The following is a 72,089-nucleotide window of genomic DNA, read 5'->3' as shown; positions in this document are numbered from 1 at the left end:
TATGATTCCTCTGATTCTTCTTTACAAATATAAATCCAAGGGCTTTTGAGCTTGATCTTGAACTTGATGGATTTGATCTTGACTTGTACTTGAATTCAAGGGCCTTTGAGCTTGATCTTGAATTTGATGGTCTTGATCTTAACTTGTATTTGAATTCAAGGGATTTGAATTCAATAGCCTTTGAGCTTGATCTTGAATATGGATTTGATTTTGACTTGAATTGATTCGGCACAAACACTTTGAAGGCCGCCACAAACAAGGGAATTTGATCTTGAAAATATTGCTATTTGATTTGCCTTCGTTCTTGATCTTCAGGTATTTAATACTTGTAGAGGAGTGGTTGAATGCTTGCAGCTTGTAGAAAACTTTTAGTTTTTTATCCACGAGCTCCCTTTGGCTTCTAGTTTTATTTACCCCTACCCCCCCCCCCCCCCCCTCTATTTTTTCTGAATTATGAGACCCCTATTTATAGTTGTAGGATGGAGGAGTTGTGATAAGGATGAACTCCTTTCGACCAATCAGAATGAAGTGACATGGCCATATTTGATTGCCCGGAACATGTCACTTACACGTGGCATATCTTCATTGGCATTTGATTTGACTAGGCATGTTGAATCATTTTGACACGTGGCATGATTCTATTAGCTCCTTCGTTTGACTTGGCATGCCACGTCATTTGACACGTGGCACCAAACTGGGCCTCATAGAAGATGACATCTTGGGCTTAGTGGGCTCATCATCTGTAGCCCAAATTGATGGACTAGCCCAACAAAATTGAACCATTAATTAAAGGGCAACTTGCATAAGTGACTACATTTGGAGGGTTTTGTTTTTAGACATAACTACACTTTAGCTAATTACATTTCGTAGCTACATTGTATTCACGCGCTACAGTAGATTGTATTCAAAATTCAGTTGAGTCAGATCTCGCTATATTCAAGTTCAGATTTCACTGTATTCAAGTCAGATGTATTCAACTAAGTTGTATTCAAGTCAACTGTATTCATTTGTAGCTACTTTTACATTATATTCACTTTATTATATTTAAAATCGGTTGTATACAAAAAAATATCCTTCAAAATACACCCCAAAACACTGAATTTTTCATTAAAGAAATTAACGAATATACTCAAAAACTGAATACAAGAAATAAAATTCACTGTATTCATTTGTATACACTTCAAATTCACTGTATCGTTTGTCGATCTTCTTCGAAATACAGGCTAAAAATACTGTATACACTGTATGTATAAAACAAATCAGTGTATTTTGTATTTTCCAGTCAGATCTGACTGTTTCTGGTCAGATTCTGGCCAGATCTGACTGCTTCCGGTCAGATTCCGGCCAAATCTGATTGTTTTCGTCCAAATCTGACACCGACGCCTCCAAATCTATGAAAACACTGCCGTCACCGTCATCGTCACCAACAACCGCCGTTGTATCCTTCATCACCACCAACAACCGGCGATGAATCCTTCATCTCCAGCGATACAACGACGCCAGGAAAGAGAGAGAGACGAAAATGGATGTACTAGCCAACACCCTCCCAGTCATTGCCACATCCACGAAAAGCAGAAAGAGAAGGAGCCGTGCTTCTAACACTATAAACTTCCAATCACCCAATTTATTAACTCTTCTCCTATTTTCCCTACAACATGCTATGTAGGGGTGTCGCATGTAGAGACGATGAAGGAGCAATGGCCGGAGCTCATTCGTCGGAGCTCTGGCGACTGTCTGAGAGCAAAAGCAGTCAATTTTTTTTTTTTATAAATAATAATAATAAGGTATTCTACTTTAAATATAGATGTATCTATTAATTGTATTTAACATATTAATCTTGTCTATCTCTCAATTAAACCTGTATTAATTGGACTTAAATAATTAATCCAACTATATTAGTCCACAATATATCTTTGGACTAATATATCTTGAATTTAATATAATCTGAATTTTCTGTGGGTTTAAATTTAATAAAATTTCATTGTCCACAAATGCCCCTATTTTAGGATTTGTAGGAGGTATAAAGTGTTGAAGTTGAACGACAAGGCTTGAAGTACCTATAAATGCTACATTCGTCAATACTTTTCATTTTATCAAAAGGAAAATCGCATCCCCTTTTTTAATTCCTTGGAGCGTCCTTATTTTAATTGTCCAAGTTCAAAGCCAGTAACCATACCCAAACATAGACTCAACTTAACACAATCCATGGATGGTATGCGTATTTCCTTTTTTTATTTAACTGTAAACCAACCAAATGCCACGAGGATTTAGCCAAACAAGCTTACATGGAATAGCATCTTGCATTTGCTAGCCTCAGCTTTAATTTCAGTTCCCCAACTCACGTGGCTTAACCGGAAAATTAGCAACAGACTTCTACCTTTTGAAACGTTATTAAACTACTGCCACAGCCACCAACCTAATCCCTTTAGGAGACTCCAACCATTTTTGTCGGAAATAGATATGTACTTCCACTACACCGGGTCTTCACAATTTGTTTCAACTTGGACATTACGTAGTCTACTCGGATACAAAGTACTATTGTAGCCGCCTTGATGCTATATAAATTGAGCTCAAATCCATCCTCAACAACCTTAGCTCCAAACGAAGGATCGGTTCTATGGGGACGTCGGAGTCCGCATGCATGGATACACCATACTTAAGCTGCCTGCCTGCCGAGGTAAGGTCCTAAAATCTTAATCTTCTTTAAGTTTCAGACAGTTCGCGGCTAATTATTTCTGCTTCTGAGGAACGTACAACCTTTGCTTTATGCAGAGGAGTATGTTTTAGCGCAACTTTTGCTCCAAACTGGGTCGTTGAGCATCTGGAGCTGCTAAACGTACATCAATGCTAGTTGCAATTCCATCGGACGCCGTTTATCCAAATAGAGTACATGTCGGAGACCCCAGCTTGAATTACGATTAATACTGGAGTTCGGCACCGCCTTGAAACATGTGAAGAAGCTTAAGGTTTCATCGCAGTTTTCTCAGATTATTTTCAGTTAGCAAAGAGAAGACTTGATTGATTTATTTGGTATCAACATCAGTACCTTCTTTCTCTTACTTGCAATTTTTTTTTCTGGTCGGATGTTCTTGTTTCTGGTTTTCAGATTTCAACAAAGTGAAAAAAGTTTATAATTGAGGAGACCTTCATATGTAAAAGTTCAAGATGATGATTTTACTCGGGTCCGGACAAAGAATTTATTACTCCATCCGACATGAAGAATTTATTACTCTGTTCGAGGCGAAGAATTTACTACTCCAGCCGATGTGAAGAATTTATTACCATGTTCGAGGTGAAGAATTTATTACTTCGTCCGACATGAAGAATTTATTACTCCATTTGAGGAGATGAATTTGTGACTCCGTCCTAGATGAAGAATCTGCTGCTCCGTTCGAGGTGAAGAATTAATTTACCTCTTCGAGGCGAAGAATTTATTACTCTGTTCAAGAGGAAGAATTTATTACTCCATCTGACGTAAAGAATTTATTATTCCATTCGAAGCGAAGAATTCATTACTCCATCCGAGATGAAGAATTTGTTGCTCCGTTTGAGGTGAAGAATTCATTACTTCGTCTAAGCCAAAGACTTTATTTTGGTCGAAGCAAAGACCATTACATCATCCACGCTAAAGATCTATTCCTTTTTGTCAAAGAGAAAGGTCATTACACCGTCCAAGCCAAAGACTTTATTTCATCCGAATCCAAGAATTTACGCCATGTAAAAAGCTAGCTTAAGGTGCACATGGACTGAAATTCCCCACCTTAAGGCATGGAAATTTAGAGATCCTTTTAAGGATAAATTCGCTAAAGGCCAGCTTAAGGTGCAAAGGGACTAAACTAGTCCACCTTAAGGCATGGAAATTTAGATATCCTCAACTTGAAGACTATACTTGGCGATCTTTGAAGGCTTCAACTTGCCACGTGGTGGATTTGAGATTTCGACGTGAAGACCGACGAATTTGAATATTTCAACTTACAAACATGGTCGTTTTGAAAATTCATCTTGAAGACTTACTAGATTTTGAGACTTCAACTTGTAGATATGTTGGATTTAAAATTTCAACCTGAATACTGGCGGATTTGAAGGCTTGAACTTGCAGACATGGTGGATTTAACACTTCAACTTGAAGACTGAAAGATTTGAAGGCTTCAACTTGCAGATATGGTGGATTTAAAACTTCAATTTTGAAGAGTTGGCGAATTTGCAAACTTCAACTTTCAGATGCAGTGGCTTTGGACTTTAGCTTGAGGAGTTGATGAATTTGAAAACTCCAACTTGCAAACATGGTGGATTTGAAATTTCAACTTAAAGAGCTGACGAAGTTGCAGACTTCAACTTGCAGATGCAGTGGCTTTGGACTTTAACTTGATTAGTTGATGAATTTGAAGACTTCAAATTGCAGAAATGGTGGTTTTGAAACTTCAACTTGAAGACTTGCTAGAGTTTAAGACTTTAAGTTGCCAAGATATTACAACCATCCAGTCGGAGTAACCCATTTCTATGGAAATTTGCCCCCATTGGATCATTAATATTTGGTGAAGGTCCAAATTTCAACAAAAGAATGCTTGTAGATTTGGTCTTCATATGCATGGTCAAGTGTATTTTTAAACTTGGAGTGATGTATATTTTTAAACTCCTGAGACTAAACTTAGAATAAAACTCTAAGCGCCTACGTACCTCAGTGAAGAGGATCAAGTCATTCCGTAGTTCAGAAGAGTGAGTTGTTTTTTGTCCTAACTTTTGCCTAGGGCGCCTCTTTCGAGATTTTCAACCTAGCAGACATTTTTTTGGGGTCGTGCACAATTTATACTCTTGCGGGCCAAAAGTTACATGCAGATTATGCTCATGCCTTAAGGAGCGTTTTAACTTGAAGATTTAGCTCGAATTTGAAGAGCTTTGTAGCTTTAAGATTTAGCTTGAATTTGAGGATCTTCGCGATTTCAAGATTTAGCTCCAATTTGAGGAGCTTTGCAATTTCAAAACTTTGGCTCGTAACTTGATAAGCTTCGTGACTTGAAGATTTAGCTCAAATTTGAAGAGCTTTATGAGATGCAGTTTTGGCTCATGTGTCAAGGAGCATTTCAACTTGCAGTTTTAGGCTCGTGCAATGAGGAGTATTGTAACTTGCAGTTTAGGCTCTTGTGATGAGGTGCATCGTAACTTGCAGTTTAGGCTCTTGTGATGAGGTGCATCGTAACTTGCAGTTTAGGCTCGTGCGATAAAAAATAAAACCATCCTTATATCCTATCTTTCTCTAATTTCTCTTTAAAAAGAAGGGGAGATAAAACATAAAGTAACGAACTTGTATAATGTTGCTTCCAAACGCACACGCGAGTATACGTGGTCGTACAAGTAATATAGAAAGTTTAAGTCCAGTTATCGTACCCACAGAGACTTAGATTTTATATTGTTCAACTAATTCAAACTTCATTGTAACTATCCAAGAAAGTAGCAATCAAAGTGTTTGTTGTGACTAAACTAAAACTGAAAGTAAACAATTCAATATGAGTGTGTTTGTGACTGAGAAAATTGTAACGAAGACTATAAGATTTTTCAAATGAGAGAAAATTCCAGGGTCATGGCTTTCGACAATCCAATTGATCTTTTGATAATTCTACCTATCTTATTTCCTAGATTACTAGTTGATGGATTAATTATAACTTTATGAGTATCTTCTGAGTTGCTCATAAGCCTGTAGACGCTACTATAACGCTTATATCCCTATGGTCGTCAGAGGTAACAAGAAGCATTTAATTCTCCGTATTCAACTAAGCAAGGCTAAAGGGTATATTTCTATCCTCATTAGCGAAATGATCATATCGAACATACCCTATTTATTGTTATTACGTATATGAATTCCCTATCCCTAATCCAATTCGCACACCACAGATAGTGTTCAACTATTGGTCAAATAATCAAACAATTAAGCAAAAGAATAAATAAGCAACCCAAAATACGGAAATTTAATCGATAGAAATTGTCGCCAAACCAATTATCATGTCGTTCGCCACAACCCCTGAATTAAGAAGTTTAGCTACTCATGATTCTAGATGAAGAACAAGAATTCATGAATAATCTAGGGTTGAAAAGAAGAAAACAAAATAATTCTAGAGAGAGAAAGTAGGACGACGGCTTACAAGTCTTAACAAAATGCTAGCACTTCATTAACAACTAATAAAACGTCTATTTATAGTATAGGGTTAAAACTAAAATAAGTAGACCTAATCCTAATCAAAACGGGAAAAACTGGGCGACACTTGCGTCATACCCAGCGGGTCCAACGCGGGTGTGGTCTGAGAGTCATTCTGCAGAGATTCAGAAGTGGTGTTCGTGCGCGTTGGTCACGCAACGCGACCCCAACGCTGGTGTTCATCATCCGTGACACGAGTGTTATGCACGAGCTTCAGTTATCAGCAAAAATTCTTCCAAGTGTCGTGCCATCCTCTCGTGTTCATACCCACGAACCTTCCTCCAAATTCAACCAAAACTGCTCGGTTTTCACCATTTGTCCTCATTGTACCTAAATACACAAAATATACCAACATAAGCACGAATACAACGATTCCATCATAGAAAATGCGATTAAAGTACTAAGGACGAGTGGTAAAGTGACGCTTAATATCGATATTTGTGCCAAATATCACCACCCCGCACTTATACTTTGCTCGCCCTTGAGCAAACAATTGCTACAGGTCACACACTCTCCTTTTTGCCAATACGAACAGGTCTACTCGGGTTTCGGCTAAGATAAGCATTTACAAAACATGTTATCCCTTAAACTCTTGAGCTAGTTCAACCTCAGTTCATGTCATCAAAAATTTCAAACCATGAAGCTTACAAACAACCTCTTCAACACAACTCGACCACGAAAGCTAACACAACGACACCACTTTAAGCACAAATTGTTCGGTCTACCGACAGATAAACCAATAATTCACCTATCTTGTGTCAACTACATGCCCTCACAGAAAGAGAGATGTCCAACGATCACACATGAGTATAAGGAAAAATATTTCAATGGACCTATCAAGACAAATACACTCACACTCTCAAAGAATCATCACATGCAACATACGACAAACCATACGCTTGCCGTTAGTGTAACCGTTCTACTAATGTGAGTGTCAAGCCTAGGATCAAGTAGGACTTAAAGGGTTGTAATGTTGGCTAAGGGACGGGCACGATACATTTGGATGTAGTGAATAACCTCCGTAAGCACTTTAATACGTTACAATTTATTCATTTTTGCACAATCCTTTATCAACCACAAATTTCAACCACAATTCACCCATTCTCCCAAATTTTAAGCACCTCAATCTTTTCGACAAGCTAGTGGGAAACTATTGCTAAGAAAACAAACAGTTGACTAAGTATATATATATATATATATATATATATATACTTTCAAGTTCCCACTACTCAAGCATTTTCTAACACAATCGGGTGCACCATTAGCTTTTGGTTCAACTTCCTTCAACAAACTTTCCCTTTTTCCTTTTTTTTCCAACTTCCCAACTCCGATTTCTTTACTTAGCACTTAAATTGCTTAAGGAGCAAAAGGGGATCAAATAATGGTCAAAAAGAACAAAGGGGATAAGCTAATCAACAGTTATCAAAGAAAAGGCTAAGCTTATCAACAAATATACATAAAAGCGCGCTACGAACGCACTCGTGGGATCGGAATTCCCATCGGAGGTCTCATTCACCAAGTAAAACCCCGATACCTCAAAACTAACTTTTCAACCCAAGTCCCAAATGCGCCCGAGTGCATTGGGAACCGAACCGAATATACACACAAGTTCTAAATGACTATCTGGACCTCTCGAAATCGACAGATATTCGAAAAAGGTCTGTTTACCTAAAAGTCAACTATGAGTCAAACAATTTTCACTTAAAAGCCAAATCTTCCAAATGTCACATCAAAACTCACTCCAATGCCTAGGGAACCGTGCTACCTATCCCCCGCGGGTCACTGATGGGTCAACGGGGAAAAATGGTCAAAAACGCAATAACAATGACGGGTCGTTACAATACATCTTCTAATCAGCTGATCTGTGCTAACCCTGAAGAGATAAGGCTCATCCCATACATATAAACGGCTATCATGAAAAATTCGCTCTTCTTATAGTGATTAGCACTAGGGGAATAAATATCACTCACTATAAAGTTCACCATGTCTGCATAACATGGCACCTCAGCTGACTGAAAAGCAAAAAGTTGTTCATCAGGAAAAGTCTCCTTAATCATCACTGCTTCATCTATATATTCCCGATCTTCCAATCTCGATAAGTGGTCTGCAACTTGATCTTCTGTGCCCTTCCAGTCTAGAATCTGTTACGCCCCAAAACCCATCCTAGAAGTGACCCGCATTCGACGTCATGAACAACATCGGAAGAACCTAAAAGATGCGATAATAATACTTGAACCCGCCAGGTTCAATATTCGCCTCCAACAGTTTATAAAATAAATGTAAACAAATCATGAATATATGAATTAAATCAACGGAAGTCTTTATTAATCAAATACTTAGTCAAACGTAATAACGTGCCCGAGAGTTAGAGCCCGTTTGGATTGGCTTATAAGTTGCTTATAAGCTGTTTTCAGCTTTTTTGAGTGTTTGGCTGGCCAGCTTAAAGTCATTTTGTACTTAAAATAAGCTCAAAAAAATAATTGGGCCCATTTAACTTAGCTTATCTAAAGCAGTTTATAAGCTGAAAACAACTTATAAGCCAAAAAAAATAAGTTGGCCTACCCCAACTTATTTTTTTTAGCTTATAAGCTGTTTACAGCTTATAGGCATAAGCCCATCCAAACAGGCTCTTAATCAATAACTCAACAACTACCCAAAAGAATGTATACTATAGAGCTTCAAAGATAAAGGAATAATAGTTTGACTCATCGGGACGCAGCCCGAAAAACTAATATAATGAATAAACAAATAAATAGGGTGTCCCACGAATGAACATGTGGGCTCACCAAATCAGCAGCAACAGCAAGTCCTTCCGAAACGCCCAGAGTATCAAGAACCTGCTCTTCTCCGTTACCTAACATACCATCAGAAACAATAATGGTATGCCTGAGTACTTCGTATTCAGTAAGCACCTCGGGGACAATAAGTAATTAGAAAATAGAGTACAATAATACATAAAGAAATCAGTCTTGAAAATCATGTGAAACCAATGTAAGAACAGTTATTCAGTTTGTGTAAACAGTTATTCAGTTTGTGTATCTCAATAAGAATTATCAAAACCGATTATAAGGCCTCTTGTCAAGATACAACTTCAAATATGCCTTTCAATTGATCATAATTAACAACAACAATTCTATGAGAAAATAAGAATATCACACATGCCAATACAGGCCCAACAATCAAGCACATCGAAGGGATGACTGTAGAGGTTCCCTAGTCATAATGCACCACACCGGAATATGTAATTCTCGGTGGCTATCCTTCCACCCGAATAGCTAGGCATAAATCGCACTCCGGGTAGCGAACCCGGTAGTGGCCACTCTTCCTCTCGAATGGCTAGGCAATTACCACAGTACGATCCATAGTGACTACCCTTCCTTCTGAGTAGCTAGGCCAAACACAACAATCAAATTCATAGCATGGAAGCAGAATTATAGCATAGAAGCTAAATCACAATTATCTCAATGTAGTCACACCATCCATTAGCATTAAGTTTGAAAATGTTTCCACAACTTCAAACAAAGTTCAATTGTCATAGTTTCTCCTGAAAACCTCACTACGAACCATTAACCCTTATTATTGATCATCTCTTATAGAGGAAAAATAGTTGGGATCACATATACATGTATAGGGTATAGTACAATTAAGGTCTAATGTGGGATTGCCCCCTCACACGCACCAACCATGATAAAAACATGAATTAGGGTTTCAAAATATGAGAAGTTCACCTTTCTATTCAATAAAGAACTTCTGCAAAGAAGTCATGCATTCCAAAATAAGATTTTCGAAAGAGATATACCTTAATTAAGCCTTACGTAATTCAACAATTTACTTTTACAACGAAGAACATCCAAAACCCTAGCTTGAGTCACCTTGAGAAGGATTACTTTGCTAACCCTAGGTTTTTCATTCAAGAATCGTGTTAAGAATCATGAGTTTAATGCCAGGATTGATTAATGATGTTAAAGATGTTCTTACCTTAAGGTTTGGAGACTTGGAGAAAAGGTTTTCGTCCTTAGGGTTTATGAGGATGAGAATAATTCACAAAATTCACTGAATCCCGCTATTTATATACACAGCTGGCGCCTGGTGAAATACGGCCAGAAATATGGACTGTATTTCGAAATATTGCCGTATTCTATGGTCATATTTAACAATAATGAAAACAGTGAGCAGTCTTAGGGAATAGGTGAAATACGTCCAGAAATAAGGACCGTATTTCAAAATACGAGTCGTAAACTCTGGTTGTATTTTATGATAGCAAAAAACAGTGAGCCACCTAAGAAGGTGGGTGAAATACGCCCAAGATATACGGACCGTATTTCAAAATACGGGTCGTATTTTACATTTGACAAAAACAATAAAGTCCAATTCTTCAAGACAATTTCACACTTAACTCGGATCTATGGAGTGTTACATTATCCTCCCTTTAAGATCATTCGTCCTCGAATGAGGATCGTAGCCTAGAAAGAATTCACTAAACCACAAGTTGTTTCAAACAACACGACGGTTCATCTACGAATAATTAAAACGCTAGCTCATACCTGCCATAGGAAACAAGTGAGGATATCTTTTCTTCATGTCCTCCTCTGCTTCCCAAGTAGCTTCCTTAGTATTATGGTTTCGCCACAACACTTTAACCGACACTACATCCTTTGTACTCAACCTTCTAACTTGACGATCTAAAATATGAACTGGTTCTTCTTCATAAGATAGAGCTTCATCAATTTCAATATCTTCATGGTGAAACACATGGGAAGGATTAGGTTTGTACAATCTCAACATCGAAATGTGAAACACCAGATGAACCATGGACATCTCAGCCGGTAATCTCAACTCGTAAGCTATTTTCCCAATCCTTTTTGTAATCTCGTAAGGACCAATATAGTGAGGACTAAGCTTGCCCTTTCTGCCAAAATGCACTACCCCCTTCATAGGTGACACTTTCAAGAAAACCTTGTCACCAACAGCAAATTCCAATTCCCTACGCCTTATGTCCGTATAAGACTTTGTCTATTCTGAGCGGTCTTCAGTCGCTGCACAATAAGATTTACCTTCTCAATCGCCTCATGAACTGAATCAGGACCCAACAACTCTACTTCCGTTGGTTCAAACCAACCAATTGGAGACCGACAACGCCTCCCATAAAGAGCCTCATAAGGAGCCATCTGAATACTCACTTGATAGCTATTGTTGTAAGCGAATTCCACCAGAGGTAGGTGTTCATCCCAACTTCCTACAAAATCGATTGCACAAGCACGCAACATATCCTCCAAAGTTTGAATAGTTTTCTCTGCCTACCCGTCAGTTTGAGAATGAAAGGCGGTGCTCAATTTCACTCTAGTCCCCAAACCTTCTAGAAATGTCTGCCATAAATGAGTAGTAAATTGCGTACCTCTGTCAGATATGATGGATGCCAGAACACCGTGCAACCTAACAATCTCCTTCAAATATAACTTGGCATACTCCGCTGCGGCATATGACATCTTCACCGGAAGAAAATGGGCAGACTTCGTGAGTCTATCCACGATCACCCAAATCGAATCATACTTGGCCCTTGTGCGAGGTACAACTTCAACAAAATCCATATTTATCATCTCCCATTTCCATTGAGGAATCTCAATGTTTTGAGCCAAGACACCAGGCCTTTGATGTTTAGCCTTCACCTGTTGACAGCTTAGACACTTAGCCACAAATTAGAAATATCAACCTTCATGTTCTTCCACTAATAGTGTTGTTTCAAATCTTTATACATCTTGGTGGATACCGAATGAACAGAATACTTCGAACTATGAGCTTCCATCATCAATTCTTGTTGAAGACTATCAAGATCAGGAACACACAATCGTCCTTGCAGCCTCAGAACACTATCACCAGTACCAATAGTAAATAAAGTGTACTCACCCCTTTCCACAATGTCAGACCATGATGGCGTGATTCCCACTAACACTCCATCTTCAGTTTCATCAAGTCTGACCCCAAGACTAGCAAGTCTTCGAATTTCTCTTCCTATAGGTATGTCATGTGCACGCAAATACGCAAACGTGCCCATGGACTTCCTACTCAAAGCATCAGCAACCATATTGGCCTTGCCAAGATGATACAAAATATTCAAGTCATAATCTTTTAACAACTCCAACCTCCTCCTTTGTCTGAGGTTCAACTCTCGCTGCTTGAAAATATATTGTAGACTCTTGTGATTAGTGAAAACATCACAATGCCCACCACACAAGTAGTGACACCAAATCTTAAAAGCAAATACCACAGCAGCCAACTCCAAGCCATGAGTCGAGTAATTCTTCTCATGCTTTTTCAATTGTCGCAAAGCATAAGCAATCACCTTACCATTCTGCATTAACACACAATTCAAACCAATTCTAGAAGCATCACAATATACCACATATCCACCAGACCCAGAAGGTAAAGTCAAAATAGGAGCCGAAGTCAATCTTGCCTTAAGCTCTTGGAAACTCTTTTCACAAGCTTCGGACCACCGAAACTTAGCAGTCTTCTGCGTCAACTTAGTTAATGGAGAGGCTATAGACAAAAATCCCTCCACAAACTTTTTGTAATAATTTTCCAAGCCCAAGAAACTATGCATATCAGTCACACCCGTGGGTCTAGGCCAATCCTTCACCGCTGAAAATTTCTGAGGATCTACCTTGATACCATCACCAGACACCACATGACCCAAGAAAGCCATAGACTCAAGCCAGAATTCACACTTAGAGAATTTCGCATAAAGCTTGTTCTCCTCGGGTGTTGTCAAAGTTATTCTCAAATGATTAGCATGATCCTCACGACTTTTAGAATACACCGAGATATCATCGATAAAAACAATAAGGAAGCGATCTAGATAAGTCTTAAACACACGATTCATCAAATCCATAAATGCAGCAGACGCATTAGTCAACCCAAAGGACATCACTAGAAACTCAAAGTGCCCATAACGAGTACGGAAAGCGGTTTTCGGAATATCATCCTCCTTTACCTTTAATTGGTGATACCCAGACCTTAAGTCAATCTTCGAAAAGAACTTAGCACCCTGAAGTTGGTCGAATAAATCATCTATCCTAGGCAAAGGATATTTATTCTTAATGGTCACCTTATTAAGCTGGTGATAGTCAACACACATCCTAAGGGAACCATCATTCTTCCTAACAAATAAGACTGGAGCAACCCAAGGTGAGGAACTTGGTCGGATGAAGCCCTTATCCAACAAGTCCTTTAATTGATCCTTTAATTCCCTTAGCTCCACTGGAGCCATAGGATAAGGAGGGATAGAAATAGGTTGGGTGTCGGGAATAACATCAATCCCAAAATCAATAACTCTATCAGGAGGAATACTAGGAAGATCCTCGGGAATCACTTTGGCATAATCACTAACTATGGGAATAGATACAAATTTGGGTACTAGAGTTTTGTATCAGTAACAACAACCAAAAGGTAAATACACCCCTTAGTGATCATCTTATGAGCTTTTAAGATAGGAAATAAATCTACCCTTTGGTTTAGCAATTTCACCCTCCCGCACAATAACAGGCTCATCGGGAAAGGCGAAACGAAGTAACTTATGGCGACAATCCACACTAGCATAACATGCGGACAACAAGTCCATCCCCATAATTACATCAAAATCCATCATCTCAAGTTCATAAAAATCAGCCACGGTCTCAAGACCTTTAATCACGACAACACAATTTCTATACACTCTAGAAGCAATAATAGGAACACCAGAAGGCGTATCAATAGCAAAGGGTTCCAACAAAGGTTTGGGTTTCATACCCATATTAAGAGCGAAATAAGGTGTCACATAGGCTAAATTTGAACCCAAATCAATCAATGAATAAGCATCATGAGAACAGATGGTAAGGATACCTGTAACCACAGCGTCAGAAGTCTCAGCTGCCTCCCTACGATTCAGCCCATAAAATCGAGATGTCCCTCCACCAGAAGTGTTACCAACTTCCTTTCCTTTGCCATTATTACGAGCATTCTGATTATTATTGTTAGCATTACCAACAGGCGGATTTTTAGCAGATGCAGAAACAGGCGAATCATTCATTTGGTTAGACATGGTAGCCATCTCGCGTAGCCACTTTCTGCATTCCCTCTTAAGATGCCCCCTAATACCACAGTGATGACAGATACAATCTTCCCATACAGCAGACTGACTACTACCCTGGGAGAACCTTCTTGCGTTATTATTCTTTTGACCTTGCCCACCAAAAGGCACATTAACATTTGAATATACGCCAGACTGAGCAGGTGCAGAATACCCTTTACTCTGCCCGCCCTTATAGCTATTACCACGGAAGCTACCCGCCGATCGGGCCTTCTTGTTCTGATCTCGATCCATCCTCTCTTCATTTTTCCAACTTTCTTGTTGTTCAGTAAACCCAACCAGAGATGAGAAAGTGCAGGTAGGCGACATAGCAATAGCAGCGCCATGCAGACTTGATACGTGGTACCAAGCCTTTCACAAAACCAATCAACTTATGCTTTTCAGTCGGAATCATGTATAAAGCATACTTTGACAGACGGGTGAACTCTAAACTATACTCGCGAACCGACTTGTTACCCTGTTCCAGCTTTTCAAATTTCGTAGCCATGGCAAATCTCTCCTCATCAGACAGAAACCTCTCCATGAACGCCTCTTCAAATTCAGCCCATGTAGGAGCTACAGCACCATCACCCCTCTCATACTCCCATATCTCAAACCATGCATGAGCAACATCCTTCAACTGATAAGAAGCAAACCTCACAGCTTCAGAACCATTGGCATTCATCGTCGTCAACGCCTTTAAAGTCTCATCTAAGAAGTGTTGGGGGTCATCCATCTCTGGTGTCCCGAAGAACTCAGGTCACTTTAAGTCCAGAAACTACTTAAGTCTGCCTCCCCCATGAGGTTCCACACCTCCACGTTGTTGCTGAGCTGCAACTAATGTAGTTAGCATTTGGATCGTTGTTTGTATTGACCCAATCTCAAGCACACCCGCAGCAGGAACAACAGGAGTAGGCGGTGCTTGAGGTGGTGCTTGATTTCCAACATTATTTCCGTTACCAGCATTCACGCCCCCAAGATTTCGGTTATCTCTCACGGGTTGTGCTCGGTTACCATTTTTGGATCGCGTTAGAGCTATTTCTGTAATAAGCACGAATTAACAAACGCATTAGAATGATCCTAAAAGGATTTCAAGCTCTAGAGCACAATCTAGAATCAAGAAGAATAGGAAACACCTATAAATGTCCTGCGAGTTTCTTAGTCATGCAGGTGATCAGGCTGTACAAGGAAAACTCCACTAGATACAGCTCCACAGACACTGACAGTAATCCTAGGACGTGTCTAAACCTAAGTTCTGATACCAAGCTTGTCACACCCCAAAACCCACCCTAGACGTGACCGGCATCCGACGTCATGAACAACATCGAAAGAGCCTAAAAGAAGCGATAACAATACTTGAACCCGCCAGGTTCAATATTCGCCTCCAACAGTTTATAAAACAAATGTAAACAAATCATGAATATATGAATTAAATCTGCGGAAGTCTTTATTAATCAAATACTTAGTAAAACGTAATAACGTGCCCGGGAGTTAATCAATAACTCAACAACTACCCACAAGAATGTATACTATAGAGCTTCTAAGATAAAGGAATAATAGTTTGACTCATCGGGGCGCAGCCTGAAAAACTAATATAATGAATAAACAAATAAATAGGGTGTCCCACGAATGAACGTGTCGGCTCACCAAATCAGCCGCAACAGCAAATCCTTCCGAAACGCCCAGAGTATCAAGAACCTGCTCTTTTCTGTTACCTAACATACTATCAAAAACAACAATGGCATGCCTGAGTACTTCGTACTCAGTGAGTGCCTCGGGGACAATAAGTAATAAGAAAATAGAGTACAATAATACATAAAGAAATCAGTCCTGAAAATCATGTGAAACCAATGTAAGAACAGTTATTCAGTTTGTGTATCTCAATAAGAATTATCGAAACCGATTATAAGGCCTCCTGTCAAGGTACAACTTCAAATATGCCTTTCAATTGATCATAATTAACAACAATAATTCCATGAGAAAATAAGAATATCACACATGCCAATACAGGCCCAACAATCAAGCACATCGAAGAGATGACCGTTGAGGTTCCCTAGTCATAGTGCACCACACCGGAATATGTAATTCTCGGTGGCTATCCTTCCTCCCGAATAGCTAGGCATAAACCACACTCCGGGTAGCGAACCTGGTAGTGGCCACTCTTCCTCCCGAATGGCTAGGCAATTACCACAGTAGGATCCATAGTGACTACCCTTCCTCCCGAGTAGCTAGGCCAAACACAACAATCAAATTCATAGCATGGAAGCTGAATTATAGCACAAAAGCTAAATCACAATTATCTCAATGTAGTCATAGCATCCATTAGCATTAAGTTTGAAAATGTTTCCACTTCTTCAAACAAAGTTCAATTGTCATAGCTTCTCATGAAAACCTCATTACCAACCATTAACCCTTATTATTGATCATGTCTTATAGAGGAAAAACAATTGGGATCATATATACATGTATAGGGTATAGTACAATTAAGGTATAATGTGAGCTTGCCCCCTCATACACACCAACCATGATAAAAACATGATTTAGGGTTTCAAAATATGAGAAGTTCACATTTCTATTCAATAAAGAACTTTTGAAAAGAAGTCATGCATTCTAAAATAAGATTTTCAGAAGAGACATATCTTAATTATGTCACGACCCAGCTAGGGGCCGCGACGGGTACCCGAGGCTGACCACCGAGCACCCCTTATTTCCTCACTTGTCATAGTCATTTACGCTTCTTTATCATTCATGATTGTACGAAAATCATTTTTGGGTGGAAAACACAATTAGTCTATATATATATATATATATACAAATGCCTCATTAGGCCATCAAAATAATATATATAATATATACATGCATGCTGTAATAAACTTGTGAGACCATCCAACCCACACTACGCATCTACGAGCCTCTACTAACATACTATACATGTAGATGGAACAAGACTCTGTCATGCCCAAAATATACATATGCACCAAAAGGATAATCATAAGCACCTCCGAACAATGGAGTGTTTTCAATCAGCTGACAGCTCCTAAGAATCCGGATCGAGCTCGCCTCCCTGTCTACCTGTGGGCATGAACACAGCGTCCAAAGAAAATGGACTTCAGTACGAATGTTGTACTGAGTATGAGAGGCATGAACAAAAACAACACATCAAGAAAGTAAAGGAGGCATCAAGTATGGAGCAACTGTACCTGACTGGGAATCATATGAAAAGTAATGCATGCTTACTTTTATGCTTATCATATGTATATATATCTAAATTGCCCGACCATATAGGTGCGGTGTGAAAATCAGTAACATTAGCCTGCGTCCAGGCCTCCCGCGTCCGGGGTACCATCTCATGCCGCCCACTAGTGGTGTCTGCCCATGCCAACTAGCCATGGTGTATCGTATAGTTGCCCGCTTTCGCGGTGACTACCTGGCCAACTAGGCCCGGTGTAATGTGATGATAACATGCTTATTATAAAATACTTATAATAATATGCTTATCATAATGTGCTTATCATCGTGCATGCATAAGGACTCTAGAACAACTGTGTTGTATCGAGGTGACGTAAGGTCGTGAACCCTCGATTCCATTACGAACATATATGAGCATTCTACCTCACCTTGAAGGGATTAGTATGTAAGGTGAGTGTATACAAGGAACAACATCATTTACTTTATAAAAACGCCATATCATATCTCTTGACTCATATAGCTATTCATGATCTTAGGCTCTTGGCTTTCCGAAGTATAGGAGAATCATGGAAAGGGAAAAGAATCATATCATGGGATTCATGCCATAGAAAGAAAAGGATTAGCCTCACATACCTTTGTCGCTTAGTTAAGCTATCGTTCACTCGTTCTCCTTCAATATCACGTTGCTCCCTTCACGAGAGAATACGCATTATAGTTAGTCAATCGACCATAAGAACGCATCGTTATTTCTAGAGAAATTGGGCAGCGTTTCCTTTGTTTCTACTACTTTTCTCATGTTCTATTTCAACTCCCAAACATTTACAACAACACTCACAATATGGTATCAACATTCATCACTTATCTATATTTAGCAAAATCCACCATTTTTCTCCAATTTCTGCACATTTAATGGTTTTGTCTCATCATCATAATTTTTCTTACTTCACACCTATTCCATGGTCTATACGCCATTTATAACGTATTCATCATCACAACATATCAACGTTCATGATTCCATTCAACTATCATTCAATTGTGACACTATTCACTCAGTAATGGCCCATTTTCTATGTTCTTCTACATTTCAAGGATCTTAGCTTTCCAATACCTTAAATAAAATGATAAAGTTATGAAACATACCTTAGATGATGGTGGAACAAGCCTAGAGTGGAATCACTTCTTTAGCACCAAAACCCTTCTTCGCCTCTTTTGAAATTTCTTGAAGGAGATGACTTCCAATTAGGTTTCATACACTTTGTTTCATAGATTTGGTGTTGATGATCATTGATTTCCTTGGTATTCTTGTGGTTGAAGTGTTTGGACTGTTCTAGAGATTTCTAAGGAGGAATTTCGTGAAGATGAAATGAGAAAATGAACTTGGGTCCCTCCTTTTTAATAGCTAAAATCTTATTTTTATGAACAGTGGTCGAAATGCACAGTGGTCGTAAACCCCACTTTACGGGCCGTATACTGGTTTACGGTCCGTCCTTCACGACCGTATTAAGCATATCAGAAACAAAAAGGTTGGTTGAAGATCATGGCAGTTTACGACTCAGTTTATGGGTCGTATTTCAATTTACGGTCCGTATTCTAAGTCATTTTTAACCATTTGAAGCATTTGACAGAAAGTTGAAATTTTTGAAATGTTGAAGGACGATGGCACTTTACGGGCCGTATTCCATTTTACAACCACTGGCTGAAATGAAATTCTACAACTTTCTTAATTCCAAAGTTCATAAATAGTCATTCCCTACTTAATAAAACATCGCACACTCATTCCCTTCGTTGGTCTATTCATTGTTGGCTCACAAAAAATTTCCGAGGTTTAACAAATTAAGCCTTACGTAATTCAACAATTTACTTTTACAATGAAGAACGCCCAAAACCTTATCTTGAGTCACCTTGGGAAGGATTACTTTGCAAACCCTAGGTTTTTCATTCAAGAATCATGTTAAGAATCATGAGTTTAATGCTAGGATTGATTAATAATGTTAAAGATGTTCTTACCTTAAGGTTTGGAGACTTGGAGAAAAGGTTTTCGTCCTTAGGGTTTATGAGAATGAGAATAATTCATAAAATTAACTGAATCCCGCTATTGATATACATAGCTGGAGGCTGGTGAAATATGGCCAGAAATACGGACTGTATTTCAAAATAATGAACGTATTCTGTGGTTGTACTTAACAATAATGAAAATAGTGAGCAGTCTTAGGGAACAGGTGAAATACGTCCAGCAATACGGACCGTATTTCAAAATATGGGCCGTAAACCCTGGCCGTATTTTATGATAGCCAAAAACATTGAGCCACCTAAAAAGGTGGGTGAAATACGCCCAAGGTATACATACCGTATTTCAAAATACGGGTTGTATTCTTGGCCGTATTTTACATTTGACAAAACAGTAAAGTCCAATTCTCCAAGACACTTTCACACTTAACTCGGATCTACGGAGTGTTACAAAATCTCAATGTCAAACTCTTGTAGCAGCAATACTGTTACATCCCGTATTTTTATGCTTTGGAAAGTGTGCGAGTTAAATGACACTAGTAATGGAAACGAGGTTATTCCCTAAGCTTATAAGTGGTTAGAGTGAGTACAGATATCATAAGGATTAGAAGTTAAACAAATCGGATAAAATTAGTGTCGTTGAGGTTTAAAATTTATTTGAGTGGAATACGGTCCAAGCTATGATATTCCGTATTTTTGGAATAGGAAAGTGAACCGTCCAATATGAGGAAATTTATCCAGTCCAGAGAATTTGGTTATATTCAAGCATGAAAATCAAGAACTTGGTATATGTGAGGAATGAAGTCCAAAAATAACTTGGGCCTTAACAAGTGTGACGACGGTAATTTGGAAATTATATTTTATGTGTGGAAAATGAAGGGGTATGGACTAGTGCTATGTCACATGGTCATGACAATGAGTATATGAAGTGTATTAAAAATAATTTTTACTTAAGTGTGTAATTGGTTAAAAGTGGAATAAAATTGGAGAAATATGGATTATTGAATAAAGTTGTATGAAGATTAATGGCCACATGGCACCATGGTGGCAAGACACCAAGCAACCTTCAAATAGTGACATCAAAAGCCTACATGTCACGTTGTGGAAGTAGTGGCAAAAGGGAGTGGACCCCACTGCCCACTAGTAGGCAACAACTATATTTATCACTTGGAAAAATAATATAGGTTCCAGCAACGTTTTTTTTGTTTTGCTAGTGTAGGGATATAAACGCATGCTCATTCTTGTCAACATAAATTAGAAAGTTTACTTTTGAAAGATAAGGGCAGCAGCTAATTTATATAGCTGCATCGTGAATTTAAGGGTGATATGGGCAGAAACGTACTAGCACATTCAGTATTTGGAAGTTTAGGCAACAACGTTATTCGTTTTTTTTTTTGGGTTTTGCACATCGCTTCAATCTCGTTGTTCCGTCTTATCGTGTTGTTGAATTCGGGCTTTCTTCGAAGTGAAGTAAGGAGGAAGAAGATTATTTCTTGGCATATAAGGTAATAATTCTCCTCTCGTATGTATATTTAAATTCATCCAGGTCATAATTATATCGTGGGACGAGAATTACAAAAACTATATCGGAAACTAGATAAGTTGTTACTATTATCATGTGGGTTGTTTGGTGGTTGTTATGAATTGTTTTATGGGCTGGATTTTAAGGACTTGATATGATTATCCCTGTTATCGTTGTTGTTGGTATTGTTGCCAAAAAATCGGAGATTATTGGAAGTTCGGGTTAGGCAAGTTATATAGAGGAAATGCTGCCCGATTTTCGTTAAGTCCCTAACTGATAGAAAACCCTAAACGAGAAGATATAAACTAAAATATAGGTTCAATAAGAAATGAGTTGTAGAATTGTGGACTAGAAAATATAGTTACTAACGATAACGTTACTTTTATATAAATAGGCTAAAAGAGCGACGAGGCGAAAAGGAATCACGAATAGTCGCCGACAGGTATGTAAAGCCTATCCCTTCTTTCTTTTGGCATGTCCTAGACGTAAGTAAGATATAATATGAGCCTTGGGGTAATTCTACTCTCTAGTTCCAAGCATGATTCATGATTTTTATTCGTTTCTTGACGTTAGAACTTTCAGGATAGTCGAGCTATTGCCTCGAGTCTAGTATATGATCTACTAATATATGATGTAGAGAAGTTCCTATTCTTAAAGAATTCCATAATTAGAGGTGTACTTGACTTTCATAAGCTATCTCATGTTAATTTGATACATGTATATGATCCCTGAGACGTTCCTTGTTATAGTTCGTGATGACATTTAGAAAGAACTTAATATGACTATTATCCTGATACTTGAGAGCTGATTAGTCTACTTATCTATTGAGTCTCAAAAGATGATTTGTATGTATATGGTTGCTTATCACTCTGCTCGTGCTTACCGTTACATCCTTCACTGAGTCCCGGGCCAGGACATGTTTTCGTGCACAGATCCACTACATAATTTCACCGAGTCCCTCACTAGAGGGCCGGGACACGTTATATATATATATATATATATATATATATATATATATATATATATATATATGATGATATGATGACATGATGACATGATGATATGGGGATGGCGGCCAGGATGGCATATGATCATTTTATTCACCGAGTCCCTCACTAGAGGGCTGGGACACGTTATATGTACATGTATATGATGATTTTATTTACCGAGCCCCTCACTAGAGGGTCGGGACACGTTATATATGCTTATGTACAGGATGATTATCTAGTTATGTCGTTAAGTCCTATGACGGTATGGGTATGATGTTGACACGTATGATTTATGTTCAAAGGTAAGTCTTATGGTTTTCTGGTTATTGTACTGGGTTCTACACTCCTTGTCTCAGTATGATCCTATTTACTATATTTCATGCTTTACATGCTCAGTACATATTTCGTACTGACCCCCTTTCCTCGGGGGGCTGCGTTCATGCCCGCAGGTACAGATAGCCGGTTGGTGACCCATCAGCATAGGACTTCTACTCAGCTATATTGGAGTGCTCCGTTGTTCCGGAGCCTAGACGTTTGGTACAAATCCTTGATATATGTATATGTTTATCCATGGGTACGGCGGGGCCCTGTCCCGTCATATGTCTTCGTTATTACTCTTAGAGGTCTGTAGACATATGTGTGGGTTGTATATAGACGTTGATCAGCTGTGTTAGCATGATTTATGTTTTGGGACGTTCCCATTCGTAGTGGCAGCCTTGTCGGCTTGCGTATATGTATATTTTGGGATGTTGTGTGTAGTGGCAGCCTTGTCGGCTTGCGTATATATAGTTGGGGCGTTCCCACACGTTATGACAGCCTTGTCGGCTTGTGTTCAACGTTATCTATTGATGTTGTCACTCCTCAGGAGACAGGTTGCGTTGATATATAAATATGTGAATGTTTTGAGATGACATTCTGTTTCTTTAAATTCCAAATTATGGTTAGTTGTGAATTGATTATAGCTAACAGATATGTATACGAGTGCCCAACTCGGGCACTAGTCACGGCCTACGGGGTTGGGTCGTGACAAATACCCAATGAATAAGACTCGACTTCGCATCCTTCTTTGCAAATAAGTAGCGAACTGCAGTGTGATCAGTATAAACAATTACCTTTGTGCCCACAAGATATGACCGAAATTTGTCAAAAGCGTAGACTACCGCCAATAACTCCTTTTCTGTAACCGTGTAATTCATCTGGGCTGCATCAAGTGTCTTGCTGGCATAATATATCAGATGAAATACCTTTTCCCTCTTCTGACCAAGGATATCTCCCACAGCAAAATCACTTGCATCACACATCAAAATAAACGGCAGAGACCAATCGAGTGCGATGATAATAAGAGCAGAAACTAATCTCTTCTTCAACTCATCAAAAGCCGTCAGACGGGATTTATTGAACACAAACTTTACATATTTTTCTAACGGCTTGCATATCGAATTAGCAACTTTAGAGAAATCTTTGATCAACCGTTGATAAAGGCCTGCATGCCCAAGAAAACTGAGCACTCCCCGAACTGAAACGGGTGGTGGCAATTTTTCAATCGCCTTGATTTTTGCCTTATCAACATCTATTCCCTTGCTCGATACCTTGTTCCCAAGAACAATGCCCTCTCGAACCATGAAATGGCATTTTTCCCAGTTAAGTACCAAGTTCGTTTCTTCACAACGAGCTAACATGGCATCAAGATAGTTCAAAAAATCATCAAAAGAGTCTCCAAAGACAGAGAAATCATCCATGAATACCTCCACATATGTTTCCACCATATCGGTGAAAATAACCATCATGCATCTCTGGAACGTACCTGGGGCGTTGCACAAACCGAAAGACATCCTCCGGAATGCAAACGTACCATATGAACAAGTGAACGTGGTCTTCTCCTGATCCTCTGGTGCAATCACGATCTGGTTATAGCTCGAATAGCCATCCAGAAAGTAATAATAATCGTACCCAGCCAATCTATTGAGCATCTGATCCATGAAGGGCAACGGAAAGTGATCTTTTCTAGTGGCGTTGTTCAACTTGCGATAGTCAATACATATCCTCTAACCAGTAACAGTTCGTTGAGGCACCAATTCATTCTTCTCGTTCTCTACCACATTCATGCTCCCTTTCTTCGGGACACATTGTACAGGACTTACCCATTTGCTGTCAGAGATGGGATAAATAATGCAGCTGTCAAGCCACTTAATTACCTCTTTCTTCACCACCTCCTTCATAATTGGGTTCAATCGTCTCTGGCATTCAACACTGGGCTTGTTGTCCTCCTATATTAATATTTTATGCATGCAAAACGAACTACTAATACCTTGAATATCAACTATCGACCACCCAAGGGCTCGGATTCGATCTCTTAGCGCTCTCAATACACGTTCAACCTGCACATCAGTCAAATAATCTTACTGGACTCTTAATCATTAAATGATATGCATAATGAAATCTTTTCAAAACATTCTTTTCGTCTTTTTTAAGTCAATGCTACATCGGCTTGCATAGCTGTTTATAAGGCTAATGTACTGTATACATGACTCTGTTTGCAAAAGTCTCTAACATAAGATATGATATCAAACCTAAGTTGGGACAGGACCCCAACATACCCATAATGTGCATGACTCAGCTCATGAGAACATACTCCGACGCGGTAACACTCTGAACCGAATGGAGTCTACTAATCCAGCTGACAACCTGGAATATCCTATAGTCAAACTCCTGGATAACTTTCCTGCAAAGCAAAATGGGGATGTGTGGCATGAAACACAGTGCCCCCGGGCAAAGGGACGTCAGTACGGATAATGTACTGAGTATGTAAAGCATCAATAATAGCATAATGAAAGCATACGATATAACATAGTATGGACGAGTTATGAAATGAAAGAGCTAGGTATACCTCTAGCAATATTCGTTATACTTACTTATCCTCTTTCTACTGGGAACTTCCTTTTCATACATTTGAACACATAGTAGTATCATACCCGACCATAGAGGTTCGGTGTCCGACGTACCTAACCATAATAAAGCTTGGTGTTATACGTACCTGGCCCTATCAAGGCTCAGTGTTATACGTACCCAACTGCAGTGGTGTGCGCGCAATAGATATCATACCCGGCCATATAGGCTCGGTGTCAAAACATAGCATTCATACATTTATAGCATACATATGTGTCCGGGAGAAACATTTCAACACTGTCGGGGTGACACAAAGTCTATAAACTCCCGATTTCTATTATTGAATCACCATCACCTTTATCGTCATCACTATTATCATCGTCATCATTATCATCATCACTATTATCGTCGTCATCATTATGATTATCACTATTAGGAGCTTCTGCCAGAGTATCTCAAGAATATTGTAATTTATGAACTCCCAGCGTCTCTAAGATTTGGACATTTTGACTATCTTAGATGGCATCTCTAGAATTGATCTCATCATCATAATCGTTATCATTATCATCACAAGAAACGTTGCCAACAATATCAAGAAAATCTCGAGGGTCATGAGCTTACAACCTTTATAAGAATAGGAATAGCGTGAACATCTCGTATAGACGCAAAATGAGGGAAACATGCCTTTAGAAAGAAGGGTTAACCTTACATACCTTTTTGTCTCTTTAACCTTCTCAATTTAACGCTTCCTTCCAATGTTCATGATTCTACATTCAAGAGAATTCGTACTAAGGTTAGACATTCGGAGCATACTTAAGCTTAGGCTAAAGCTAAAGAAAATTGGGCAGCATTTCCTTTGTTCCTACAGCTTTCTCCATATAATATAAAAACTCCCACACGACAATAATAACATTCATAATCTCATAATCAACAATCTTCATCAACCACACATTATTCAATTCTCCCAATTCCATTTCAAGGGCATCCATAACCATGGTCATAATACAACATTACATTCATCCTCATATAATGTGTCTCCCTTGTTCTTAACATCATTTATAACATAATTATAATCACAACATATGAAGAATCATGATTCATTTCAAGCTACTACTCAAAATCTCATTATTATCATCTTTGTAACCCATTTTCTATCTCTTTTCATAATCTAAGTCTTTCAACCTCTCAATACCTTAAACAACATGGAATGATCATAAAACTTACCTTATATAGTGTGGGAATGAGATTTAAGTGGAAATACTTCACTTGAGCCAAAACCCTAGTTCACTTCCAATGGGATTTCTTCACTTGGATGAACCCTAATGAGTTTCTTACACTTGATTCTCTTGGTTTGATGGAGTTGATCATGAATTTCTCTTGAGTTCTTGTGGAAGAAGTTTGGAGAGCTTTATAGAGAGTTCTTGATGTGTGGAGTGAGAAAATGAAATGAATGGAATGAACTTGGTCCCCTTTTTAATAACTTAAAAATCTGTCCCGCTCAGTTCTACGGACCAACATACGGTCCGTATAATTTATATGGACTGTATGTCTGGCCATACATTTGGTCCAGTGAGGGCTGCCATTCTTGGCAGGATATACGGCCTAACATACGGCCAGTATGTTGGACCGTATAATGCCCGGCTTTTTCGAACTCGTTCTCGTCGACTCGTTTGATCTCCAATCCTTATGGAACCTTCTTAACACTTGTTTAACACATCATTAACAACCTAAGGGATGTTATAACTCTTCTCCAAGACATCATTAAGTCACCATTAACTTGTTACTCGTAAGTCTCTTCCGATACATAACGTATACCTTGCCTTTCTTGGCCAACTTTCTTCTCTTACCTCGAATGTCTTTGAAATCTCAATTAGGATCATCAAATGTTATTTCTTACTTATTGAAACATCGTACACCTCGTGCCCTTCGTTATTTTATTCACTGTGCATCAACGAAAATTTTTTCGAGGTGTAACAATAATGGGCTAGAAGCTTGGTAGCTTTAAACACTTCAAAATTCGCCTCTTGTCCATCAACTTTCATGGACATCTTCCCATCTCTAACTCGGATCACAGCGTCAACAGTAGCCAAGAATCCTCTTCCCATGATGAGAGGAACAGTCTTATCTACCTCATAATCAAGTATAACAAAATCAACCAACAGAATAAACAAGCCTACCTTCACAAGAATCCTCAATAACACCGTCAGGATAAGCAAGAGATCGATCAGCTAGCTGTAAAGTAATAGTTATTGGCTTAGGCTCACCCAAGCCCAACGTTCGAAACACAAAGGTAGGCATCAGATTAATACTAGCACCCAAGTCACACAATGCTAGCCCAACTTCAATGTTGCCAATGGTAATCGAAATCATCAAGCTACCCGGATCCTTCAACTTTGGAGGAATTTTACTCGTCGCTCTAGAACTGCACTCCTCAGTAAGTGCAACAGTCTCAAACTTTGTCCAACGCCTTTTGTTCGCAATCACATCTTTGATATACTTAGCATATTTTGGAACTTCTTGCCAAAGCTCCACCAAAGGAATGTTGATGTGTACATGTTTCAAGAGTTCAAGAAATTTCTTACAAGCTGAATCTGCTTTCTGTTTCTAAAGTCATTGTGGAAAAGGAAGGGGTGGTCGAACCACTTTCGTCGCGGGTTGCTCTGCGACTTGCTGCTCTGGCCCAGCTCGCTTAGTAGGGATAAGTTTTGCTTCTGCTATGTTCTTCTTATTTGGAGTCACTTCTTCAAGTTCTCTGCCATTCCTCAAGGTGATTGCCTTTTGGGATTTTTCTCAGTATTACTAGAAAGAGCACCCTCTGGTCTGACATTCTGCATAGTAGCTATTTTCCACATTTGACGCTCAAGCTCATGAATAGATTTCTGCATCTCACTCTGAACTTTCTGATTTTGCTGCTGCATTATTTGCTGCTGAGCCATGAGCTGCTTCATCATCTCTTCTAAATTGGTAGTTGGCTGAACTTGAGGTTGCTGATAATTGTTCGGCTAGTGGAAGTCCTGCTTCCCGAATGGAGGATTATAATTGTTTCCATAATAGTTCCCATGATTTCTGCCACCACGATTTTGCTGCCCCACATAATATACAGATTCTGGATTCAATGGACAATTAGAATAATCACGAGGCTCACCACAACTTACACACGCTGCTTGCTGAATATGTTGAACTGGTTGGACCTGCTGAGCTTGAGGAAATGCCCTCAACATCACATTAGTAAGTGTACTTATATCGGCCCGAATAGCTGCAACATCATCTACTCGAAGAACCCCACCAGCTTTTTGTGGTAACCCCCGGCTCGTCTTTTGATATTCCTGAGTGCCCTCAAACATAAGCTCGAGTACAGCTTCAATTTCCTCATAAGTCTTGGTCAAAATCTGCCCCTGGGCGGATGTCACGACCCAACTAGTGGGCCATGACGGGTACTCGGAGTTGACTACCGAGCACCACTCATCATGCTATCTATCATACTCAACCTGGACATACATCACTCTCAACACAAGACTTATTATGAAACAATCTCCAAATATCTCCCAAAACATGTATATGCATAAGCCCACGAGGCTACAAAAATGATGTACATAATATACAATGAAGAGGTCACATAACATCTACTACTCACGCATGAGTAGCTACGAGCCTCTAACTGGAGTGCTGAAATCATAAGGACGGGACAGGATCCCGCCATGCCCCAATATGTACACAAAAGAATATACCGATAAGCTGTAACTCTGAAGTAGTGGAGTGCTCCTGCAAGTCTGCTGAGTAAGCTTCTAAGTGTCTGGGCCGTCTCTCTATCTACTTGTGGGCATGAACACAGCGTCCATAAAAGAAAAAGGACATCAATACGAACAATGTACTAAGTATGGAAGGCATGAATAATAACATCATAAAGAAGTAAGGAAATGTGGGGTAAAAGGTAACATGTGCTGCTAGCCTCTAAAGGCAGGTATCATGCATGTTAACTTTCTTTAACATCTTTCATATATATATATATATATATATATATATATATATATATATATATGTGTGTGTGTGTGTGTGTGTGTGTGTATGTATGTATATATATGTATGTATGTATGTATATATATGTATATCATTAATGTTGCGGAACGTACAGCCCGATCCATCGTATCATGTATCATATATTGCTGCGGAACGTGCAGCTCGATCCATTTATCGATATATCCCGCGTCCAGGATGTATACCAACTGATCATGTGGTATTGCGTATATAACGCCTGGCCCTTCTTCCCACATCCCATGTATACATACTCACATATCCATGTACATCATATATTATACTTAGCATACATGAGAGCCCAAGTGAAAGCTGCAACTCTATCGGAGTGATGTAAGGTCGGGAACCTCCGATTACATTATGGAATAATCATCATCGCTATGTCTCACCTTGAAGGAACTAATACCATGAGGTGAGACTACAACAAAGGATAACCTCAATGAAATCATAAAATAAGATTATCAAGTTCTTGACAACATCATTTCATAAGCTTCGGAATCTTTGGAAATAGAATCATCATCATCATGCTTATCATAGATCGTATCTTATCTCTAGTTCTTAAGAATTATGAACTTTCAATTTGGAATGTAAGAAGGTCATGGAATATATGGAAGGTAGTAATATAAGAGTCATGCCTTAACGAAAGAATGGGACTAGCCTTACATACCTTTGTGTACTCTTAATGGCCGAACGTTCTCCTTCCGAGCTCACAATTCTATATTCAAGAGAATCCACACCATGGTTAGGCCATTGGAAACATGCCTAAGCTAAGCTAAAGCGACTAAAAGGCTAACGAAAATTAGGCAGCGTTTCCCCTATCTCTCTAACTTTCACCCTATCATACAACATCTCCCAAAGCATACTATCAACATCCATAATATCATATTCAAGTAATTATATTCAAGTTAACATCAATTCCCATCAAAATCCTCTTTTCAAAGTGCACCATAGTCATCTTCCTCACTACAATATCCATGGATTCTTCACTTTAGTTCTTTTCCTTCCTAAGGGATCACTAAAACTTTACATCCATCCAACCACATAAATAAGATGAGAAACATACCTTATTTTCAAGGAACCTCGCTTAGCTCAGCTCCCTTCAAGATCAGGCTGCACTCCAACTTTGCAAGGGATTAAGAACAATCACTTTACTTGGATTACCTTAGGGTGTAAATGATGATTCTCTCTTTAGATGGTTATGGAAAGGTGTGGAGTGGTATGGAACCTTCAAGAACTCCTTGTAAGTGTCTAGAGAGGTGTAGAAATAAGTGGGAGAAGTTATAAATGAACTTAGGGTCGTTTGGGATTTAAAAAGGTGTCATTTTCGCCCCCCGACCAAGTTGGCGGAGAGTATGCGATCTTGCACACTGAGTGTGCGGGCGCACACTCTCCCCACCACTTAGGGGAGGTGTTACGCACAGTGTACGGATCAGCACACTCAGTATGCGGGCGCAGACTGCCCTATTTTGCCCGGTTTCGCGAAACCGTTCTCTCTTTGATTCGTTTGACCTCCAATCCTTATAAAACCTTCTTAGCACTTACATAACACTTCATTAACCATCCAAGGGGACCTATATCTCTTCCTCAAAGTGATGTCAAGCAAGGCTTAACTCAAATGATGTAAAATTCTCCTAAGCAAGACTCTACCTTAACTTTCCCCGACGAGCTTTCTTCTCTCACCTCAAATGTCTTTGGAATCTTAATTAGATCTATTAAATATCCTTTCTTACTTGTAGGGTATTCATGTACACCTTAACTTGCATTAGTCCAATCGCCTCACGACAACCCAAAGTTCTGAGTTGTAACAGCGGAGGCGTTCAACAAAGCACGCGAATCATGCCTCAACCCTTCAATAAAATAATGCACAATGATCTCCTGCGGCTGCATATGATGAGGACAATCTCGCAAATAACCCTTGAACCTCTCCCAAGCCTGTGGTAGAGATTCGAAATCCTTCTGAGTGAAGTTGGCAATTTTCGCTATGAGCTCCTTCATTTTTTGGGACAAAATGAACTTCTCGATAAATTTACTCGATAGAATCTCCCACGAAGTAATAGAATTTGCGGGGAGATTATTCAACTACTCTCTAGCTTTACCAATCAACGAGAATGGGAATAATACCATCTTCACATAATCGACTGTGACATCTCTGTATTGGAAATTTTCACTCAAGTCCACGAACTGCATTAAGTGTTTGTGTGGGACTTCATTTGGCATACCCATATACTGGCACGTAGCTTGCACCAGCCGCACTATTCCTTCTTTCAGCTCGAATTTTTCGTTGATTTCCGGTTTGACAATGGCCTTAGCAGTGTTTGCCAGATTGGGTCTAGCATAGTTTGCAACTGGAACACTAGTCGGTTGTGCCACCTGAAAGGTCTTGCAGCCTGTTCATCCCTGTTTCTGTTTCTGTTTCTTTCCTTTTCTGCCGCTTCAAGAGCAAGTCCTGCTGCTTCATCATCCATTCTTCTCTGTCTGCATAAAGTTCTTTCGATTTCGGAATCAAGATCAACTAACGGTTCTCCTGAACTTCTAGTACTTGGCATAAACCAGAGAAACCTGAAGTGACACAAGTAAACCAACGAAAATAGTAAAAACTTGAATAGAAAAACAAACTCAAATTAGAAAAATAGTAAACCTTTCAAAGTCCCCGACAACGGTGCCAAAAACTTGTTGCTCCCAAACGCACACGCAAGTATACACGGTCGTACTAATATAGGATGTTTAAGTCCAGTTATCGTACCCATAGAGATTTAGATTTTATACTGTTCAACTAATTCAAACTTCGTTGTAACTATCCAAGAAAGTAGCAATCAAAGTTTTATTGTGACTAAACTAAAACTGAAAGTAAACAATTGAATATGAGTGTGTTTGTGACTGAGAAACTTGTAACGAAGACTGTAAGATTTATTAGATGAGAGAAAATTCCAGGATCATGGATTTCGACAATCCAATTGATCTTTTGACAATTCTACCTACCTTATTTCTTGGGTTACTAGTTAACGAGTTAATTATAACTTTATAAGTATCTTCCGAGTTGCTCACAAGTCTGTAGATACTATAATGCCTATATCCCTATGGTCGTCAGAGGTAACAAGAACGCATTTAATTCTCCGTAATCAATTAAGCAAGGCTAAAGGGTATATTTCTATCCTCATTAGCAAAACGATTATATCGAACATGCCCTACTTAATTCTTATTACGTATGTAAATTCCCCATCCCTAGTCCAATTCACACAACACAGACAGTGTTCAACTATTGGCGAAATAATCAAACAATTAAGCACAAGAATAAATAAGCAACCCAAAATACGAAAATTTAATCGATAGAAATTATCGCCAAACCAACTATCATGTCTTTTGCCACAACCACAGAATTAAGAAGTTTAGTTACTCATGATTCTAGATGAAAAACAAGAATTCATGAATAATCTAGGTTGAAAAGAAGAAAAGAAAATAATCTAGAGAGAGAAGTAGGACGACGGCTTACAAGTCTTAACAAAATCCCAGCACGTCATTAACAACTAATAAAACGTCTATTTATAGTATAGGGTTAAAACTAAAATAAGTAGACCTAATCCTAATCAAAACGGGAAAAACTGGGCGACACCCGCGACATACTGGCGTCGCGGGTCCAACGCGGGTGTGGTCTGAGAGTCATTCTGCAGAGATTCAAAAGTGGTGTTCGTGCGCGTTGGTCACACGACGCGATCCCAAAACTGGTGTTCATCATCCCCGACGCGGGTGGGACGCACAAGCTTCAGTTATCAACAAAAATTCTTCCCAGTGTCGCGCCATTCTCTCGTCAGTTCGTGCCCACGAACTTTCCTCCAAATTCAACCAAAACTGCTCGGTTTTCCATCATTTGTCCTCATTGTACCTAAATACACAAAACATACCAACATACGCACGAAGACAACGATTCCATCATAGAAAATGCGATTAAAGTACTAAGAATGAGAAGTAAAGTGACGCTTAATATCGATATTTGTGCCAAATATCATATAAAAATCAAATGGATACGTACATAAATAATTTGTAAAAACTAGTTTGAAACCGCGTTACTATACAAATAAATGCCACTGGGTTTTTCAGATTTGGCTCAACATTCAACTGGGTATTTTCATTTTGTTCTCATCTATTGTTAAAACAAAAAGTAGTGCCAGACTTTACATTAGTTGAAATCATTCACTGTTAAAAAATGCTTTGATAAATTCAACAAGAATTCATATAAAAGAATTACGTTTGGAATGCTTATTATGTATAGGAAGAGTGAACCGAAACGGCACCTCACTGGCCACTGCAACCGCATAGAATTAAAATAAATTATTTTGACCCGCCCCACACTGCACCGCCCCGTTGACATCCCTACATGAAAGGAATAATCAGCCAAATATTACAATTTGAGCAAATGAATTTATATCAGACTCGAGTTACAGCCTAATTTCCTTGGCTGCCATGTGTTGACCTTCTCGAGAACCCTGAGAAATAACTCGCGGTATTAGAGCGCTTCTAGATCCATTCCTGTATCTCACAGGAAAAACTACTTTTCAAATATGAAAGGACTTGAGGCCAAATACTACCATTTGCCACGGCATTCTACATCAGTTCTGAATACACCATTGCATACTGAAATTGGACATTATCTGCAACATCAGCAAAAACAACACACACATTATACAGTCATTTCCAAGAGGTTACCACAGAGTCTGCAAACTGCCATTTGGATGTGAAGTGTGTCTTCAGCATTCATGGAAACCACACAAGCAATAGTAAAAAAATAATCTCGTTGCAAGCAGACAAGAAACTTTTCAAAGATGATGAAGATATATAAGGGTCCACCAACTAGGAGCCTGGCTAAACATGAACCTCTTATTTAAATTAATATAAAGTTGGAAGTCATTTGGAGACATCGTTAACGAAATAATTTCTCAATACAAAGGTGGATACTAGAATGGACTTCAAAAAAATACTACAATACCCACATGCTGGAAATTTGTACATGGTCTGGAAGCATCCATGAAGACCACATATAGTAGTACCATATTCACAATCTTGCCAATGATAAAAAGTTTTCATCACCACCGCAAACTAATATTTCAAGTAGTCTGCAACATCCACGAAAATCTCACAAGCAAATGACAAATAATAAATAGTAAAAAAGACCTGAGTGTTTTTGCCTCTTCAGAATAGGAGCCTAAGACCTAATTATTCTAAACCAACTTCATTAACTACTAAACCACACTCTTAGCGCGCAAATATTACAAGTGTTATATTCTAGCAAAGAAGAAAATCATCTCTAGACATTAATAGTGAAACAATTTTCCTATGCAAAGGTGGATCATCGATAAATTGGACAAGATATGGAAGAAAACAGACTCTGGCAGTAGTCTACATGCATTGAAACCTCACACGTCATCAGAACCTTTCCCAATGATTCCAAATGTTTTACCATTGCAAACTGAAATCTACATGTAGTTTGCAGCATCCATGAAAATTCAGTAGCAACAGGAAACAGAGAGTGCTGTACTGCAACCAGGCAAGCAGTACAAGCTGTTTCTTAAGGGACCAGATCAACTATGTCAAAGAAATTCACATGATTCTTCAATACACACATTTATATATCGTCGGGCTAGCCTCTAGTTGAATATCGAGTTGGAAGACAAATACATCAACTACAAAAAAAATACATCCAGTATGAAGTGGATCATCAATAAATCGCAGCAACTGTAAACAAGATCGTGATCCCTTAGATCATCAAAAGCATTGGTGAATTCTCATTGCTGAAAGTGCAAAAAAGTGAGTTGTTATCGCAATTTCAATATTAGCAGTAGCATGATAACCAAGAACATCTGCTTGAATCTTTTCTATCAATTTGCCAATACAAAAGCCCCTAAAACCCATCTTAAGAATTCCATTTAGCAGCCACGACACCCCTGATAATCGATGTTTAACTGTCCATCAAACATGACATAAGTATAAATAAAACAACACTACCATAATTAGGGAGCACATGTTCCATCAGAATTGCTCAAGACCAACTAGAAGAAACACTGAATGGACAGACTAACTGCACAGTTGACATCTTCCCTCCTCCTTAACCCGGGCTTGGGACCGGCTGATTTGACAGGCGGAGTTACAGGGGTCAACTAAACATAAATGTAGCAACAAGTAGACCAAAACCACAAAAGGAAAGCAAGTATTGTTGGTGCCAAGTCAAGACAAGATCATATTGACAAATAAAACAAACTTCAATAAAATGCATTAGACTCAAATGCAATCAAGACACAGAGCCAAGGAACAACCTGAAAATAAGATGGATTATAAAAAAAGCATTAGAATCAGGGAAGTGGGAAGAACAGACTGGGGTTAGAAGGATCAATTTTTCTGGAATTGTTGAGCGCGGATGTAGGCCAACTGTATTTGGGGATACAAACTGAGAAACAGGACTACCTAGGAGAGAAGGATAAATCCACGAATCAATCGCTAACAAATAAGCTAACAAATAAAAAATTCAACCAATAACTTTAGACCATGCAATGACCTTCTAAGTGAAGTTCATAACTGAAACTAACAACAACAACAACAACAACAACCCAGTGAAATCCCACATCGTGGGGTCTGGGGAGGGTAGAGTGTACGCAGACCTTACTCCTACCAAGGTAGGACGGTTGTTTCCGAACATAACTGAAACTACCAAAGGACAAAATTACACGAGTCAAAATAGAGATTCAAAGTCATTGTGCTAGAATACTGTTGGAAACGTTCCATCATCGGTGAAAATAAGTCATTGTGCTAGAATACAGTCTAAACATTTCATTATCCCGAAAATTCTAATAAGGCACCGTATACACCCTCCCCACCACCCCTAAAGGCAAATCTCCACCATAGAAGTATCCGCATAACCAACAAAAGAAAGCAGAATCTCACTAGTGAATCTCTTTGCATAGAAGATCACTTCCAACATCATCAGATCTTGTTTAAAGCAACAAAATCAATCCACAGTACCTTGCTTTAGCACATGCATGAAATAAAAGTATATTGAAGTTATAGGGTGCCAACTGATCTACCAAACTTGGGTGTGCACATATACCACATGAAGGTTCCTCATAAGAAGATACAATAAAAGCACATTCCCATTCCGGCACGTCCTTGTCTATCGAACAAGAAAAACCTTAGTTGGGCATCCTTTTTCTTTCATTCCTTCTACATGAAGGTACCTCCTTAGTGATGGTATCCTTCCACAACAGCAGATATGGAGGACCCATTCAGACCAAAAAATTTGATTGACAGTACCTACGTTGGGGATACACTTCCTAGAAAGATGACATGGCATTATGTCCTTTTCAAGTTCCATCATTTTACCTCACAGTAAAAGGCTTTTGTATAAACAGCTATGTAAGCTAAACGATTATCCAAATACTGGTGGAGCAAGCCCCCAGCCTAACTTCGTGATGCACTTCAAATTTCCTAAACAGGACATATACTATTCCCAGCCCGTCCAGGACAGGAATCAACAATAGCGGATATGAATTGTGATGAACATCCACAGGAAAAAAAGTGTGATTTACCATATATGACTTCACATGAAGTAGCAAACTTTTGGGACCTCAGGAGTCGGCGCAAAGCAGGACTTCAAATGACAAGATGTTAGCAGTTAAAAAGTAAAAATGCCACAGCTCCAGCCCAGAACTATACCTCAGAGCTTTACTTGGAGAACTAAAAGGAACATGCATCACACGTATAAAATACGAGAAAGTCCCGGAATAGACAGTCCAATTCCTTCCCTCAGAACCTTACTAATTGCCATCTATTTTCATTATTCAAATCTTCAACGAAATGAAAAAATTCAGAACCGTACAAATCGTCATCTATTTTCACTGTCCAAATCTTCGACAAAATTGAAAAACCATAAATCCCCTGTCCAAGCCAAGGATGTGTCATCTGTAATTTGATACCTCCGATAAAGAAATGTAAATTGTAATTAGTCCTAGTCTTTTTAAGCACTTCCCACAGGGTGAATTTGTATAGACCAGTAAGTGAATCAAATTATCTAACTCAATATTCATACCATGACGAAGTTGCATACTTGCATCCCAAATACCCTTGTTCTCTGTTTTTCATGGCACCTTGTGACAACTAAATGTGATATCCAGAAATAAAATTCTCTTAGTCAGGACTAATTTTTGCAACGCTCAAACCAGTACTATTACTATTGAAACTATAAAATTACACCAGCAAACTACCAAGGTCTATTGTTTCCTGTTTTTTTTTTTTTTTATTGCTTACTCTTTATGTCTTTGTGATATTTGAACTCAAAATATCATGATCCTATCAACAAATGAGAGGCATAAGCATCACCTAAGCAAATTATTATGAAGACAAAAACTAACATTCAGCCACCTTGCCAGCTCACACATCTAAAGAAACAAGAGACCATTGTTGCATAACTGCAACAACACAACAACAACATACCCAGTGAAATCCCGCAAAAGTGGGATCTGGGGAAGGTATTTTGTACGCAGACCTTAGCCCTACCTTACCACTGCAAGATGAAAAATAACAAGAAACCATAGTGAAAAGAATATGAGCCTGAAGGCACGACATAAAACGAGCCACATGCTTCTGAGGGATCCCCCAACCAATGACGGCAATCCAAATTGACAAATATGGGAAGCGACTTTTGGCTGAGCGTACTATCTGTGAAGTAAGATTTAACTCAGCACAAAAATGCCTATTAGTCAACAGTAACTTAAACCACATAAAGCAAATTAGTACAAGCTAATTAGGAAGTACTGAGCAATAGGCGACTTGCACCCTAATGTATGCCTTCTTTTCAGACTTACACCTTATCCTATATTTTTTTTAATGATTTTGTCACTTTTTCTAATTGCATTCAAGGGAAAAATAAGAAAAAGACAACTAATGTTCACCTAAAATTTATTTTTATCTAGGTGGGTATTCTCCCCGCCTTCTACCCCGTGTGATTTAGATTTTGTCAACTTCACAGCTACCGACAGGAAAAATCAAAACCCAACTGCTTGTCTTTGATAACTGAATTGCAGGATTAAGAACTAATCGAGAATTCAGGTAACTGTAGAGGAGTTTCAACAGAGGAAACTCGAGCTTAACAGTTAAGAAAATGGGGGATTTAGGTGATTTTAGGAAGAAGAAGTAGGATAAGAGAAATGATATATTTTCATAGATGATTCTAGAATGAATTGAATACAATGCTATATAGATCACAGCTGATCCAATTTCAATAACTGCTCCAACTGCTTAACTACTTTCTTGACAGCTGTAACTAACAAACTAACAGTTCTGGACTAACTAACTAGCTGGTATGTTGACTAACTAACTAACTAACTGAGTAGGAAATTCTCTAGAATCACAATATTGGCAACTGAATTACAAGACCACAAAATACATGTATCAGTACTCCCATCCTAGAAAAGATCCTTGTCCTCAAGGATCAAAATCAGGGAATCTGGTCTTGAGAACATTGAAATACTCCCATGTAGCATGATCAGCAGACAAACCAGTCCACTTCACCAAAACTTGAGCTACTGGTTTGTTTCCTTTCTTCACCATTCTTCTTTGTAATATGGATTCAGGATTGGGACAGTGAGGGTTAGCAATATCAGTGGTGGGAGGGTAAGCAATTTCAGTAGGTACAACATGACATTTTTTAAGAAGAAAAACATGAACAGTGGGGTGGATTTTGACTGATGGTGGAAACAGTAAAGTGTAAGCTACTGGGCCAACCTTCTTGAGAATTTGGAATGGACCATAGTATCTGGCTGTTAGTTTGTGGAAGGGTTGAGAAGAGAGGGTAGATTGCTTGTAAGGTTGCACCTTGAGAAATACCCAATCCCCTACATCAAAATTTCTGTCACTTCTATGGTTGTCTACCTGCTGTTTCATTCTAAGTTGAGCTCTACCCAAGTGATGCTTCAAGAGTTGTAGCTTCAATTCTCTTTGGAGTAATGTATGATCAACTTCAGCTGAAGCTGATTCCCCAGGTAAGTAAGGTAAATGGAGAGGAGGGGGTCTGCCATAGAGAGCTTCATAAGGGGTTGTTTTAATAGCTGAATGGTAGGATGTGTTATACCAGTACTCAGCCATGGGTAAGCAAGAAAACTAGTTAGTAGCATCTTCAAGACAAAAACATCTCAAGTAGGTTTCTAAGCACCTGTTTAAGACCTCAGTCTGACCATCAGACTGAGGATGATATGCTGTAGAAGTGTTCAATTGCACACCTTGCAAGTTGAACAAGTCTTGCCAAAAAGAACTGAGGAAAACAGCATCCCTGTCACTAATGATAGAATCAAGTAAACCATGGAGCTTGACAATATTATCCAAGAAAACTTTGGCAACAGACTGAGCAGTATAGGGATGTTTCAGAGGGATGAAATGGTCGTACTTGCTTAATCTATCAACAACCACTAATATCACCTCATGACCCTGTGATTTTGGTAGACCATCAATGAAATCCATGCTTATCTGTGACCACACCCCCTCAAGGATGGGAAGAGGCTGGAGTAAGCCTGGGTAAGCAGCTAGATCAGACTTACTTCTTTGACACACAACACAGTTCTGAATAAACTGTTTCACATCCAACCTGATGCCTTTCCAATAGAATAATGTCAACAACCTTTTCAAGGTTGCTTCCACCCCTGAGTGACCACCTTGAGGACTAGAATGCCATAGTTTGATGATTTCAGACCTCAATTGAGGTACCTTGCCAACTACCAGTTTCCCCTTCCTTCTCAACTGGTTATTCAACCAAGTAAATTGTGAATGAGCATCAGGAGTAGCCAGCAGGTGTTCAATTAAGTCTTTGAGCTCCTTATCAGTGGCCCAACTAGCAGTTATAGCTTGAAGTAGATCAGTGTCTGTAGGAGAAATCAATAAGGTCATAAGCTCAGCACCAGTCACCCTTGATAAAGCATCAGCTACTTTGTTTTCCACCCCCTTTTTGTATTCAATAGTGTAGTCAAATGGTAACAACTTAGTCAACCATAGCAGCTGAGAGTTGGTATGCAATTTTTGTTCCATCAAATACTTCAAAGCCTTTTGATCAGTCTTGATGATAAATTTCTGGCCTAACAGATACTGAGACCATTTTGTCACTGCATGAACAATGGCCAGTAACTCTCTATCATATACTGATAAGGCAGCATGCTTAGGTGATAATGCTTTACTAATGAAAGCTATAGGGTGACCTTGTTGCATCAGTACAGCCCCAATACCATATCCACTAGCATCAGTCTCCACCACAAAAGTCTTGGTGATGTCAGGTAGTGCAGGTACAGGAGCCTTTGTCAAAGCAGATTTCAAGGCTTCAAAAGCACCAATTGCTTGTTGAGACCATTTGAAACTGTCCTTTTTCAAAAGATCAGTTAATGGTCTAGAAATCACTCCAAATCCTCGGATGAATCTTCTATAATAACCAGCTAATCCAAGGAACCCTCTCAATTGTTTCAGAGTTGTTGGCATAGGCCATTTCTGAACTGATTCTATCTTTTGAGGATCAGTAGAAACCCCTTCCTTGGTAATGAAGTGTCCTAAGTATTCAATCCTGTCAACCCCAAAGAAACACTTACTTTGCTTGGTATACAACTGGTGTTTTTGCATCTCTTGAAAAACAGCCCTTAAGTGTATCAAATGCGCTTTAATATCTCTGCTGTAAATCAGTATGTCATCAAAGAAAACAAGCACAAATTTCCTTAAGAATTGTCGAAACACAGAATTCATCAGGCCTTGAAAAGTTGCAGGGGCATTTGATAGACCAAATGGCATAACAAGGTACTCATAATGACCGGAATGTGTCCTAAATGCAGTTTTTGGTACATCCTCAGTAGCCATTCTCAGTTGGTGATAACCAGCTCTGAGATCAATTTTTGAAAAAATTTCAGACCCTTCAAGTTCATCTAACAAATCTTCTACTATTGGAATAGGAAATTTGTTCTTCACAGTAGCTTTGTTTAAATCTCTATAGTCAACACATAATCTCCATGTACCATCTTTTTTTCCAACTAATACAACAGGTGCAGCAAAGGGACTACAACTTGGTTGAATGATCCCTTGTTTAAGCATTTGATTAACTAAAGACTCTATCACATCCTTTTTAACTGATGGATACCTGTATGGTCTTTTATTGATTGGTTCAGTACCAGCTTGCAACACTACCCTATGATCAAACACTCCTCTAGAAGGTGGGAGTGTAGTTGGTTCTGCAAATAATTCTTTAAACTCAAGTAGTAAACTGGCTAGGGCAGGATCAGTGACAGATGTGTTCTTAGTTTCTAGAGAATACCATTGTCTTTCTTCATTCAAATTGGATACCAGCTGAAGCATATAGAGTTGTGTATGGTTACCTGATGGAATCTTGGCTAGTTTCCCAGCTCCAGTGTTCAATATTTGTTTACCAGCACCCCTTAGAACATGTTTCTTGCCCTTATACATAAACTCCATTGTTAAATTTCTAAAGTTCATTTTGATATCACCTAATGTCAATAACCACTGAACCCCTAGGACTACCCCACAGTTGCCCAAGGGTAACACCAAGAATTCAGCTGACAATTCTGCTCCTTGTAATAACCAAGAGATCCTACACGTCTTGTCCACTGGTATGCTACCATTTCCTATAGCAACTGGTTGAGAAATGGTTTGAACAACAGGACACCCCAACTGTTCCACCAGTGATGGATCAATGAAGTTGTGTGAACTTCCTGTGTCCACCAATATGTGTAAAGGTTTCTTAGAGTGATAACCCGTAACTCTTAAGGTCCTATACCCCAGTGATCCATTTAAAGCATGCATGTAAATCTCTAATTTTTCTTGGATTTGCTCTATTGCTTGATCTGCCTCCTCAGTTGGTGATTCTTGTTCACAACACTGATCTTCTTCTTCTTGTTCTTCTAACTCAAGAAGATATAGTTGTTTCAAATTCCTGCACTTGTGGCCCGGAACATACTTCTCATTACAAAAGAAGCAAAGTCCTTGAGCCCTTTTTTCATTCATCTCTTCTGGTGTAAGGGTTCTTCGATTGAATCCTCTTTGAGTTGGTTGTCCTCCTCTATTAGGTGTTGGCAAAATAGGTTTGTTGTACTGCCCCCTCTGATCATTAAACCTTCTTGAAGAATTTCCCATATTGCTTGAACTCATAGCAGGAAAAGAACTTTTTATTACAGCAGCAAGATATGCCTCTTCCATTCTGGCAGATTTGTAAGCTTGTGTTAATGTGATAGGTTCAGCCCTCTTAACAGCTATGTTCAACTCAGGTTTCAGTCCTCCAATGAAGCAACTGAGAGCATTTTCTTGAGACAAGGTGACCCTAGTCAAGTTCCTTTCAAAAATAGCCTGATACTCCACCACACTTCCTACTTGCTTCACCTTCTTGATTTCCTCCATGGGATCATCAAAATCTGTACCAAATCTTTCCACCATCGCCATGACATAATCATTCCAAGTAGCAGGTTGAAGGTATTTTCTATATCTCATAAAGGACAAATGCCATTGTATGGCTTCACCTTCCAATTGTAAAGCAGCTACATTAACTTTCTCATGGCCTGGAACATTTTCCATTTCAAAGAATTGTTCGATTTTGAACAACCAAGAACTTAAATCTTCCCCAGTAAACCTTAAGAAATCCATTCTTGACTATCTAGAGAAGTTCGAATGGTGAGAAGTATAGCTAGCAGGGCTCCTTCCTCTTTGGACCCTTTCTTCAGTTCTGGCCCTTCTTTCTTCTAAGTGATCCACCCTAATTGGATCTTCTTGTTCGTGTTCTATTGGAATTTTATCTCGCCTACGTTCATCTGTATTTGTGAGTTGATTCTTCAATTCGAGTACTGTTTGATCCAGTTTCTGCAAATTGGATACATCACCTGCCAAGGTTCCCAATTCTGCTAACATCTTTTGCATCATCTCTCTCAGTTCTCCCATTTCAGAAGGAGAATCTCCACTAGTTTGTTCTCCATTTGCCCTAGTGCCTTTTGCCATTGATGTCGAGGATTCAATGGCTCTGATACCACTGATAACTGAATTGCAGGATTAAGAACTAATCGAGAATTCAGGTAACTGTAGAGGAGTTTCAACAGAGGAAACTTGAGCTTAACAGTTAAGAAAATGGGGGATTTAGGTGATTTTAGGAAGAAGAAGTAGGATAAGAGAAATGATATATTTTCATAGATGATTCTAGAATGAATTGAATACAATGCTATATAGATCACAGCTGATCCAGTTTCAATAACTGCTCCAACTGCTTAACTACTTTCTTGACAGCTGTAACTAACAAACTAACAGTTATGGACTAACTAACTAGCTGGTCTGTTGACTAACTAACTAACTAACTGAGTAGGAAATTCTCTAGAATCACAATATTGGCAACTGAATTACAAGACCACAAAATACATGTATCAGTCTTTGTACTCTTATCAAATTGAAGATATCTCTCTCTAAAAGGTCTAAAGACCGGCTAATGGAAGAGAAAAGTTTTGAATGATGCAAAATGAGAAAGAATTGGAGTAGAATCGGAGTATTATGTCTTTGAATAAGCGAACGCCTATTAGTATTCAAATATTGCTTTTGCTTTTTTAGTTTAAATCTTTTCTTTTCTTTTCTTGATTCTTGGCCTCGTAAAATATTACAAGAGGTGACGTTTTATGATTATGCAAGAAATTTTAAAGGTTAGGGTGGAAATCATTAACAAACATAGCATAAGGGGTAAAAAAGAGGTGCAAATTGCAAATTACTCGAAAAGAAAGCAATAAACTTTTTTATTGAAAAACTTGCCAACTCACACGACAATCAAATATGTGATGTTCTCGACAAGATTCGTTACAATCTATATATAATATAAAGCTAGGCATAGATAAAGTGATGTGGCACCTCTCTATGGCCACCATTTCTATTTATCTTTTTTCTCCTCTTTTCCTTAATTTTCTATTATCTTATTTTTAAAAAGCTAAAAAACTCTAAATACATTACCCAATTAATGATGAAGCAAAACTGAAAGTGTCTAAATGTTATATCCCGTATTTTTATACGTCGAGTTATTCGCAAGAATCGACTCAAGTTAAAGACGGGATCATTTTCGGGCACGAAACAGAAATCTTTAAGTTCTGGTCTCTATTAGAAAATAAATTGCTTATGAATTTTACTTAGTCTAAAAAAATATTAATGGAAAGTTGAGATTAATTTACCATTATTAGATTATTAAGTGGGGGTTAAAATTTAATTTTTCACTAAACAAGTCATTAGTGCACAAAGTGGGCCCCACCAAGACATGTAGCCAAATTTAATTGGCTCAAGCCTTGAGTGGGACACTTGTCACTCCTAGGGGCTGAAAATATAGTGAAAAATCTGTGCCCAAACCCTCATTTTCATCTTCCACAATAAGCTAGAGAGAGAGAAAAAACAAAAGCCATGGCATTCGGCCATGGCTAGCAAATTGGAGCTCAAATTTTTTGATCCAAAAATCGGATTTTCCAAGTATTCCAACCAGTTAGGAAGGCTATAATAACGTGGAGTAGTCATTTGGAGCAACAAGAACAAGTATTAGTTCATTTCACAACTTCTAGCCAAATTAAGAAGCCAACTTGTTAAGGCAAGATTTCGTTTTTTTGTTTTTTTTTGTTATAAGATTGGAGTTAATGATGTTGTAATGGATCTATTAAGTTGTATTATGTGAAGTTGGAAGTAAGAAAATTGTTTGATTAAAGTTGGCATTAAAAGTGGGCAGATTTGGAGTTGTTTTAATTGGGTTGAATTTGATTAGTGTTGTCACTATTATGGTATGATATTTGTAGATAATTGTTTATGTTGAAGGGCTGGAAATATGGTTATTGACATGTATAGGGGCTGTTGTCAATGGTAAAAATTATACTTGATTCCATGTGTTTGCGATTTTGTGGAATAAAGGTCGAAAATTGTATTTCGATGTTGTAGTGTTGATGGACTGTTTTGGGTTTCCTATTGAAACGAAATTGAAGTAATTCTTGTACATGGATGGTTGTTGTTATTAATGTTATGGATTATGTGTAAAAGGTGAAAGGAAAGTTTAAATCATGTTAGAACTTGTTGTGAAATTAGAGCAGTTTCCTTGCATATAATAGTTGATGTTGTTGTTGTTGTGGGCTGTTTTGATAAGGTTTTTGGTGGAAAATCTCATGTGATTATATTGCTATTTGAGGTTGTCATTGTTATGGTTAAATTGTAGTTAGGGGCTGTTCTTGAGGAATTGGAGAACTAAGGATAGTTAAGATTTGTATTGTGACGTTATAATGGACGGGGTTGTTTTAGAACTTGTTGTAATGTTACGATAGTTTTCTTGCATATAGAGGTTGATGTTGTTGCTGTGTTGTTGCTGATGTGAATCATCAAACTTGGAGGAAAGAAGCGTATAAAATATCATATGCGAAGTGTGTGCGATCTGCTTGGTATATTCTTAGATGTTCGTGAGAGTATCGGTCATTGTTATGTGGTAACTAAGGGCTGTTTTGGGGCTGTTTTGTAATGAATTTTGTGGCTGTTTTGTGATGAATTTCATGGCTGTTTTGTGATGAATTTTGTGGCTGTTTTGGGGCTGCTTGTTATAAATTTCGTGGTTGTTTTGTAGTGACATTTTGGGGGCTGTTTTGTTGTAATTTTCGTGGCTGCTCTTGTTGAGTCAAAATGCAGGGATTATAGTTATGATTATGTACAATATATGTAGTTTATTTGCTGGAGTATGGGCTGTTCTTGATGGCTGGTCTAACATTGTTAAAGGGGTTGGATAAATATAAGGAATTAGTGTATTAATCACTTTGTTGTTGTGGTTGTTGTACTCCATGGATGTACAGAGAAAGAATGATAGCAATGGTGTATGTAGTGCAATATGGGGTTGATTTTGTTATGTCCTTGAGTTGTGTCTTGTTATTGATGTTGTTGACCTCATATGTGAGTTGTGGATGTGTGCAAGTAGTGGAAGTGCTGCCCACTTGTTTTTATACAAGAACGAGTTATCGTTTACTAGCAACCACCAATTTGTCGGACATGCTACCATTGTTATAGGTTGAAGTGTCAATCGAGACGAGTTTAAATTATTGAATTGGTACGGACGACAAACGGTATGTAAAGCCTAACCTTTCTTTCTTTTGGCATGTCCTAGAACTAAGTAAGTTATGATACGTATCTTGGGGTAATTCTATTCTTGATTCCGAGCTTGTTTACGATTCTTATTCACTTCTTGATATGAGTATGCTTAGTATAGACGAGATTATTATATGATTGAATAATGAGCAAAGCATAAAGAGTTCTTGTTTTTAAAAGAGTTCTATAAGTATTAATGTCCCTAACTTTCGTAGACAGTCTCGGATTGCTTTAAAACGTTCGTAGAGGGTTCTATAATGAATAACGTTCATAACTTTCTTATGTTGATTCGGATTGGCTTGAAACGTGTTTATGATTTTACTAATGATTTCGAGAAAACTAGTTTTATACTAAAGGAAATATAAAGTTTGATTTTTAAAACCACTCCGAAGGGGGTGCGAGGTTTTACTACTTCATTCCATTTACGACTTATGTTTACTTTACATATTATCATTATCATTATTATTATGTCGGGACTGGCATGCCCGAAGGGGCCAGGGTAGTATTATGTCGGAACCGGCATGCCCGAAGGGGCCATCATCATTATTATGCCGGAAGCGGCCGTCCGAAGGGACTATTATGTTACTATGCCGGAAGCGGCCGTCCGAAGGGACTATTATGTTACTATGCCGAAAGCGGCTGTCCGAAGGGACTATTGTGATACTATATTTATATTGTGTATCCTAGAATTTGTGTATGCCGTATTTATATTGTGTATGCTAGAATTTGGGTAAGGTACCATATGGCACGGTTCAAATGCTGTTCCAGGTTACTTCGGGTTGCCTCTAAACTGGTTTACTGTTATGCCTCTCCTTGTTTATGATTCAGTGATGCTTTACATATTCAGTACATATTCCGTACTGACCCCCTTTCTTCGGGGGCTGCGTTTCATGCCACGCAGGTACACCCCGATGAGTAGAAGACTTTGCTAAAGGTGTTCCAGCGGGATTGGCGAGCTCCATCTCAGTTCGGAGTGCTGCCGGGTCAAGTACTTATGTCATTGTATTTTGTATGTGTTAGAGACTTTGCAGACAGTGTCCTGTGGATAGGGCGTCGAGCAGTGCGAATCATTTATATATGTTAAAAGAGTATGTATTTCCAGATGATTTCTGTTGGTGAAAAGTGCGTAATTGATTGAAAGTTTTTCATAATCTGTATAAAGACGATGATCTTTATTTGGAAAGGTTTCATGTTTTAAAAGTTTTTGAAACAACAGGCTTTGGTAAAGCGAACGTCTAAGGGTTTGCTCGACTCTGATGAGAGTCGGGTGCCCATCATGCCCTATCAAGATGAGGGTGTGACAAAGTGGTATCAGAGCAGTTCGTTCTAGGGGTTGTCTGCAAAGTCGTGTCTAGTAGAGTCTTGTTTATCGGTGTGTTGTGCACCACATCTATAAATAGGGAGCTACAGGACATTTAGGATGTCACCTTTCTTTCATATCTGAGATCGTGCGATAGAGCCCAATCCATGGGAAATGAAATTCCTTATACTAACCCTTAATTTCAGCTGAAGACCGACATCGATAGAAGAAAGTGACTGATGATATTGGGAGTTACAAAGTACGCAGGTAAGCAAAGGTACGAAAGATATATGTCGAGTAAGGTATGGAAGTACGATTGAAATGTAAAGTTGAAGATTGAAGGAGAAAGTAAATAGGAAAGTATAACAGGTACAGTTTGAGTTGGGCATACGAGGTATGTTCATCATTTTCGTGTTATTGTTGATATTGGGAGCCCTGTGTGGCTATGATACGATATGAGATATACATATAAATGTTGGCCCTGTGAGGCATTGTTGGTATTTTCTGCGTGCAGGTTTTGGGATAGTAAGAACTACAGAGGAAACTCTGCCCAAATTTTCTCAGAAATAGAAAAAAAAAATGATTGTCTAATAAGACTATATGTTATGACGATAAGGGTAACCTTTCCGAAAATTCTTATAGAACCTTACGGGACCGATTTAACATTCGAGGACGAATGTTATAAAGGGGGGGAGGATGTTATATCCCGTATTTTTATACGTCGAGTTATTCGCAAGAATCGACTCAAGTTAAAGACGGGATCATTTTCGGGCACGAAACAGAAATCTTTAAGTTCTGGTCTCTATTAGAAAATGAATTGCTTATGAATTTTACTTAGTGTAAAAAAATATTAATGGAAAGTTGAGATTAATTTACCATGATTAGATTATTAAGTGGGGTTAAAATTTAATTTTTCACTAAACAAGTCATTAGTGCACAAAGTGGGCCCCACCAAGACATGTGGCCAAATTTAATTGGCTCAAGCCTTGAGTGGGACACTTGTCACTCCTAGGGGCTGAAAATATAGTGAAAAATCTGTGCCCAAACCCTCATTTTCATCTTCCACAATAAGCTAGAGAGAGAGAGAGAAAAAACAAAAGCCATGGCATTCGGCCATGGCTAGCAAATTGGAGCTCAAATTATTTGATCCAAAAATCAGATTTTCCAAGTATTCCAACCAGTTAGGAAGGCTATAATAACGTGGAGTAGTCATTTGGAGCAACAAGAACAAGTATTAGTTCATTTCACAACTTCTAGCCAAATTAAGAAGCCAACTTGTTAAGGTAAGATTTCGTTTTTTTTTTTTGTTATAAGATTGGAGTTAATGATGTTGTAATGGATCTATTAAGTTGTATTATGTGAAGTTGGAAGTAAGAAAATTGTTTGATTAAATTTGGCATTAAAAGTGGGCAGATTTGGAGTTGTTTTAATTGGGTTGAATTTGATTAGTGTTGTCACTATTATGGTATGATATTTGTAGATAATTGTTTATGTTGAAGGGCTGGAAATATGGTTATTGACATGTATAGGGGCTGTTGTCAATGGTAAAAATTATACTTGATTCCATGTGTTTGCGATTTTGTGGAATAAAGGTCGAAAATTGTATTTCGATGTTGTAGTGTTGATGGACTGTTTTGGGTTTCCTATTGAAACGAAATTGAAGTAATTCTTGTACATGGATGGTTGTTGTTATTAATGTTATGGATTATGTGTAAAAGGTGAAAGGAAAGTTTAAATCATGTTAGAACTTGTTGTGAAATTAGAGCAGTTTCCTTGCATATAATAGTTGATGTTGTTGTTGTTGTGGGCTGTTTTGATAAGGGTTTTGGTGGAAAATCTCATGTGATTATATGGCTATTTGAGGTTGTCATTGTTATGGTTAAATTGTAGTTAGGGGCTGTTCTTGAGGAATTGGAGAACTAAGGATAGTTAAGATTTGTATTGTGACGTTATAATGGACGGGGCTGTTTTAGAACTTGTTGTAATGTTACGATAGTTTTCTTGCATATAGAGGTTGATGTTGTTGCTGTGTTGTTGCTGATGTGAATCATCAAACTTGGAGGAAAGAAGCGTATAAAATATCGTATGCGAAGTGTGTGCGATCTGCTTGGTATATTCTTAGATGTTCGTGAGATTATCGGTCATTGTTATGTGGTAACTAAGGGCTGTTTTGGGGCTGTTTTGTAATGAATTTTGTGGCTGTTTTGTGATGAATTTCATGGCTGTTTTGTGATGAATTTTGTGGCTGTTTTGGGGCTGCTTGTTATAAATTTCGTGGTTGTTTTGTAGTGACATTTTGGGGGCTGTTTTGTTGTAATTTTCGTGGCTGCTCTTGTTGAGTCAAAATGCAGGGATTATAGTTATGATTATGTACAATATATGTAGTTTATTTGCTGGAGTATGGGCTGTTCTTGATGGCTGGTCTAACATTGTTAAAGGGGCTGGATAAACATAAGGAATTAGTGTATTAATCACTTTGTTGTTGTGGTTGTTGTACTCCATGGATGTACAGAGAAAGAATGATAGCAATGGTGTATGTAGTGCATATGGGGCTGATTTTGTTATGTCCTTGAGTTGTGTCTTGTTATTGATGTTGTTGACCTCGTATGTGAGTTGTGGATGTGTGCAAGTAGTGGAAGTGCTTCCCACTTGTTTTTATACAAGAACGAGTTATCGTTTACTAGCAACCACCAATTTGACGGACATGCTACCATTGTTATAGGTTGAAGTGTCAATCGAGACGAGTTTAAATTATTGAATTGGTACGGACGACAAACGGTATGTAAAGCCTAACCTTTCTTTCTTTTGGCATGTCCTAGAACTAAGTAAGTTATGATACGTATCTTGGGGTAATTCTATTCTTGATTCCGAGCTTGTTTACGATTCTTATTCACTTCTTGATATGAGTATGTTTAGTATAGACGAGATTATTATATGATTGAATAATGAGAAAAGCATAAAGAGTTCTTGTTTTTAAAAGAGTTCTATAAGTATTAATGTCCCTAACTTTCGTAGACAGTCTCGGATTGCTTTAAAACGTTCGTAGAGGGTTCTATAATGAATAACGTTCATAACTTTCTTATGTTGATTCGGATTGGCTTGAAACGTGTTTATGATTTTACTAATGATTTCGAGAAAACTAGTTTTATACTAAAGGAAATATAAAGTTTGATTTTCAAAATCACTCCGAAGGGGGTGCGAGGTTTTACTACTTCATTCCATTTACGACTTATGTTTACTTTACATATTATCATTATCATTATTATTATGTCGGGACTGGCATGCCCGAAGGGGCCAGGGTAGTATTATGTCGGAACCGGCATGCCCGAAGGGGCCATCATCATTATTATGCCGGAAGCGGCCGTCCGAAGGGACTATTATGTTACTATGCCGGAAGCGGCCGTCCGAAGGGACTATTATGTTACTATGCCGAAAGCGGCTGTCCGAAGGGACTATTGTGATACTATATTTATATTGTGTATCCTAGAATTTGTGTATGCCGTATTTATATTGTGTATGCTAGAATTTGGGTAAGGTACCATATGGCACGGTTCAAATGCTGTTCCAGGTTACTTCGGGTTGCCTCTAAACTGGTTTACTGTTATGCCTCTCCTTGTTTATGATTCAGTGATGCTTTACATATTCAGTACATATTCCGTACTGACCCCCTTTCTTCGGGGGCTGCGTTTCATGCCACGCAGGTACACCCCGATGAGTAGAAGACTTTGCTAAAGGTGTTCCAGCGGGATTGGCGAGCTCCATCTCAGTTCGGAGTGTTGCCGGGTCAAGTACTTATGTCATTGTATTTTGTATGTGTTAGAGACTTTGCAGACAGTGTCCTGTGGATAGGGCGTCGAGCAGTGCGAATCATTTATATATGTTAAAAGAGTATGTATTTCCAGATGATTTCTGTTGGTAAAAAGTGCGTAATTGATTGAAAGTTTTCATAATCTGTATAAAGACGATGATCTTTATTTGGAAAGGTGTCATGTTTTAAAAGTTTTTGAAACAACAGGTTTTGGTAAAGCGAACGTTTAAGGGTTCGCTCGACTCTGATGAGAGTCGGGTGCCCATCATGCCCTATCAAGATGAGGGTGTGACACTAAATGCACTACCCATTTAGTAAGGAGACACGTCCTTTTGGAACATTTGTTAGAATTAAAGCACATTCAAGTAAATGAAGATGAGAAGACCAATCTTTCATCCACGTTCAAATCTTTTTAATCACATGCACCTTCTCCTCTTCTTCTAACCGTTTGATATGGCTATTCTCATGGGACTCAAAAAAGACATTATTAAATTGAGTAGCAAAACATGTTGGGGTCATCCGGAAGATACTCCTTTTGGTACTATGCAAAGGTATCTCTTTTTGGCTTATAATTTAGGCTTTACATGGCTTATTTCTTTGTGTCATAATTGTTGCATGTGTTTTTAGAGAAATTAGTTCTTTTTCAAATTATCCTTCTTTATACGTGGCTGAACTTTTAAAGAGTTTCTCTCTATATTTTGATAACCTGCTTTTTTTTCTTTCCAGTTGACCTTTTGGAATATGCTGACTATATTTTCCCCCCTTTTTGGATTTTGTATAAAAGAAAGTGATAAAATATTGTAATCGGCAAAGATCAAATTATCTGAAGTTGTGAGAATTTCCAAAAGTATTTGATTTCAATTTTTGCTGAAATGGGAGTGAGGAGGAGAGATAAGAAAGGTAATATAATAATCAGGAAAAGAAAAAGAAAAAAAGGCAAATAATAGATTTATTTATGCATATGTAGTATCATATTTCATATGTGTGTATAACCACCGTTTAAAGTGTTGAATAGTATAATTGGCAAAATTTCTTATTTATTCTTTTATATCGGTGTACATATTTCTCATAAACATCTCATCCACATAATAAATTGCGGTAATGAGAATATATATGATCAAGCAAAAATCTTTTCCTTTTCTTATTGAAATATTTAAATAAACTCCTAAAATTGTGAAGCTGATTTTAGCTTAATAATATTTCCTAGAAATCTTAAAAAATAATAAGATGGAAGAGTTAAATTTGTGCGTCTTTGTCACATCAGTGGCATATGGTACTTGCGACATATGAGATGGGAGAATAACTAAGAAGGTCATTTGTTCGATATTGAATTTGTAAAGTTGTGTTTCTTTTTTCCTTAATTTGGTATCAATCTTGAAAATATAAATAGAACAACCGATAGTGTTACAGTTGATTAATAGAGAAAAGATAAAAAAAAAAATAGTAATAATAATGCATGTGAGAAGCGTGGACAACAAATATGTTCGGTTAGAAAAGAAGGATCTGTTGATATTTCCTTCCTGTTACTTAGAAAACAGTACTCTTTTCACAAAATTAGTGCATAATTTAATAGATGCTTTTGGTTGAAACAGATGGTTTTCAAAGGAGTTTCATACATAGGACAAAGTTCCTGATGCTTCCTCTCTCACTTATCTTCTCTAATGTAAATTTTATCATTTATGAATAAATCTTGACGTGGTATAAGAGTCGAAAGATCACTTATGCAATTTTTTTCCTATGTTCATTAGTCTCTGGAGATCAAGAATTGATTCATGAGGGTGATCTTCGTGAGACTTGTGTGTGGTTTGGCTGTAATATATAGGTAGAATTATCTCATCGCATCATCCTATTGAAATGCTGATTTGATTGAAAGATTATAAATATTTATTTTTAATTTATTTTTTTCTGGTTGATACTATTCTTATTAAATGACGTCATTCTGTTTTAATTACTGATATTTTGAGTCAAAATTTTTTTATTGCAGCGATTCTATTTTTGCAATTTTGGTTACTTCCCATTTTGTTTTCTTTTAATCAGAACTTTTTGAAAAGGAAGTATAAGATATTGCTCATACCATCAACAATGTGGAACTTTTTTTTAAGAGAGTGTTATTACTCAGAGTAACGTGTTACATTTATAACTTGTAAGAGAATTTTTTCTATTGCCGCGCGAAGCGCGGACAAGTACACTAGTGAACAAATAATTACGATTGTATTCACACACATTAATAAAGTAAGAGAATACTTGACCTGTTTTACAAAAAGATTTTTTACAGGTACTATTGATCTGTTTTAGATCAATGAATGGCTCTTGTTGCATAAAGATGGTTCAAGTGACGAACGTTCTTGCAGAGAAAAAGGTGTGGAGGGGCTTTTTTACATAAAAACATTTACATATTAATTAGCTAATAATAATTTGCTTGTCAAAAAAAAATATTAGCTAATAATTTGAAGCAAGTCTTCAAATGAATGAATATCTAAAACAGGATATGCATGTTTCATGAAAAAGGAGAGAGGGCTCCAAAGTCCAACAAAGAGGTGCCATTTACCCAACAGCAAATAGTTTCAATGCAGATCCACAAATGAACTGAAACTTTATGAGCAGTAAAATAACAACTTGTGAGCAGTACAATGACAACTTGTGAACAGGAAAATGCTTCCAAAGTGATATGCATGTTCCAAGAGAAGGAGAGGAAGCTCCACCCAAAGAGGCACCATTTACTCAGCGTTATCAAAAGCGAAAAGTGCAAAAAAGCTCTAAGGTCGGCTGGGGCTTTAAGCGCATTGACGGCGCTATTAAAGAGTACTTATCACGTGTCCATAACAATAAGAGACCTTATCGATTGGATCATCATAGAACATAAGCATCTGCACTAGAAACTTCATGGCAGCAGAATACACTTGTGAAACATATTATTTGAAAAACTTCCATATGACAGTAGTTTTGACAAAGAGAACGCAGCCATTAGGGAAGCAAAATGAATTGAAATCCTTGATACTCATAAAAGACTGAACTAGAGAGACCTCAAAACAAATGGACAAACAAGGACCGCTCCATGAAAAGAATAATTCACCGCTCTGTAAGACCCAATGGCTGCAAGCACAGAAAGAAGGAAACAGTTGAGTGCAAAGCTGACAAACCCAAACCACCTAAGAAATCACTAGAGATGCCATAGACAAGATTGAAAACCGCCTTTCTGTCGAAGCCTGACAATATCCAGATTGCAATGCAAGCACCAAAAAGACCAAGAGGGTGCCGAGGAATGCATACCGGATACCAACCTCTGAAATTTCCAAATCTTAACCTCTATTACTGTCATCATATGGTCTACACATCCATCCAACCAAAAAAAAAAAAAACGGTCTGATAATCAAAAGAAAAGGGAAGCAGAGAAGATAAGTAGCTTGACCGAGTACTTATCAGACATCAGTAACCATAAGAGTCTCATCGGCTGACCATCGAAGAAGATAAACATCTGGACTAAAAACCTTCAAAGCAGCAGAATACAACACAACGGTGAAAGATATTATCTTAGTTGAGAAACTCCATACAATAGTAGTTTTGACAATAGAAAAAGGAGCTATTAGGCAAGAAAAACTGAATTGAAAATCTTGACGCGCATAAAAGACTGAACAGAAACCTCAACACAAATGGACAAACAAGGCCGCTCCAAGACACACCTCTGTAGAACCCAATGGCTGCAAGCACAGAAAGAAGGGAACAATTAAGTGCAAAGCTGACGAAACCCAAACCACCAGAAACTAGAGGTGTGCCATAGACAAGATGGACAACCCCGTTTTACCCGCTTTTTGTTGAAGCCCTGATAATATCTAGATTGCAGTGCAAGCACCAAAAAGACCCAGAGGGTGCAGAGGAACGCATAATGGATCCCAAGCTTTGAAATTTCCAAATCTTCACCTCTGTTCCATCCAACAAAAAAGAACAAACAAGTCGTGTGATAACCAAAAGAAAATGGAGAAGATAAGTAGCTAGAAGACCAAAAGTATGAGCACGTTATAGCACTATCAAAAGATCCAAAATTGACCGAGTCATATTAGGTGTCCATAACCATATGAGCGACCTCATCGGTTGGATGATCGAAGAACATACGCATCTGGACTAAAAACTTCATGCCAGCAGAATACAACACACTAGTGAACGTTATTAGCTTGAACAATATTATCTTAGTTAAACTTCCATACAAAAGTAGTTTGGACAAAGAGAAAAGGGAGCCATCAAGGAAGAAAACTGAATTGAAAATCTCGAAAATCATAAACGACTGAACTAAAGAAAAACTCCAAACAAGGTCGCTCAATGAGAAGAAGAATTAATGAAGCTGCAAGCGCAGAAAGAAGGGAAGTGTTGAGTGAAAAGCTCGCAAAACCCATACCACCCAGGAGATCACTGGAGGCGACAGACAAGACAGGGCAACTCCCTTTTCCCGACGCACACTGAAACCAAAGTACTGAACTTCAAAATTTCCATATCAAACCATCTATGGTTTACAAACATCCATCCAACCAAACAAAATCAACCGGCATGCTAAACAAAAGAAAGCGGAAGCAGAGAAGATAAGTAAGAGAGAACACCAAATATAGGGTGTCTTACAGGCGATCAAAAAATCCAAAGCTAATTGAGTTAGAGTACTTATCATATGGTCCATAACCATCAGGGATCTCATCAGTTGAATCACCAACAACATAAGCATCTGGACAAAAAAATAAAGATGGCAACAGAATACAACACACACTAGTGGAAAAAAAAATTAGATGAGGATTCCATATAAACAGCAGTATTGACAGAGACAAAAGGGAACCCCTCTGATTAGGGAAGAAAACTGAATTTAAAATCTTGATAATCATTAAAAGCATTAATTAAAGAAACCTCAACAAAAATTGACAAAGAAGGATTCACTGCTGTAAGACCCAACAGCTTTAAGCAACCGAAAGAAGGGAACAGTTAAGTGCAAAGCTGGAGAAGCCTATACAACCTAGGAAATCACTAGAAAATGCCAGACAAGATTGACAAAACCCGTCTCTCGAAACCTGATAATATCCAGATTGCAGTGCAAGCATAAAAATGACTAGGAAACGGGGTGCACAGGAACGTAACCTTGCAAATATCCAAATATAATCTTCTTAACTCTCACCACATCTACCCAGCAAACAAATCAAGCTGGTGTGATACATAAAAGAAAGCAGAAGCAGAGCAGATAAGCAGCGACAACACCAAAATAGAGGAGCCCTTTACAGGGCTATCAAAATATCCTCAAGTTTTGAGTGCTTATCAAGTTTTGAGTGCTTATCAGGTGTCCATAACCATCAGGGACCCCATCAGTTGGATCACGGAAGAGCATAACCATCAGAACTAACCTACAAATGGCAGCGGCATGTGCACACAGTGAGAAAAAGTATTTTAGCTAAGAACTCCAATCTGATTAGGGAAGACAACTGGATTGAGCAACTCGTACTCATAAACATCCTGAACTAAAGAAACCTCAACACAAATGGACAAACAAGGCCACACGGTGAAAGCTCTGTAAGATTCATTGGCAGCAAGCACAGAAGGAAACAGTTAAGCACAAATCCGACGAACCCATACCACCTAAGAAATCACTAGACATGTCAGAGACAAGATATTGGAAACCCCCTTTTTCTCGAAGCCTCACAATATCCAGATTGCCAAGCACCCAAAAAACCAAGATACAGGGTGCACAGGAACGCATACTGCATACGAACCTTTGATGTTTCCTAATCAAATCCTCTGTCACCGTGTAGACCAAGCTGGTGTGATAACCAAAAGAAGCCGGAAGCAGAGGGATGATAAGTAGCTTGAAAATTGAAAGAAGAGGAGCACTCTATGGTGCTATAAAAGATCCAGAATTGACTTTTGACCACATCCGGTATCCATAACCACAAGAGACCTCATCAATTGGACCTTCAAAGAACGTAAGCATCTGAACTGAAAACTAAAAATGGTAGCAGAACACACGATACACACTTGTGAAAAGAATCATTTTAGTTGAGAACATCCATATAGAAGCAGTTATGACAACTTCAAGACCGAAATATCCAATACTTCAAAGACCACTAACTCCTGTAGAACACTTTCACACCAACAACTGGCACCATACCTAAGAATGGAACTCACTGATGAATGAACCAAAACAGAAGGTAAAAGAAGTGGTGCCAGGGATAAAACATTACTAATAATATTAGCATCAAAATTAGCAAAAAGATGAAAGTCAAGATATCAAATCCAAACTGATAGCTTTCACCCTATGGTTGAGCCTGCTTGTTATACATAGCAGGCTAGCATAGATGACGGACTCAATTCATATTTGGACGGCACACGGGGCAAAATTTCCTGTTACTTGTATTCTGATTCAACAAAACAGAAATACACGAGGATGAGAACAAAACAAATAAATAAACTACACATGGAAGGAAAGCAAGGATATGAACATTGAAACCAAGGTAAATCCTCAAAGGCTCTTTATAAAGGGTAGTGGGTGAAGGTAAAGGCTGCAATTCCATGAGAAGATTTCACGAAAGAGAGAGCATCACAAAACCACTGGAAGGTACCTAAAATCATTCTCCTATGCTCATTACCCAGACCTGATCAAACATTGGCAACGTTGACAAACAAACAGCAGTCACTATCGGAAAAAAGAAAAATAACTAATTGCGAATTGAATGTCACCAAAAAAAACAAAAAAAAACTCCCAAACCCTAATTGCTCCCCACTTGAATCGTAGTCCAGAGCTTAACTTCTCAACAGAGACGATAAAGAATTGGATATCAGAGACCTACACCGCATATTAAATACAGAAAATAAAAAACAAATAAAGATGAAATAAATAAACTAACAGTTGAGGGTCGGATGAGATATATATAACTGATAGCCAAGAAATCAAAACCAAACTGATTATTCCACCAATCAAACCCCTACATCCCAAAAGAAGGAATCACCTCATGTTCCAAAATACTCCAACGAGAATCATGTAAAATCATAACACCAAATGGTCTCTATAATCATTATCCAGACCTTGATCAAAGGCTGCGAACACCGACAACATGTCAATAAAAAATCTCTGATTCTCAAAGAGAAGCAAAACTAATAAAGAACCTCGAACCGTAATCTCCCACCAGAACTCAAATTCTCAACCGCGAACCGAACGTCACACAAAAAGGAAACAGAACTTATTGCGAACTGAATGTCAAAACAAAAAATCAAGAACTCCCCCTAAATGCTCCCGCTTGAATCGCTCATTCCAAGCTTAGCTTCTCAACAGAAAATTGTGGCTCCGAAACCTACATCCCATATAAAATACAAGACAAAAATGAAACAAATAAACTACCAACAACATACCCAGTGTAATCCCACAAGTGGGATCTCGGAAACAAATAAACTACCAAGCAAAGGAAATCAAGATATGGAAGACCGAAATCTAAACACCAAAAGAGAGGACCACTTCATGGGGCTTTCAAACGATCCAGAATTGAGTTTTCAGTAGTCACCAGGTGTCCATAAGACCATAACCATCAATCATCAGGAATCTCATCAGTTGGATCATTGAAGAACATAAGCATCTTGACTAAAAACTAAAAAAGGCAGCAGAATACAACACACATTAGTGAGAGAACAAAACTATTTTAGTTGGGATTTAACCATACAGCAGAACCTTAACTAAAGAAACCTCAACACAAATGGACAAACAAGGTCACTCCATGGAAAGAATAATTCACTGCTCTGTAAGACCCAACAGCAGCAAGCACAGAAAAAGGGAAAGAGCTACCCATACCAAGAAATCAGTAGAGATAGACGATATTGAAAACCCCATTCTTGGTCAAAGCCTGATAATATCCAGATTGGGTTCACAGGAATGCATAATGGATACAAGTTTCCAAATCTAATCCTCTATTAATGTCACCATGGTCGATACATCCAACCAACAAACAAAATCAAGCTGGCATGATAACCAAGAGAGAACAGAAGCAGATAGAAGATAAGTAGCTAGAAAACAAAGAGCAGAGAAGCACTTTACGGCTATCAGAGAGAATTGACTTTTGAGTACTTATCAGTCGGACTATCAAAGAAATAAGCATCTGAACCAAAAACTAATGGAAGCAGAACACACTATACACACTTGTGAAAAGAATTATCTTAGTTGTGAACTTCCATATAGCAGCAGTTTTGATAAAGCTTTGAGAGACCGAAATATCCAATACCTATAGTCAAAGACCTGGGAACTCCTGGCATCCTCCCGACCACAAACACCGAAGCAAGACACTTATTCCTGAAGAACCACATATTCCAATACCTATAGTCAAAATCCCATCCATGTATTCTTGACAACTGATGCCACACCTAAGAATGAAATCCACTGATGACCAAACCAAATAAGAAGGTAAAACAAGTATGATGCGAGGAGTAAAACAATACTTGCATCAAAGTTAAGCATAAAGATGGAAGTCAAGATATCGAATCCAAAGTGACTGTGGTTGATTACTGCTTGTGTCACACATGTCTATAATATCATTCATCTGAAGATCCAAGTCACCATGGGGAGCCAAATTTCCAACTCTACTCGTATTCTGATTCAACAAAAGGAAATAGAATGATCTCACGTAAACCAAAGTAGCAACATCATCTCCAATCATCAAGACGAAACTTAAACACAAAACTAATTTCATAGAGGAATCTCGCAACAAAAAACCTCAGAACTGCCCAAAACCTGGAAGCAAACTTGATTCCCTCAGAATTGCATCTAGAATGGACCTTACCAGCTTCCAATTTCTTAACATTGAAAATCAATCAAAGGATTGCAATTAGAAACTCACACACTATAATACACAAGAAAATGGTGGTCAAGGATGGGAACAATATAAATCCGTCCCAATTTATGTGGCACAGTTTCTTTTTTAGTTTGTCCCAAAAACTTTCCATATATAAAAACAATATAACTTTATGATTCATAGCCACACACACAAAGATCTAAGGCTTGTCTTGGACCACAAACTTTAAATCTTCCTTTCTTTCTTAAACCAAGTATGCCACGTAAGATCGGGACGGAGGGAGTAAACTACACCATGGAAGGAAAGCAAAGATATGAACATCTCAAAGGTACCTATAATTATTTTCCTATGGAACACCTTATCAAACACTGGCAACGTCGACATACAAACAACAATGACGAATCAACGAATCGTAAAAGGAATAGAACTAATTGCAAACTGTATCTCAAAGAAAAAAAAAAGCAAGAACTCCCATACCCTAATCGCTCCTGGTTGAATCGTAGTCCTGAGCTTAACTTTGAAAAAGAATTGGAAATCAGAGACCTACACTACACCCCATATTAAATACAGAAAATAAAAGACAAATAAACTAACAATTGAGGGTAGGAATATGAGATTTATATAACATATAGCCAAGAAATCAAAACCAAACCCATCGATCAATGGGACAAACTGCTAATTATCGAGACCTTGATCAAACACTGCGAACACCCAAAGCTACAAACAAACAATCGATATGTAAATAGAGGGAAATCAGAAGGCTAATGAGGAAACGAACAAGACCAAAACAAACTGGGATAAAAAAGTTGGAGTCCGGAACCAAAATGGCTCAAAAAAAAAAAACATTTTGAACCAAAATACCCAATAAAAAAAAACATTTACTAAAGTACCTATAGTGCAGTATTTTACTGTGCTATAGCACTAACGGAGACGGATCCGTCAAGTCCTATAATGCAGTAAAATACTACGCTATACGAAATACAGTTTGACCTATAACGCATTATTTTACTGCGTTATAGGAGTTTGTCTCTCTCCTATGTAGCAGTAAAATCATGCATTATAGGTAGGGTTGTTCACAGTTTTGGTTAAAACCAAAACCAAACCGAAAATTTAACCAAACCGAATAAAATAACCGACATTTGGTTTGGTTTGGTTTGGTTTTAAATTTGAAAAACCGATAATATTTGGTTTGGTTATGGTTATAGTAAAAAATAACCGAACCAAACCGATAATTATATACATAAAATTTATAATTATTTATATGTATAATATTAGCTTTTCATAAATAATTAAAGATATTTTATACCTTTTAATTATTAATTTAATTTTGGTCTACTTATTTTTAAGGCCCATGTCTTAAAAGAATATGTCCAACAATCCAAGCCCAACTCTAATAAGTCGTAAGCATAAGGGTTGTTTGTATTTTGAAACCTTTGTTTGACTTGTTCTTTTGAATCTAAACTGCGTTGCAAGTTTGGTCCACCTGATTTGCCAACAGCGTGTCTTTCCCTCAATATGCAGCAAAGTTCACCCTTGTGGGCCGTGAGGAAAAAAGAGCTTCATAAGAAATTTGAAGAACATAGAGAGAGAATATTTGAATTGTCACGGCTAGTCATAAACCGAAAAACCGAACCAAACCGAACCAAACCGACAATAACCAAACCGGTGGTTATTATTTTACTTGGTTTGGTTATGGTTTTAGACATCTAAAAACCGACTAAATTGGTTTGGTTACGATTTTAACTAATAACCGACTCAAACCGAACCATGAACACCCCTAATTATAGGCCTCCACTATAACCCGATCGGGTTCCACCACTGGCCCCTCCAGTGGCAAAAAAAATTTAAAAACGCCATTGGAGGCAAGCTAAGGTGGTCCCCACACATTAAAAACATCGTTTCTATTAAATTTCATCCGAAAGTTTAGATTCTCGGTACATTCAAGTCAAGGAGCAAGATTCTAAGTTCGAATTTTGAGAAAAAGCGGCGTACAACTCGATTAAAATAACTCTACAAAAAATCTTCGATTAAGGTTTTCTACTATGAACTTTTGTTATTATTTTGTTATATACATTATATTGCATGGATGTTTAACATTTAATCGTCATTAATTTAAAAAAAAAATCAAATTTCATTTTTTTTTTGGTTTGATCGGCTGGGCAGCGGCTTAGGCCACTTTTCCGTTTTTTTTTTTTTTTGGTTTAATTCATTATTTGTTAAATGTTTATGCATTGTTAATTTGTTATATGTTTATGAGTTATTAATTTGGTTAATTATCTATGAATTGTTAACATTGTTAATTTGTTATATGTTTATGAGTTGAATTTGGTTAATTATTTATGAATTGCTAATGAATTATTATTTTGTTAATTGAGTATTTGTTAAATATTCTTTATGAATTGAAAGAAGTTGATTGGTAATGAATTATTATATTGTTAACATTTTGTTTGGATGATTTTTATGTATTGTTTTGACATTTATCGTATTGTGTTGTATTATATAGGACCAAATCAGTGGTTACATAAAATAGAACCTTTCGTCGTTACATAACAATAAAATTAAAGTAGCAATCAAAGCAAACATTTTATTTATACTAACAACATAATATAATACAATAGGTAACAACCATCCAAACAAGTTGTAAACGATTATGAAATGTTAATCTATACAATTTTAAAAGCATGAATATATATGTTAAATAAAAAAAAAATCTTAAAAAGAATAGTTAAAGTTCTTCTTTTCATAAATACATAAGCTAACGATAAAAATGTAAAGTTTATAGGAAAATATGTGGTCGACGAATTTGAACTCTTAGTTTAATTTTATCGTAGTTGTGTTGGCTATTTAGTCAACTAAAAATATATCACATATTCAAAATAGAGTTCCAAACAAATATTACTGCTAAATTTCGATTAGTTAATATAATTTATCTTTCATTTCAAGAATAATGACTAATTTAGTTTGTACAGACCGGACTCTTTCATGGATCCGAATGTTCCCCCTGGGGCCGATGATCACCCGGGACCCGCTGTCCACCCGGGGCCAGCTGATAGATTAGTATTGTCTTTGCAAGACAATCATAGGTCAGAGTTATTACGGGCCGGTACTATAGGGATATATACTAGGCTCCGTCCCCATAGGTTGTAGAGAGCGTGGACTCTTTTACGCGAGCACCCCCCACACCCTCGCGTGTTGGAGATATTATTTCGGGGCGGCATCTACCGTTGCGTGTCCGTTGGTCGGGTACAGCATGATTGGGCGCTTATCACGGCCATGGTTGAGCGGTGGAGGCCAGAGACACATACCTTTCATCTTCGCACTGGTGAGGCCACGATTACACTTGAGGATGTAGAGGTCCTCTTTGGATTGCGGGTTGATGGAGAGCCACTGTACACTCGGTACGAGCCTCCTCTTGGTCGGACGTGGGTGACAGAGTTGACTAGGCTCACCCACTTCATGCCTAATGCCGCGGCCCAGATATTCGGACAGAGTCGGGTTCAGCTTAGTGCACTCTGCACTAATTTGGAGGGTCTGGATCCGGTTGACGATGGCACCCCGCAGGACGATGTTGATCGTCATGCCCGTTTGTACCTGCTTATTATATTCGGGGGCATCTTGTTCCCGAATTCATCGGGTGCCTTTGTCAGTTTACATTACTTGGTTTTTTTGGAGCATCTGGACCACTTGGGAGACTACAGCTGGGGCAGTGCTGTTTTGGCGTATCTTTACAGATGCCTGTGCCGAGCGTCTATTAGGGCTGTCATAGATGTGTGTGGATTTTTTGCTCTTCTCCAGGTAATATTTAAGTGTGCGTTCCTTTAATGTCAACAAACCTCTTGAAAGGGCGACTAAAAAATCGTATTTTCTAATATCGCTTACAGTTATGGGCGTGGGAGAGGATGCTGCCTTTTCAGCCTGTACCTAGGCATCACCTCGAGATTGACATTCCTTATGCGAGGAGGTGGACAGCGGGTTTTGACCGAGATGTCGATACGCACCACAGTATTCTTCCATTCCGGGACCAGCTTGATCACATGACGGATAATGCGGTAAAACTATTTAAATTTACATTAATAATTTAATTAAACGTCTTTTCTACATGGTAATCACTGATTTGTATTTATATGTTATGCAGCTATTTATATGGACGCCGTATGCTGCTATATTAGATGGTTTGTCCCCCTTCTGTAGGGCAGGTCAGGGGGTTTGGAGGTTGCGGTGTCCATTGATACACCTGGACATCGTAGAATATCACATGCCCGAGCGTGTCTTACGACAGTTTGGGCATACACACAGTATACCCCCTGATATCCGTCATGAGCTCCGACACTACCAGCGGGACGATCGGGCTGCTATTGATGATAATTTTTTGGCTTTCATGGATGTCCAGCTCCACCGTTGGGAGAACAGGTTGGACACTTTAGCGGTGGTCGGCCATTTGACTCCCATTGAGCATTACATGCGCTGGTATCATCAGATGACACGCCGATTGATCGGCAACCCAGCTTTGCGTCCCCCTAGGGATGTAGGATATTCAGCACTCGCGGGGCAGTACAAGGCATTGGTAAGTTTATCGTATTTAGATTTATCTAATTTCATTAATTTTTACGTTTTAAAAATAAACTTTTTTTGTTTCTGTTAAACACAAATGCAGCTGGTGGCCGTACAACGTTACACATCTTGGGGTTAGAGCATATGCCTTACCCTGGGCTTGCGGGGCTTGCCGCGGAGATGGTTAGGATTTCCGAGGATGGTATCCGCCAGGCAGGCGAGATTAGGCGCATGGCGGAGCCTGTTGCGGAGGCTGAGTATCAGGCAGCACCGGGGGCTCCCAGAGGAGGAGGACGTGCTGGCAGAGGACGCCGTGCGCGTAGAGGACGCGGCGCTGCTGCTAGAGGACCTGTGTCACGACCCAGCCCCGTGGGCCATGACTAGTGCCCGAGTTGGACACCCATACATACCTGTCAACATTATCACATCATATTCGCATACGCAAGCCGACGAGGCTGCCACTACACGTCAAAACATTACGCAAGCCGACAAGGCTGCCACTACGAAACGATAACACAAGCAAGCCGACAAGGCTGCTACAACAATATGACAATAACGCAAGCCGGCAAGGCTACTATAGCGATGGAACACACATAATGACCATATACACAACTAACCACATCGGAATACAACCCACATACATGTCTACAGACCTCTAAGAGTTTCAACAGTGAAATATGACGGGACAGGGCCCCGTCGTACCCCTGAACAACATATACATATATACATCAAAAAGGGTCTGTACCAAAATCTGGGCTCCGGAACGACGGAGCTCTCCAAGACAGCAGAAAGGGAATCCTAAGCTGGTGGATCTCCAAAGCGAGTATCTGCACCTGCGGGCATGAAACGCAGCCCCCCGAAGAAAAGGGGGTCAGTACGGAATATGTACTGAGCATGTAAAGCATGAAATGCAGTAAACAGGATCATATCTGAAATGAGGAGTACAGAATACGAGTACAATATCCAGAATACCAAAATGCTTGCCTTTGAAACATAAATCATGCATATCAATATCATATATCATATTCAACCCGTTATGGGGCGTAGTAACATGATTAGATAATCATTTTGTACATATGTATATATAACATGTCCCGGCCCTATAGTGAGGGACTCGGTAAATAAAATCCTATCATCATTATGCATATATATATATAACGTGTCCCGGCCCTCTAGTGAGGGACTCGGTGGAATAAGTCATCATATGCCATCCTGGCCGCCATCCCCGTATCATCATATCATCATATCATCATATACATATACATATAACGTGTCCCGGCCCTCTAGTGAGGGACTCGGTGAACAATGCAGTGAAGCTGTGCACGAAAACATGTCCTGGCCCGAGACTCAGTGAAAGGCATATTGAGACTTGCACGAGTGGAGTAGTGAGGAACCATATGCAAATTAAAACATTTTCGAAGACTCCAAGGAATAATCAACACGAGCTATCATTTAAAAATCAGGACAATAGTCATATTAAATACCTTTCGAATGTTACTCGGAACATATCAAGTAACTCTCGAATGTCATCATAAAGTATATCAAAAGGGCTTAGAAATCATAGTCATATGTCAATAAAATATGAAACATCTTATAGAAGTTCGAGTATTAGTTATCATAGAATTCCCAAGAATAGGAGCGTGTATATATCGACTATTATACGATGTATAGAAAACTGAAGAGGGAGGCTCAATCACTTGAAAATGATAATATCAAGAAGTGAATAAGAACCATAAATGTCACTCAAACTTATGAATGGAATTACCCCAAAGTCCATATCATTCATCACTTACATCTAAGACATGCCAAAAGAAGGAAGGGACAGCTTTACATACCTTACGTCGTTCAAGAGCTCAGTCCAGCCAAGAACTTCCACAATTAATATGATAAACCTATAATCGTAAGAATACGCACGTGTCTTAAGAAGGCTTTCGCATATCATATATATTAATTGATGACTTAATTCTAAAACGAAACGGGCAGCATCTCCTCTATACCATTAGCATCTCCCAATTTGGTATATCAGCCCAACAACAAATAAATCCCAAAAACACAACATGCATGTCCATAACAATTTCATAATACTCTATAACGAGCGACAAGCTCGAATTACAATCTGTATACTCCATGGCACCTTTTCGTATGTTTTCTTCTTACCCTTAAAAACATTCTTGATATGATAAGGACATCATTTACCACAAATCTCGGCTTTATATCATATATTTACAACAAGAAAAACAGCCTACCACTCCAACTATATCAATTGACAATTCTATTTGTAAGTTCGCGTTTATTCCATCAATTCCTATATCGATACTTGTATACACTTATTTATTTTCGTATATACATTGTATAACAACAAGCACAACCACAACAAACACATCCAATTCCACGATATTCCAGCACACCAAACAATTTATAACAACCACCAAACAGTCCATATGATAACAATAACAATTTATCCGATTTCCCGCAATTAATTCTGTAGTTCTCATCTCACAATTTATCTATAACCGGGATGAACTTAAATATATCAAGAATAGGAGAATTCTTACCTTATATGCCAAGAACTATTCTTCTTCAATTTTACTTTACTCTAAAGAAATCACCAACTCGCTATGATCCGTAGGAAATTGACGTGATGAATCACGTAACCGACATGGCAATAGCTTTTAAGTCGTTACTATTATCCTCTGTTTGTCACCTAGAACTTGGTCTCTCTTTTGCTTTCATAAGAATACGTTATTTGAACTAGCTGAAATGGAATATGGGGCTTTGCCTTGCACATGAGATCATATCTACTAATATGGATGTGATGTAATATTTATTTATATGTTGGGGTGTCAATAACCTTGTTCCTTACTTCAGATAAGGACACCTAATCATTTCATGCAACAATAAAATACATAACAAGATAATAGTCACCTTATTTCCTCTTTAAAGGCTGCCACGTTGATGGCTATGAAACAATTATCCAACTAATTATTTTAATTAATTACCATAATTAATTCCTAACTCTCCCACTTTATCCCAACATTTAACCAATTATCCACATAATTAATTCTTTGATCTCAATCCACTTGAATAGTACTTATATACTCATGTGATATGGCACTAGTCCATAACCTCATTTGCCACACATAAACTATTATTTGCAATCATCGTCGTCACATTTTTTCGTCTTAAATCATTTCGAGACTTTATTCCTTGTATAAACCGAGTTCTTTATTTTCATGCTTGAATATAACCAAATTCTCCGGGCTCGGGTAAATTTGCTGATGTTGGACGATTAAATGTTCTAGTCCAAACATACGGGGTATTATAGCTCAAACCGTATTTCACTCAAATAAATGTTAAAACTCGACAAAATTTATTTTCTTCGATTGGTTTAACTTCAAATCCTTACGATACACATGTACCATCACTTTAACCACCTATAAGCTTGGGGGATAACCTCGTGTCCATTACTAATATCATTTAACTCGCACACTTTCCAACACATGAGAATACGGGATGTAATAACCTGGTGGTGGAGGACTGGTAGATGAGGCGGATGAGGCCGATCCCATTCCAGAGGGCGTTCACGGTCTAGTCCATCCGCAGCCCTTCCAGGCTGGTGGCAGCTCACTTGGAGACTCACCTACGTTTACGCCGGCGCTCTTACTTGCTGAGATACCCGGGTCTTCGTCACAGCCGAGCCATAATGCATACATGGAGGAGCGTGATAACGTTGATTGGGCGGCGTTACGCGCTTCATTAGCTGATGAGCGGCCTGTGAGGAATTTAGAGGGAGCCCGGATTCTTGACTTTGATGAGTTTTTGATCCCGGTTAGTATTTAAAATACTTATTTGTTCATTTAAATTATTTATTTTAAATATATATATATATATATATATATATATATATATATATATATATATATATATATATATATATATATATATATATATATATATATATATATATATTATTCATTATTTAGTAATATTTTATATTTTAGAATTCGGCGCCAGCGGGTCCGTCAGAGCCACCCACTTAGCCTCCGAGGCAGAGGTGTCTTCTCATGAGACTACCGAGACGCATGTAAGTTTTTTACTTAAAACTAATTTTATTCAATACAAGGTCAATATTTAATATACATATTTGATCATTTAAAGTACTTATTATTTCATTTTTTTTCCATATTTTAGGATTCGGCGCCAGCGGGTCCATCAGAGCCACTCAATCAAGCATTTTCTCATGGGTCTGCCGAGCCAGCAGTGTCTTCCCATATGACTACCGAGCCACAGGTAAACTTTTTATTAAAATTTATTTTATTCAATATAAGGTCAATATTTAATATACATATTTGATCATTTAAAGTACTTATTATTTCATTTTTTTCATATTTTAGGATTCGGCGCCAGTGGGTCCACAAGAGCTGCCCATTCCGGAGCATTCTCATCAGCCTGCCGAGGCAGAGGTGTCTTCTCATGAGACTACCGAGGCGCATGTAAGTGTTTTACTTAAAACTAATTTTATTCAATATAAGGTAAATGTTTATTTATTTTTTATAACCTTTACTTGGACTTCGAACAACATCTCGTCCAGGAGACTACCTCATATTCACCATCACCCATTTCAGGAGGCTACAGACCCATCTCAGGAGCCTTCTCAGGCGCCCGTTGACACACAGGTTTGATTAAATAAATAACGTTAATGTATTCAACATAAATAAGAAATGGTACTAATATTTATATATTTTTCAGGTTCATCCTTCGGCGCCTGCGGTGGCGACTCCCGACGAGGAAGAGGTCGAGTTTCCAGACCCAGCTCAGCCTGAGGTTCTGAGCGTGTTAGCGGGACAAGATCCCAAGAAGAAGCACGTTCTAGTTAAGGGCGCAAGGGCTAGGGGAAGAGGAGATGATCACGACTTGGAGCGCCTGGTTATTAAGAGGAAAAAGGGTGACGGAGACGATGGCGAGGGCGGTGGGGATGGTATGAGCCTTAGGCCTGGGGATGGTATGAGCCTTAGGCCTAGGGATAGTCTCCGACATACTACATGTGGGACCCATCCTCGATAGTGTATATACATTAGTGTTGTACAATTTATCGTAAATATTATATATTTTTTGCATATTTATAAATATTATCATTAGTCTTTATTATTGATAATAAAAAAAACGTGACACATTCGAAATAAAGTTAAGAATTAATTTAAAAATAAGACGAAACCCTAAAAGATAAATAACTTAAAGCTAATGACTACAAGTCTTCAAACAAAAAAGGACTTCGACCACTTTTCAACTATTAAAACGATAATTCAAAGTATCACGTATTCTTGATGTGTTGAGCCTATTTTATTAATTGTACAAATATAACTAGAGTTCTATATAAAATATTGAAGTTTCAGAGTCTCAAAGCATGATTAATATACGGCTAAACTACATAAAAAAGATAAATTACGTAAAAAGGAGTGAATGGAAATGGGAGACTCCTATAACGCATTATTTTACTGCGTTATAGGAGTTTCTCTCCCTCCTATAACGCGGTAAAATAATGCGTTATAGGTCGGACCGTATTTCGTATAGCGCATTATTTTACTGCGTTATAGGACTTGACGGGTCCGTCTCCGTTAGTGCTATAGCACAGTAAAATACTGCGCTATAGGTACTTTAGTAACTTTTTTTTTTGTTGGGGTATTTTGGTTCAAAATATTTTTCTTGAAGGCATTTTGGTTCCGGACTCAAAAAATTGTACATCCCTGACAAGTCTATTTATAGGGTTGTGGAGGTAGGATTAACGGCTATGATTAAGCATGTAGATAAAGACGTTGCAGACTAATGAGAGTCGCGTCAATTCTGGTAACTTGTAAAGAAATCCACAAAAGTAACTTTTGAAATTTTTTAGACAAGAGAAAATAGATGTTTATGGAAAAAATAATAATGTAGAGGGCGATTGAAAAGGAGGCTCGACCTACGGGGAGAGGGACTGAAAAAGAGGCTCGGGTTATCAAATTATGGCATTGTTGGATAACTACTTTGTAAAAATAAAAACATTTTTTACAATTAGCATTATATATGCTTTCTAAAACTTAATATATTACAATAAAATAATACAACATTTTTTGTTTAGTTTTACAATTAGCCGTATAAAACATTTTTATATTAATTTTAATCCACTTATTTATAAAACTTAAATAAAATTAAAATATTACAAGTTCATCTCCAAGAATATAAAAATAGTAAATATTATTTTTGATAATTTAAATTTTATATATCAAGGAAAATTATTTATAGTCAGTTAAAAAATCTATAGTTAAGCATCGTGCTCAGTTCTACTACCTTTCAACCGTATCCTTTTATTGGTTATTGAGACACAATTTTGCAATAATCTGAAATTTTTGTTCGAATTAATATTTTGCATAATCTAACTATAAATATTCAAATGAATTTGTTAATTTTAAAAATAGGTTAAGGGGTCTTATGTCTAAAGATGGAATGATTTACTTTATTGGAAATAATGACATAGTTTGATGACCTTATTGTCCAAAAAAATTCAAAAGTTACTTTTGTGGGATTTGTCTACAAGTTTAATGATCAATTGAGGAATTGACTCTGAGAGCCAATGTATTTGGATCATGAATCTATCTATATCTATCTATATATAAATATAATATAAATTACAAGAAAGCAAAAGCATGGTAGAATGACAAATGTCATCACCACAAAAATCAGAATTTTAAAATACAAAATAAATATATAAAAATGCAGGAGTTAAATAAAATTGAAAAAATCAAATTTCAATGCAAAAAATCAAAATAAAAATAAAAAAAAATAAAAACTGCAAATTGACAAAGATTACAAAACTAATTGAGAAACCAACTATTTCAACGCACGATTGAGTCCCAACAGATAACTTCGCAACATATTAAAAAAAAAAAAAAAAAAAAAACGTTTGCAAATATTTTTTTAACAAATTTTCCATATTTTTAGGACACCCACTCTATCGCAAATGTAGGAGTTTTCAAATTTAAAGATGCCTTTTCAAATTTTAATCAAACATCAAGATAAATAAAAATTAATTGAAAGATATTAAAATTTAAAACTAATATTTACAGTTTTGGAGATGGTTAGTTGGTTACAACTTCCCCTTCATCATAATTGTAGGAGTTTATAAATTGAAAAAACGCCTTCTTAAAAACGATATATGTACTCGTGCAACAACTGTTGCATCCTTTTTCAAGGCAACATCCTTAAATTCTTTACTTAATGGAAATAAAGTGAAGCCTATCTACTGAAAAGAGGTCTCAACATCTTACTTAAATTCTTTTTTCCTCCTCCTTTCAACAAAAGTTAAGAATAGTGCTAGAATATGAGCAGATAAAGACCATATTGATAAGGTAATGATATTTGTTTCATATTTCAAAGTCTATAATTAATAAGAACAACGTTCTGCCTAAGTCATACTTAATGTTCAAATTTCAAAATCATAGCATACAGATTGGGGACTCAGTAATATGGGTAGTTTCTGCAATTTTTGAACAACTTGGCTGCAAAGAAACGAGGTGCTAAATTTTTTGAGGTACTGTCACGTC

The 72,089-nt window shown here is 38.0% G+C and overlaps 1 protein-coding gene, 2 long non-coding RNA genes and 1 other non-coding gene across 27 annotated transcripts; 2 read left to right on the top strand and 2 right to left on the bottom strand.

Annotated features, from left to right (window-relative positions):
- The first annotated feature begins 30,800 nt into the window (after positions 1-30,800).
- On the top strand, positions 30,801-30,908 carry LOC132619180 (small nucleolar RNA R71). The gene has a single exon (XR_009574601.1). It is a non-coding gene; the product is annotated as a small nucleolar RNA R71 (small nucleolar RNA).
- Positions 30,909-32,396: 1,488 nt separating this feature from the next.
- Positions 32,397-60,807, bottom strand: LOC132633551 (uncharacterized). 24 transcript variants are annotated; one of them, XM_060350055.1, is made up of 6 exons: positions 60,651-60,760; positions 60,439-60,504; positions 59,613-59,962; positions 59,395-59,533; positions 54,966-55,083; positions 54,668-54,861 (listed from the first exon to the last, which is right to left on the bottom strand). In XM_060350055.1, the coding sequence occupies exons 3-6, from the start codon at positions 59,625-59,627 to the stop codon at positions 54,747-54,749; spliced, it is 387 nt and encodes a 128-aa protein (XP_060206038.1). In that variant the 5' UTR covers positions 59,628-59,962; positions 60,439-60,504; positions 60,651-60,760; the 3' UTR covers positions 54,668-54,746. The 24 variants fall into 24 exon arrangements, 8 of the variants coding, with proteins under 8 accessions (XP_060206038.1, XP_060206046.1, XP_060206030.1 ...); XM_060350063.1 differs by having other exon boundaries at positions 59,613-59,760; XM_060350047.1 differs by having other exon boundaries at positions 60,439-60,786.
- On the top strand, positions 48,296-51,290 carry LOC132635302 (uncharacterized). Its single transcript, XR_009580491.1, has 3 exons — positions 48,296-48,638; positions 50,078-50,133; positions 51,057-51,290. It is a non-coding gene; the product is annotated as an uncharacterized LOC132635302 (long non-coding RNA).
- Positions 60,808-65,100: 4,293 nt separating the features above from the next.
- On the bottom strand, positions 65,101-67,291 carry LOC132635241 (uncharacterized). Its single transcript, XR_009580480.1, has 3 exons — positions 67,068-67,291; positions 66,348-66,404; positions 65,101-65,345 (listed from the first exon to the last, which is right to left on the bottom strand). It is a non-coding gene; the product is annotated as an uncharacterized LOC132635241 (long non-coding RNA).
- Positions 67,292-72,089: the final 4,798 nt, after the last annotated feature.

The sequence above is a fragment of the Lycium barbarum genome, chromosome 1 (assembly GCF_019175385.1).
Source record: "Lycium barbarum isolate Lr01 chromosome 1, ASM1917538v2, whole genome shotgun sequence".
Lineage (NCBI taxonomy): Eukaryota > Viridiplantae > Streptophyta > Magnoliopsida > Solanales > Solanaceae > Lycium > Lycium barbarum.
The sequence above is the reverse complement of the archived record's forward strand: the minus strand, read 5'-3'. Positions and strand labels throughout refer to the sequence as shown.

Excerpts from the sequence above, each read along its gene's own strand:
- LOC132633551 (XM_060350047.1), bottom strand. Across the intron at positions 55,084-59,394 it reads TCCCAGGTCTTTGACTATAG|AGGTGAAGATTTGGAAATTT; the intron begins GTATTGGATATT and ends TGGATGGAACAG. Across the intron at positions 54,862-54,965 it reads AGGGCTTCAACAAAAAGCGG|CCATTGGGTTCTACAGAGGT; the intron begins GTAAAACGGGGT and ends CTGTGCTTGCAG.